A 72089-nucleotide genomic window follows, 5' to 3' on the forward strand; every position below is an offset into this window, starting at 1 on the left:
GAATTTGGCTCTCCTTCTATTCCTCTACTTTCCTTTCTTTTGCTTGAGGACAAGCAAACCTCTAAGTTTGGTGTGTTTTTCCGTGATCACCAAGCCAAGACTCATTAAGATCATGGCCCCCAAGGGAAAACAAACCACTTCAAGAGGGAAGAAAGAGAATAGTCCAAATCCACTTTGGAATCAAGAGAAGTTCTTAACAAAAGAACATGCAGACCATTACTACAAAATAATGGGTCTAAGATTAGTAATCCCGGAAGTTAAATTCGATCTGAAAGAAGACGAATATCCGGAGATCCAAGAGCAAATTCGAAAAAGGGGCTAGGAAATCCTAGCTAATCCTGAGACAAAGGTGGGAAGAAACATGGCCAGGAATTCTACTCAAATGTGTGGCAAACAGATAGGAAGAGAAGGACTGGAACTGCCTTTTACACCTTTCGAACCATGGTCAGAGGAAAAGCTATTTACTTCCACCTTGACAAAATAAGAGAGATCTTCAAGTTGTAGCAACTACAAGATGACCCGGACTCCTTCAGTAAGAGAATGGTGAGATCAGATAAGCGATTGGACTAAGTTCTGAAGGACATATGCATCCCTGGAACCAAGTGGACAACCAACACAAAGGGTGTCCCAAATCAACTCAAGAGAGGGGATCTCAAACCAGTCGCTAGGGGCTGGCTGGATTTCATTGGGCGTTCCATACTGCCCACCAGTAACCACTCTGAGGTTACTCTCAAAAGAGCAATAATGATCCATTGTATTATGCAAGGAAACGAAGTGGAGGTTCATCATCTGATTTCGTGTGAGCTCTACACAATTACAAACAAGAACTCTAAAGAAGCCAAATTGGCTTACCCAAGCTTAATATCTCTGCTATGCAAGGATGATGGGGTAAAGATGGGAGTAGATGAGTATATCTCAGTCGAGCACCCAATCACCAAAAAGTCAATGGAAGGACAACAAGTGCAAGATAACTCCATCAAAAGGAGGGCACAGGAGTTCCTCCCAGAAATCCCTCAGATTGACTACTGGACCCGTCTAGAAGCCTTTGTCACCAAGTTGCAAGAAGCTATGGATCAACTGAAAGAAGAACAGCAAGTTCAAAATAGCATGCTCTGCAAACTGCTAAAGGAACATGAGAAGCAAGGGCATGAGCTACAGGAGCTGAAGCGCCAGAAGCTGTCTCTTGAAGGGCTAGACACCCCACAGATTAAAAGAGCATCCATCTCCCAAAATAAAGGTTGTTGAATCCTAATCTTAACTCTGTGATAATTTTTGCTATTAGAGATCTACCTTAGGAGTCACATGAATAATAGTAATTAGTATCTTTATTTTTATTTTTAGTTTTTATTATCTCCAAGTAAGCTATAATTTATTTTTCTCATCATCATTAAACATGAATAAAATAGCAGATTTTTAGAATAAGGAGGCAGTTTTATTTTCGAGTTCTTAATAAGAAAAATTCACATTATTTATATGTGGTGGCAATACTTTTTGTCTTCTGAATGAATGATTGAACAGTGCATATTTTTTAATTTGTTGTTTATGAATGTTAAAATTGTTGGCTCTTGAAAGAATGATGAAAAAGGAGAAATGTTATTGATAATCTGAAAAATCATAAAATTGATTCTTGAAGCAAGAAAAAGCAGTGAAGAACAAGGCTTGCGAAAAAAAAAGAAAAAAAAAGAGAGAAAGAAAAAGAAAAGCAAGCAGAAAAAGCCAAGAGCTCTTTAAACCAAAAGGCAAGGGTAAAAAGGATCCAAGGCTTTGAGCACCAGTGGATAGGAGGGTCCAAAGGAATAAAATCCTGGCCTAAGCGGCTAAACCAAGCTGTCCTAACTATGTACTTGTGGCGTGAAGGTGTCAAGTGAAAAGCTTGAGACTGAGCGGTTAAAGTCGTGATCCAAAGCAAAAAAAAGAGTGTGCTTAAGAACTCTGGACACCTCTAACTGGGGACTTTAGCAAAGCTAAGTCACAATCTGAAAAGGTTCACCCAGTTATGTGTCTGTGGCATTTATGTATCTGGTGGTAATACTGGAAAACAAAGTGCTTAGGACCACGGCCAAGACTCATAAAGTAGCTGTGTTCAAGAATCAACATACTAAACTAGGAGAATCAATAACACTATCTGAATTCTGAGTTCCTAGAGATGTCAATCATTCTGAACTTCAAAGGATAAATTGAGGTGCCAAAACTGTTCAGAAGCAAAAAGCTACTAGTCCCGCTCATCTAATGAGAATTTGAGCTTCATATAAAACTCTGAGATGTTATCGCCTCTTGATTTTCTTTCTATCCTGTTTTATTTGTCTAGTTGCTTGAGGACATGCAACAGTTTAAGTTTGGTGTTGTGATGAGCGGATATTTTATACGCTTTTTGGGGTATTTTCATATAGTTTTTAGTAGGATTTAGCTACTTTTTAGTATATTTTTATTAGTTTTTATGCCAAAATCACATTTCTGGACTTTACTATGAGTTTGTGTGTTTTTCTATGATTTCAGGTATTTTTTGGCTAAAATTGAGGGACCTGAGTAAAAATTTGATTTAGAGGCTGAAAAAGGACTACAGATGCTGTTGGATTCTGACCTCCCCGGACTCGAAATGGATCTTCTAGAGCTACAGAAACCCAATTGGCGTGCTCTCAATTGTGTTGGAAAGTAGACATTCAGGGATTTCCAGCAATATATAATAGTCCATACTTTGCCCGAGTTTTGACGACACAAACTGGCATTTAAACGCCAACTTCCTACCCTATTCTGAAGTTAAATGCCAGAAACAGGTTACAAACCAGAGTTAAACGCCACAAATAGGCTGCGACCTGGCGTTTAACTACAAGAGAAGCCTCTACACGTGTAAAGCTCAATGCTCAGCCCAAGCACACACCAAGTGGGCCCCGGAAGTGGATTTCTATACTATCTGCAGTTAGTTACTTATTTTCTGTAACCCTAGCTGCTAGTTTAGTATAAAAAGTACTTTTAGAGATTTATTTTGTACTTCATGACATTTTCACATCTGAATTTTGTATCCTCTATGGCATGAGTCTCTAAACTCCATGGTTGGGGGTGAGGAGCTCTGCTGTGTCTCGATGGATTAATGCAATTACTTCTGTTTTCTATTCAATCACACTTGTTTCTGTTCTAAGATACTCACTCGTACTTAACCATGATGAATGTGATGATCTGTGACACTCATCACCATTCTCAACCTATGAACGCGTGCTTGACAACCACTTCCGTTCTACCTTAGATTGAGTGTGTATCTCTTTGATTCCTGGTTCACGTGTTTGATTGCATCTCCTGACAACAGAGCATTCAAATCCGTGAGATCAGAGTCTTCATGGTATAGGTTAGAACTATTGGCGGCCATTCCTGAGATCCAGAAAGTCTAAACCTTGTCCGTGGTATTCCGAGTAGGATCTGGGATGGGATGACTGTGACGAGCTTCAAACTCACGAGTGCTGGGCATAGTGACAGACGCAAAAGGATCAATGGATCCTATTCTAACATGAGTGAGAACCGACAGATGATTAGCTGTGCGGTGACAGCGCATTTGGACCATTTTCACGGAGAGGACGGATGGTAGCCATTGACAACGGTGATCCACCAACATACAGCTTGCCATGGAATGAGCCCCGCGTGCGTGAAGAAGAAGACAGTAGGAAAGTAGAGATTCGGAAGACAGAGCATCTCCAAATTCTCAATCTGTTTTCCATTACTGCATAACAAGTATTATTTAATTTATGCTATTTACTCTTCATAAATACAATCACTCTTATCATTAATCTCCTGACTAAGATTTACAAAATAACCATAGCCTGCTTCAAGCCGACAATCTCCGTGGGATCGACCCTTACTCACGTAAGGTATTACTTGGACGACCCAATGCACTTGCTGGTTAGTTATGCGAAGTTGTGAAAAGTGTGATTTACAATTTCGTGCACCATATAGCTTGATATTTGGTGACTTTGGAAGTGGTGTTGGTGATTGGAGGCTTGTTGGAATTAAATTTGGTGATTTTGTGTATATTAAAAATTGGTCAAGGTATGATTTCAGTTTTCTCTATGTAATATGTAATGTTTCGTGACACTTAGGCTAGTTGACCTTAAGATAGGATTGAATTGAATAAATAGTTGATTGGATTATGTATGTGATATGTAAATTATGATGAGGTTGTATGAGTTGCATGTGGTTGAATGTGAGAATGATAATTATGATATAATGATTGTGATACTATGGTAGTTATGTGATTATGTTGTATGTTGATGAAGGATGTATATGAAGGATTAAATTATGCAAATTGTTGATATTAAAATATTGATTTGGAATTATTGATTTTGTTGGATTATGATAGAAAAAATAAGTGAAATAGGTGTTGAAGTGATTGAGTTACAATGGAATGGTAAAGTGTAGTGTGTGGTAGTATTTTGTGTTAAAATTGAGTAGGTTTTGATTTGGTTTGGCTTTGAAATTTGGAAACTAGAGAACTTTGATGATTTTGTGTAAAATCTTATTTTTAACGAACTTTAGCGAGGCATAACTTAGCCTCCTGACCTTTATTTTTTATGAAAATAGATTTTTATAAAAGTTGGGTTCGAGAAATTTAAGACGTTCAAAGAACGAACGGAAAATGTTTTAAAACGAAAAAGTTATGCACGTTTCATGTTCGGTGCAAAAATCTAAAATTCTACAGCTTTAAAAATTTTTCAAATCTGATATAGCATGCGTACGCGGACCTGTGCACGCAACGTGGGCATTCTCCTCTGTCTGGGGGTCTCGCGTACGCATGGCAGTGCCATGCGTATGCGAACATGTATTTTCAAGGTATGCGTACGCGACTTTTAACACGCGACGCGAGTATCCTTTTCTGTCTGGGGTATCTCGCATATGCGAACAGGGTGCTGCATACGCGGACGCCCAAATTTCAACTCATGCATACGCAGGACAGGACATGCGCACGCATGACCCCCTGTTTTGCTGAAAATTTATTTTCTTCATTTTTCAAGGGTTCTCCATCTTTCTAAACTTCTTTAATTACCGTTTAATATTACTAACTAGTAATTAGGCCCTAAGACTAATAGAGATGAGTTGGTAAATTATATTGGTGAATTTCTATATAAGTTTAGAAGACGATAACTTAGGTTTATGAAGTTGTGAGTGAAGGGTGAAGTGTTATATTCGTAATGACTTTGAGAACTTAAGAGTTAACGATAACTTGTGAAATCAAGGATTAATGATGGTTATGACGAGTTTGGGACTCAGAGATGAATGATGAACTTATTGAATACTGTTTTATATGGATATTGATGAGATGTTGTACGATAGGCGTAAGGACATGGATTAGTTCTGCTTACGCTGAGATGTGAGGACCGTGGTAGAGTATCCTGCTCACATTCTTTCGATTCACAAGAGTGAGCCGGACACTATATCCCTGGGGAGGGTACCCATTTATATTCATGACTGAAAGGCGACATTCCCATAAGAATGTGTCGGGTTGGCAGTTGAACCAACAATATGATATCACAGCCAATAGGACAGGCATTCATTATGTACATTTTCTATGTGGTTGCTTGCTTTGTCCATTTGCCTATATTGTCTAAGTGTATAACATGTTTACTTGCTTCTTGATTTACTTGCTATATATAAACATTAATTATGTATTACTTGTATGCCATTACTTGTGTTTACTACTGGGATTGAGGAGGTTCGGTAGGTGGTGACGATGGGATCGCAGGGAGGTTAAGTTGGCGAAGGTTGTGGGACAACGATGTTATTAATAGTTTAGAATTTTTCCTAAGTTAGATGACCTGTTTAAGGACTTTATTAAATTATTTTATAAGTTTGAATCTATGCTTGATGTGAAGTTCTAGGATTGCCTTTTGCTATCCCAAAACCTTATATCTTACATTACTGGGTACTATTACTATACTGAGAACCTCCGATTCTCATTCCATATGTTGTTGTTTTTCAAATGCAGGTCGTAACCCACCTTGGTGAGTTGCGAGATGGTGACAGAGCGGAGGATCTTTTATCATCTTTTGTATTTTGGACTACTTTGTCATAGATATACTCTCACTTTTGTACCTTTCTTGCCTTAAAGGCTTGACTTGAGAGATAAGTTGCATATGCTGTTTTAACTCAAAAACTCTGTATTGTCTGTATGTAACTAGTCGGCCTAAACTCCGTAGGCTATGGCTAGAGCTCTTTTGACTATCATACTTAAATATCTATCTTGATTACTATTGTATTATGTTGTATCTTGTGCCTTTATACTTATAGTTATTGAGTGAATGCTTCACACCTTTATGTTTCTATTTTGAGCTGTAATTCTTCATCGGACTTCTAGTATTATTATTTCTTTCTATATATATTATCGTACGAGCTTTAGAACTGTCATCTGACTTTGTTATCTTTTTCTTTACGACATGAAGTAAGGTTTAGGATAATAGGGTGTTACATCCCCGCGGGTACAAAACCACCCCCCATATCTGCCCTCCGATGAGTAAATCCCCGTGGATACCCGTCCCGTCGGGAGTTTTTGCCATCCCTAGGGGCAAGTTTGTCGTGCCCCTCGACGAACCTTGTTAAATTCATAAAGTTCATCGTGTTCCTCGACAAACTTCAAATCAGAACTGCTTCGTTCTTAGTGTTGGGTAGCACCATTTCTGCTACATCGTTATTCCCTTGCATGCATGTGCTTCACACAATAAAACAAATAATAACTTTAACATATAATATTATCTCATTTTTTAAAGAGTTTTCAAGAGTACGTATTTCTGAGTACTCCTCAAACGAAGATGATGAATTATTGTTGCCAGCAGTTTTGAAAACGCCATACCCACAAATCACTTTTAGAAATCATACTTGTCGTCTATTTAATATTTAACTCTTCAACTTCTCCTTCTCACCCAAATCAAGGTAGATTTTTTTTAAAATTAAGCGTTTTGGTCCTAATATATGTTCTTCCCAAATTGGAGACATAGAGATCTTGAAATTCAAATGTATATTTTTTTTTGTGGCACAGCAAACTTGTCCCCTGATAAAAAAAAAATTGGATTCCATAATATAATCCCAGAATAATTTCTTTTAGTAATAATTTTTTTTATTATTTTATTTAAAAAAATATTATAAATAGTCTATAAATTACACATATTAATAATAAAACATTTATTTTATTTATATAAAAAAAAAGGTCCAATCAAACTACCATAAAGGAGCAACAATTAATATGAAATTGATAAGTGCACAACTTGAATTCCTAGAGTCCAAATAAGGGAAAAATTCACATCACAATCAAAATAAAGCTGTCAACCTACAACCTAAGAACCTCTCCCTTAATAAGAAGAAAACCATAGGCCTCATATATTATACTAACTTTACTACTGTACTATTGCTTCCATGTATAGACCATACCTTCTCCACTTGTAAATTGGTCCAATCTTGCTTTCTACTTTGGTAGGTATTATATTATAAATTAAATTAGTTTCCCCTCTCTCTCTCTCTCTATATATATATATAGTAGGAGATTGCTTTGGATCACTCATCAACAATAAAGGTTTGAGAATGGTGGGAGTTATATCGTTGCTAACAGGGAGGGCTGGTCCAAGTGGCTTTGGATCAGCTTCAACAGCAGAGGAGGTTACTCATGGAATTGATGCCTCCAACCTCACTGCTATTATCACTGGTCAGTTATTAATTAAAATGGTGGTGGTATTCATGTTCTTCCATATTAATATTATATAATAATTTTATGTTATATCAACTACTCTTCATATTCTTACGTACAAAATTAAACCCTTAGTATGATATTAATCCGTTAATATGTGTATTTTTAGATTTTGCTATATAGTGGTGTCCATCTAATTAATTAGGAGTTTTGGTATTCAACAGGTAGTCGAGAATATTCGGGTAAAACCCAATTAGATTCATTTTCATTTGGCCTGGATATCTGGTTCAGTATTACGAAAAGCGATCCAACTTGAAATATCAATTATTCTATATATTTATAAAAAAAATTGTAGTATTGATCTGTGATATTAATTTATAGTTTTAATCCATTATAATGTTAATTTATTATAGTGTTAATAAATATCAAAATATGTGACGATGATTTGTAGTTTAATCTCTTTTTTCTTTTTTTAAAATATTTACTACCTTTTTTGTATTTTTTTTTTTGTCATTTTTCTATATTTTTTATTATTTTCTGCATCTTTTCCTTCTAGTTATGGTGGCAGCACTGTTTTATTATTTATGAAATTTCAGTTTTTGTTTCTAGAGTTACTATATATATATAAATGGAACTTTGAGAAGGAATAGAAAGAATGTGATTGTGATGTGTTGTGTTATAAACTTATAATGCAGGAGGAGCAAGTGGCATTGGATTGGAGACAGCGAGAGTGCTGGCTCTGAGGAATGTACACGTCATCATTGGTGTACGGAATACAGTTAGTGCGAAGAAGGCGAAGGAAGAGATTGTTGAGCAGAAGCCGTCCGCCCGTGTTGACATTCTGAAGCTCGATTTGTGCTCTCTCACATCTGTTGCTTCTTTTGTCCACAACTTCCTTGCTCTTCATCTTCCTCTCAATATCTTAATGTTCCACTTCTCTTTCTCTTTTTCTTTTCTTTTTTACTCTCTTAAATATGCAACACCCTTATCCATTCATTCATTACAGAAACAATGCTGGAGTCATGTTCTGCCCTTTCAAGCTGTCAGAGAATGGGGTTGAAACGCAGTTTCATACTAACCATCTTGGTATAATTTACCTTGTAAATAATTTACTTAATTAATATATTCAGTTCAAAATATCAAAAGCTATATATTTATTATTGATATTCAATTTAGATAAAATTTGATATAAATTTTTTTTATCATATATAAATTTATAATTCAATTATTAAAACGCCATACATTTTATAAAAAAATATAAATAATATAATTTTACTTAAATTATCTGTGATGTCATCTTATTTTAACTTATCTAGTAGTATAGATCTCATTAATAAGTAGTCTGGTGTTTTGGATAAGACTCGCTGCAAAGTAATTAAAAATTAAATCAATGTTTATTATTATCTGTACTAAGCAAGTTAACTCACTCAGCAACAAGTTTTCTCCTAAACGTATGTCGTTATTATTTTCAGTATTAATTGTAGTATTATAATAATAGACTCCACTATGCTTTTTGTTTTTTCCTTCTTTCAGGACATTTCTTGTTGACAAACCTGCTCCTCGAGAAAATGAAACAAACTGCGGAAGCCACAGGAATTGAAGGGAGGATAATAAATTTGTCATCAATTGCCCACAACTACACTTACAGAAAGGGAATTAGATTTCAAAAGCTGAATGAACGGAAAGGGTATGTATGTAACTTAAGGAATTTGCTATGATATGATTCGCAAGATCATTTACAAAACAAACGGTTACAACATTTCAGTTATGATAACAAGAAGGCGTACGGCCAGTCCAAGTTATGCAACATACTGCACTCAAATGAGCTTTCTCGTCGCCTACAGGTCACTAGTCCACTAATTCTTCACCTTTATATATTAACATATACATATCCATAAATACTGGCGTGATTAATGGTTAAATTAGTCCTTAAAAAATATTTTTTAAATTTATTTTTGGTAAATTTTATTAATTAAATTAATTTTTTAAAAATTATAAATTATTTATTTTTATTTTTCCGTTACTTCATTACTAGTTTTTGCCAACAATTAATGATATAAAATGTTAATTTACATTATACATAACACCTAATATATTCAATTAAATACTAAACAAATATATTTATAAAAATCTATTAATTTAGTGTTATTGGGTTACGTTAGGATTATAATTTATATAATTAAAAAAATAGACTAAATTGATAAATTTTCATGAACATATTTGTTCAGCATCCAACTGAACATACTAGGTATCATGCATGTTATCGCGTTAACATTATATATCATTAATTATTGACGAAAATTATTAATTAGGTTATAGAAAGACAAAAATAATTAATTTATAATTTTTAAAAGATTAATTTAATTGATAAAATTTTTCAATAACAAATTTAAAAAATACCCATCTTTCACTAATTTAATCATTATAAAAATAATAAAAATTAAAATAGTTAAAATAATTTATTTATAATTTAATTAAAAGTTTTAGGTTCAAATCTTAAAAATATTTTTTTATAAATTATATAAAAAAACATTTTATAAAAAAATTTAAATGCCCATATATCTATATATATAAAAAATAAGATTTATAGTTTTTATTTTTTATTTTCTTAAATATATAATAAATATATTAATAACTTAAAGTTTATATGGTTTATGTAAAAAAAAAAAGTTTCAATTGATAATCCTGAAGAAAAGAAATGTTATATGCACATTGTGTTATACTTTTTGTACACGTGTTTCTTTTATTAAAAATACTAATAACAAGTAAAAAGAACTTTAAAAAAATTCTTTTATATCATAAAATAAAAAATTTAGAAAGGTAATGCAAATGTGGTCTTCATAAATAAAAGTATGACACATGTGATATGAAGTTATGAACATCGACGATCGCTTTTAAGATTTTAAAATAAAAAAAGAAATATATTTTGATTTATAATTTATTTCATACCCCATTGACATAATATTTAAAAAGGTGCGCAACAATAGCCCGAAAAAAAAATATTTTTTTATTTGCGATCTAACCTAAAAAGGTGAACCACAGAGATAATCACCACAATGGAAAGATCTTTATCTTGATTTTACATATTATTTTTCATTTTTGCGGCTAATGTAAGAAAAATTGAAAAAATATATTTTCTACTTTAATTTCATAGTCATTGTCAATAAAATTTAAAAAAAATAAGATTTTTCATCAGTAAAGTTAGAAAAAAAAAAATCAGCTACTTTACGCAATTTTTACTATATAATTTATTGACATTTTAATAAAGAAATACTCCTTCCATGAATTTAAATAAAATATAAAATAAATAAGAATAGAAATATAAATTATGTTGTATGAAGTACAGATATTTTATTAATTTGTCGTATTTGTGTGTCAAATATATTTTAGATCTAATATTCGTTTAACACGTATGTTTTTTATTTATGTCAAACTGTATTTTAATAAAAAATTAAAAAAAATTCAGACACATTTAGACATATCTAAATACTATCACATGTTAGTGTTCAGTGTTATTCTTAACATATATTTTTGAAATGAGTCTAAAAATAGTATATATTATTATTTAGTAAAACAAAAAATATTTTAAATACTTTATATAATTAAAAAAAATATTAAAAATAATCAAAAAAATCTTGTCTCCAATGTTTTCATCTTATTTAAGTTTTCAAAGTTTTAAAATTGTCTAAATATTGTCATGCCGTTATTTCTGTTAACTGAATTATTAACAATGGGACAACATTAAGACGATTTTGAAATATTAGAAACTTAAATAAGACGATTTAAATATTAGGAATAATTTTATGACTTATCCCAAATATTAATGACAAAAACAATATTTTACTTAAAATTTAAATTGGACTAAAATTTTAAATAAGACTAAAATCTAATAAAATACAAACAATTTTTTTCATATATTTATTAAAAATATTTGGTATATTAGTAGTAAATAATAAGGTTTTTAAATTAAAGGGTTAGAATTTAAATCTCACTTATAACATTTTTAGAAAATAACATATATGCATAATAATATTAAATAGGCTCAAGCTAGCTAGTCTGATAGTTTTCGTAGACTTTTCAATAAGTCTAAATTTAATCTTTTAAGATGAAAAAGCTCTATTATAAGCTTGATCCTGAGATTTTTTTTTATTAGACAGATCGATTGTAAGTCAGGTCCAAACTCTTGATAAATCCTTTAACCTGATTCTATCACTACTTCTAATTTTTAAAAGATTTTATATTTTAGCTTTTATACTATTTTTTATGGCTATATTTTATATTAATTTTTTGAACATTAATAGTCTCAAAAATAATTTTATAGGTGCTAATGAATTAAAAAATATTTTTTAATAAATTTTAAAAAATCGTTAATCATTCTGTTTTAAATTTATATATTTATAAAAATATATATTTTACAAAATTTGAATTAAAACGCAAAATTTAAGTTTTTATTCATATATAATTTTATTTTTTTATATTTTATTTGAATTTAAATTAAAAGTATTTTTTATTGATATTTATGCAAAAAAGTTAATGGAGAGTAAATAAATTATTAACTTAGCAGGTCAAAGAGAGATTGAAAATAATAAAAATTGCGTAGAATAGCTGATCGTGTTTTTTTTTTCATTTTAATATCGTAGCAGTGACTATAAAATTAAAGTAGGAAATATACATTTTCAATTTCTCTTATACTGCTTGCGAAAATAAGAAATAATTATATTTTTGTATAAAATAGTAAATATATAATTTTTTATTTAAAAGAACCCATTTTGTTAAGCTAATAAACATATTTTTATTTGACATGTGTACTATAAGAGATCACATCTTACAAAATTAACCGAGAGAAAATTTGAGAAGATTTATTTTTATATTTAAGTAGCTAAAAGATGAAAGCAATCAACAATCCTAGTTATGAGAAGTCACCAAAAATAAAATCCTAGTTATGAGTTTGTCTTTCTTTCTTTTTTTTTTTTTTTTTTTTTGGTATCGAGTTTTGACTTGATTTGCATTTTTGGTTTCTACAGGAAGAGGGTGTGAACATCACTGTTAACTCGGTCCACCCAGGAGTCATAATGACTCCTCTTATGAGACACTCTTCTTACCTGATGCGTCCGTTAATTCTTTCTCCTTAAACCACATAAAAACATACTAGTTCTCATTTTTTGTATTATTTATTTCATCTCTAAGACCATAATATGATTTATTTCATTTCATGTAGATTTCCTGAAGATCTTCACCTTTTACATATGGAAGAACGTTCCACAGGTATTTTATTTCACTTCCTTCCCCTACGATTACATAGCACGTGTGTGCAGTGCTACTTTTACATACAAGGACACAAAAATCAAAAGACATACCAAGCCAGTTCACTTTTCTTCGTGTTGGTCAATCCAATTGCGGAGGAAAGTAGACTAACTCAATGTCTTAACATTTGTGAATTTTATGGTGTAGAAAAAAAAAAGAATCTTTTATATATATATTAATGTGTCATCAAAATATATTATTGATAAGGGTTTAGAATAAAAAAGACTAAAAATAATTTTTGGACATAATCAGCAAATTACGGTATTTATTATTCTTTTATACACGTACTTTATTTAATTTATAAATCTGATTTAACTATATTTTATTAGTGTTAATGTGACATTAGGTTGGGTTTGGGTTAAGGATGATTTTTTTGTATTTTATAAAATCGTGTAAATTATGGGTTAGGCAAATTGAATTTGATTGGACTTCTTGTATTTTTATTTTGTATTAGAGTGAGGTCCTATTTATGAATTTTATTGTATGTACAGGTATTTTTTGTTTTAGACTTTGAGATATATAGATATGGTCTTTAGATTTTTTGTTATGTATTATAAAAATCCTTTTTCAGCATCAATAGAGTTATTTGTTCATTGTTAGCGTTAGAAGTGACAGCAGAAATAGAAACTGGATTAGGAAATTAGTTAGGTCTGTCGGGTCAGATTTAATTTGTGGACCTTGACCCTATTCCAAAAAAAATACAAAACAAAAATTCTGACCCAAAAGCTAAAAGTTAAAACCCAAAAAAAAAAAACAAAAAAAATATTCCAAGATCATTTATGGGTAATGTTATAATATTTTAATATATGTGTTAACGTATAATAATAATAATAATAATAATAATAATAATAATTTATTTATAATGATAATAATAGTAATAATAATAATCATCGGTCATAATAATTTATTTACGGTATATGTTTGTTTATTTTCATAATAATAAATATTAAAAAATTAATAATAATAGTTACCCTTTTTCGTCAACCTCTAATTAAACTTCCGAAACTCCATCCTAAAGGTTAAATGATTTATCCTTCTTCATCAACCTCTAATTAAATTCTAAAACTCAATCATAAAATCTAAACACTAAGTCATAACCCATAAATAATAAAATATTAAATATATATTACAAAAATTAATTCTTAAATCTTAAATTATAAAAATAAATTCTTAACTCCAAATACATGGTGCATATCCTACTCTACTATATACTGTTAATCTTATTTTATTATCAAACAACTCTAAATTATATACTCTAATTCCTAAACATTAAAACTCAAACAATTAGACTAAACATCTTAAATCATAACATGTATATTGTAATACTATAAATTATATAAACAATTAATTCTATATTCTAATCCTACATTAAACTATAACTCATAAACCTCATGCCTTTAACTAGTAGTAGTAATAGTTATTGGTAATTTACTATAAGTATTATTTTTGTTATATTATTCTTACTGCTATTATTATTATTATCTCCTAACATTATTATTGATATTATTTTTATTATTTTTAAATATTATTGTTAATTTTTTAATTTTATTAATATTTATTATTATAAAAATAAACAAACATATACAGTAAATAAAATTATCATGACCGATTATTATTATTATTATTATTATTATACACTAAAATATTGTAACACTCATAAATTATCTTGAAATATGTTCTTTCGTTTTTTTTTTTTTTGGGTTTTAACTTTTCTTTGTTTTGGCTTTTGGATCAAATTTTTTTTTGTATTTTTTTTTTTTTTTTGAGTAGGGTCAAGGTCCACAAATTAGATTCGACCGGACAAACCTAACCAATTCCCTAACTCGTTCTCACTCCTGTTGCCACCTCTAACGTTAACAATGGACAAATAATATATTTTGACAAAACATTAATACATGTGTAGAAGATTCTCTTTTTTTACACCAAAGAATTCACCCCTGAAAAAAATTTAAGTATATGCAAGGACGGATTTATGTATTAGGGTGTGAGGACAAGTATTTTTACTGTAACTTAAAAATTTTTTGAGTAGTATATAATAATAATTATTCTTATTTGTCTCTATTAAATTAATTAATTTGATTCTACTAGAATTTTTATTTAATTTTTAATATTTGATAGTCAACTTAAAAATTTTATTTTATATATGTGTTTTTATGATCAATTCTTAAACTTAAATAAAATTGGTGTTATTTATTAGAAATTGGTTGAGACTTGAAAAAATATTGTTTATTTATGATTATTTCTTTTTTTTAAAGTTAGCTCTAATTTTGTCATAACAACTACATTAATTAAAAGAATTTTTTAAATTATAAATATTATAAAGAGTGGATTTCGTAATCGTAAGAAAAATGATTTTTTAAATAATTATTTGGTAATATATTATAAAGAGAGATTGATTATATTGACAATAAAAAAATTATTCAATTTGTTTTCAAATATAAAACTTAGAATAATCAAATTCTAAAGAATATGTTATTATTTAAATTACTATTTTAATATTTTAATTTGTTAGTTAGATAATTTGAAAATTAATTATATTTTATAATAATAAAATATAATTATAAAAAGAGTAAAGTATCGTTTTTGTCTCAAACGTTTGGGTTAAATTCTATTTGTGTTCCTAACGTTTAAATTGTCCTATTTGTATCCCTAACGTTTATAAAAGTGATTCAATGTTATCCTTCCGTCAATTACACATCATGAACGCTTTAGTTTGAGTTTTAAAAATCTTTTCTTGAAGTTAGAATACAAATGTTTGGGATAGAATCGATGATCCACTCCGAAAAATAGCTCATCAAAAGTTGAAACTAATTCCTACAACATTTACATAATTCACTTTTCTAGGAACATAATTGAATCTAAATACAAATAGTGGGTATAATATTAAAATCGAATACATCCAAGTGAGACCTAATTGAGAATGAATACATCCAAGTGAAAATAATTGAAAAATGTAATCTGATTTGTTAGTATAATTGATAGTAGGATAACATTGAATCAATTTTATAAACGTTAGGGATACAAATAGGACGATTTAAACGTTAGAGACATAAATAGGATTTACCCCAAACGTTTAGGACAAAAACGATATTTTACTCTTATAAAAATTAGGTTTAATTACTCTATAAATTTTTATAATTTTATCAAATTTTTATTTAGATCCTTATAATTTAAAAGTTTGTAATCATGTTGAGTCCCTATATTAATAAAAGAATCCTCCATTAGATTTTTTTAACTTTTTGTTTTAACATTTATTTTTATATTTAATGTAGGATGAATTATAAAATAAAATATTTTAGGATTAGTATATATTTTCTAAAAGACAACTACAAGGATCTAATTAAAATATTTTACCTAATATAATGATTTAATTACAAACTTTTAGACTATAACAACTTAACTGAAAAATTGGTAAAGTATAAGAACTAATAAAGTATTTAAACTAAAATATTATTATTATTTTATATATATTTTGTTTCCATTATTAAAATTTTTTGGATCTGTGAGTGAGGACATGTAACAATAAATGTGATGAATTATAATTTGTTGTTTATAATGTAACAGGGAGCAGCCACGACATGCTATGTTGCTCTGCACCCAAGCGTGAAAGGTGAAACTGGCAAGTACTTTGTGGATTGCAATAAGGTTAAACCAAGCAAATTTGCCTCAAACGAACAGCTTGGAAGGAAACTCTGGGATTTCAGTGAAAGACTCATCAATTCAATTTCTAAAGCTTAAGTAACCTTTTGCTGTTTGTTTGGGACAGAATCCTAGTCAAGTTCTCAAGTCTATCCATCAAAACCCATTACTAGTTGTTATCATAATTTCTCGCTTTATACGATGTTTCCCAGACATTTTCTCTATGTTGACTTTGAATTTATGTGTGTAATTTAAAGGGTGGACTTAATAGTTATGAATTGGATTTTCTGATAAACGTGCTAAGACAAACCAAATGCCGAAAGGAAAAAAAATAACAATAGAAGGCATCAATTTCAGTTCAGCATGATAGCTAAACACTTATACTTAACCCTGAAAATCTATTGTATCAATTTCGTTGTGTGGATTTACAAAGGTCAATGTTAAAAGAAATTGAAGAGTTTGGCATGAATTCGGTATCTTAACTATCCCCTGGCATCTGAATCTAAAAAGGAAAAACAAGTTAGGGTACATCTTCAAGGAGTTTGATCACGATCAAACAAGCCCACAGCACGGACCATGAAGGCAGAGGCGGCTACAATTACCGCCGCAAAGACCGGAGGCACGATAAGATCAACCTTAGATTTCAACAACAGAGGAGCAGGAAAACAGAGGATGTCTCCTGGGAAGTCCAAGGGCATTCTAATAGATCCAACATTGTTGCACTTCTGGGAGAACGAAGAGGATGGGGTTATGGCCGAGACGAATGCCACCTGCAGCGAGAGCGCGGCCACCACCACCGTGAAGGTTAGCATGGTTGTCCAAGTGGCAGCATAGATTAGAATAGGCCATGGGGTTGTGAGGTGCAAACGGATAAAGTTAGAGAGCCAGAGAGGCATCTTATGGTGGCTCCTCCGTCTTTGGTAGAAATAGTCTTTATAAACAAAATAGGGGTGCAGTGAAATTAGGTGCAGAACAACCTAATCATAACTACTTTTTGAGGATGTTGGTGATTTTGGTTCCGATGGACCAATGAGGATTGACGTGGATTTTGACTTAATGAGTCGCATGATGGCCATTCTGACCAAGTTATGGGGTTCAGAATTTGCCACTAGGCGTCCATGGGTTCGGTATAGTTCTGTTTTAGATGAAAACAAAAAAGACTGGAGAGCGACTCCACCATATCTAAAAATTAAAATAAAAATGTTGTATGCGTGGAAACAAGGTACCGGTTGTTTAGAAATATGGTTGCTTCCGCACTATACCCTCTAGAAAAGGTCAAAATTGAAATCTACCTTCAGTTTTGCACACATCTTACCCCAGCATTGCGTCCTCTATCTCTAACAAGTAAATCACTGAAGCTCACATATTAATTTGAGACACCCAATAACCAACAACAGATTTGTGTATGTGTGTGCTACGTGAGCTTTTAATTATAAATTACAATTATCACAATTTATAATTTTACACAGCACATTGAACCGCAAGAAATGTCACCATAAATAAAAGAGGTAGTTCCAATGGATAGATAGGGTATATAGGCAAAAATAGAGATCATATAGTTTATACTGGATCTATTATGCTTGCAGTTGTACAGCGTTGAATTCACTCCCGGGGAGTGGATGAGGGTGTCTTAGCCACCTTGAGAGCTAGCCACAGAAAACTGCCGAATGAGGAGCATAGCAACACCAGCGATATCACGAGCACTGCCTGGAATGAGATGTGTGGTGCCGCAAAAAATACTATAGAAATTGTAGCGCTTTGCCATATCTTTAGCTGCGCAAAGGCCCCTTCCTACACGCGAAAGCAAAACAAACTTGAAACAAGAGGTAACTTAAAGTAACTATTGGTAACATTGCAGAAAAAATATATCAGGGATGTGAGGAGAATGTAATAAGAGGAAAACAGCAGGGAATGCACTAGTTTTGAATGAAACTTATAGAGTAATCAGCTTGGACACATGAACAAGCAATTCATAGTGATATATCCCAAACAAACTATCAAGCATACAGCCTCCATAAAGAAATGGAAAGGCAAGGTAAACAAATCAATAGGATATGATCTGAATATTGCAAGTTGCAACCCAATTTAAGGATCATGATGTTGTCTGTGGCATATGATATACCGTGTCATGTTTAAATAGCATTCCAAGCAAAGCATTGAGCTGTGTCATCAGAACTCCATCACCAATGCCCAATAATGCAGCCAAAAAGAGTATGTATAGGGTACCGACCCATCCGCTAGACATGCTGCAACAGGAGTGTGCAAAGGAAGAAAGAGTTACAGAGGGGAAAACAATATTCACAAATTAAGCGAAGTGTATTTATTGCAGACCTGACATCTAGAAGAAGTAAGATATATACAAGTGCCTGAACAAATGCTCCTACTGACACTATGGACGTAATAGAAGCAAGACCAGTGGTGAGTCGACCAGCGGCCAGAGAACACTGAAAGATTTTTAAAAATAAGGAAATAAATATTAATGATCTCAAAGTAATTCATTTGTATATAGTATGGGGTAAAATATTTTGATGGGAAAGGCAAGGAACCAGAGCCTGCTTTCCATACTTACTATTCCATCAAAAGCCCCATATGCTGCCATTGCACTGCCGACACCAGAAACACCAATTGCAGGGGTCACAACATACTTGGTAAATTCAGCCCTGCGAAAGAGTAGTTGATTAACACCCAAGACAGAGTGCATGTCAAAGGACACCAGAAATCAGAAAATGATTAGTAGAAGGTCATGAGGGTGAATGCCTTATAATAAACATGAGATTACCACACAAATGCTTGCTGTAGACCCGAATAAGCAATGAGGGGTATGGTCAACAACATTCTTACATCAGACAATGCACTGGTAAGTGATCTAGATAGGGATTTAATGGATGAACAAACACCAGCACCTGAAAATTCATATTCTTCCTTACTATTACCACTCCGGTTAGTCAGGAAGAACATTAGTACTGCACCAAAGGTCATAACACAAAGGAATATAACAAACAATACAGTAGTGCCATTGGTAGTTCCTTCCTGCAATGACAAGGAAAGAAAAAAACGATAAAGAAAATTCAAACCCTGAGCATTTCAAAACATGAAACTAGCTAGTATGAAACATGAGTATTTATTGTAAAAGGGTACATCAAAAACCCTGATCATTTTTACATTTCCTTCAAGTTTTTTTGTGTAGTATGTATGGTATACAAAATAACATATTTCCAATCATTAAACATAAATATGAAAATTAAAAATTAAATACAGCAAATGCTAAATTACAGTGTCAATATCATCAACTCACCATACTTACAAAGCCATTGAAACTTTGCAAGTGCTTAGCTTTAAAAATTTTAAATAAATAAATAAATAATATTAAATACACAACATCAACAAAAGCTAAACACTTTCCATAATAGAACTGCTAGTGTTATTTTGATTCAACAATAGACCTTCAGTTCTTTCAACCACGAAGCCAGTTGTTAATTCTTTTCTGAAAAGATACTGTCAGCAGTAGTCCTCATTTATGGTGACTAATGAGGAAAGGGTAAGCTTGAACAAACCACAGACCAGCAGTCGATAGTTAATAAACAAAACTAGAAGAAAAGTTGAACAATGTAAAGTCTAACAGCCACATACCTGGCCATCACTCAATAGAGCAAATGTGATGAGATTTCCAATAAACTGCAAAATAGTTTTTAGTAAATATGCATCCTAAAATGTATAAAGAGGAGTGCTAGAGGGCCAGCAACTTTTGTGATTTGTAGTTATCAAGTAGCCATCAATGATGATTTTAATGGTGTGAGATTTTATCCAATGGTGTGAGATTACTCACTTTTCTTTTGCTGGTTACATGCTGGCCAGAATTTAATAAAGTTGCTGGTCCTCTAGACTTTTTCATGTATAAATATTATTATTTAAAGAAACAGAAAAAAAGAAAGTGATCAAACTTGAGTCTAGAACAATTTGCTCACCTGATGGAGTGCATACACAGCCCAGAATTCCCCATTGAAATCACCAATTACTGCACCTTCATGCAAGTTGTAATCTGTAGCATGACTGCGTGCAGTGGATGTGAGATACGTTCCCTGTCAGGTCAAACTAGGATTTGTAAAGATTTAGGTGACTAATCACAATTTGAAGGAACTGCAGAGCCTTGGCGAATTATGTGTACCTGTCCAACCCATATTATTGAAGCACAAAACCCGAGGTACAAAGAGGCTGGAACCAGTGTATACCTGGTGAAGAATCAATCAGTGTTAAAGGTATGGATCATAATTTAGTATAATTTCAGCATACAAGGACACAAAGTTCAATACAAATGATGCACTCATATCAGCAGAACTATGAGTAGGCATGTACAACCAACAAATGGTCAGCCGTCAAGAATATCAAAACCATTCAAGAATCCCTATATACAACTAATCACAGCATATCTGTAAGTTGTTGAGAGTTCAATTTACTTTTCATGGATAAAATATTAAACTAGTCCAACCAGCCATGGTGATGTAATAATTCATCAGGAATTCAGTCAAATTGTTGATTTAGGGGCATACATAGCACCAGTACATGTGCATTGTTAACTGCATTCTTATGGTACTCTCTCCAAAATCAAACTCAAAAAAAAGACTTGTTCCACCCACACCACTACAAGTAAGGAATGCTGATAACAATTCCTTTTTATCCCTTGCAGCTTTGCTATTGTGATCCTTGTGAAGTTCGAAATCAACAATCCTTCTACAGATTCATTGAATTTAGCTACAAAACCGCCACCTATTTCTCCCATGAGCAGTGAGTACTTATATGTTTACTTAATAGGTAAAGAAACACAATTGGGAAACTTTTCCGTTGTCCCTTTCCTAAATTCTCTTTTAAACTGCCGAGGAAATTGCTTCTCATAGTAAATAAACACGCGCAAAAAAGTTGTTTTTACTTGGATCTTTTTCTTTCCTTGTGATAATACCTAGATGGCCGCAGAATTTCAATTCCATCTGAATACTTGTAGACAATAATGAACACTAAAAAAAATTTAGGTAGTAAGTAATTACTAATTACCAATTTGGCTTCAAGTTTGCAGCAACATACAACCAATAACCAGTTGAACCAATAATCAAAGCAATTTTGGGGCTGAGAACCCGCACCACCAATGAAGCAACCACCGAGAAAAAAGTGAAAGACAAATACAGGATCCCAAGCGACGTAGTCCCCAAGTCCTCCTCCTGAATTTACCAAAAATTAATTAAACCAATTCAACAAATTAAATTAAACAACGTGAGAGAGAGAGAATGTGTGTGTTAATTAAATTACAGTGTTGAGAGTACTCTGAAGATTCTGAGCAGCTCCATAGGCAAGGAATATCAAGAGAAATGCCAAGCTCAAAATATGAACATCCTTAGTGTGGCTCTTGGTCTTGATTGCTTCAACCGGCGAGGAATCGGCGGCGACGAGTGGCGCCTCTTCGTCGCGGCAAGGATTTGCGCTTGCAGACGCCATTGGTTCAAGTTCCCGATCCACTTCGAATAGTTATAGATAATTATATATGGCTACAGATACAGATAATAGCTATACAAAAGAAGAAAGAACCCTAGAAATTGTGGTCAACGTCAGCAATGGATGTTGACGTTTCACAGTGAGACGAATTGCCGGCTTCAGCTGCTCCCGCTACGAGACGCATGCAAAAATGTTCGTAAATAATTTACATGGATATAGTATAATATATTATATTAAAATGAAGTTGGTGCAGGCAACTGAAAATTGGATTGATTGGTGGAAGAATCTGAATCTGGCGTTGTAGAGTCCAGCGAGACTGAGACAGAGAGGAAGTGAGGGATAACGGTGTTTGATTTTTGTTATGCGGTGCTGATAATCAATTTTCTTTTCACTTTCAGTTTTTATTTTCTCTTTTTTTATTTTATCCTTCCAAAAGATGTATTTTGCAAGATTCTTTTTTCTAGTTTCGTCCTTGTGCGAAAGCACCGCCTCGCCAGTTTTAACGCAACTTGTAAGTTGTAACAGTATTGCCGGCTTATTTATTAGTTTTGTTTGAGGTTTATCTCAGCTTTTTTATGTGCAATGGTTTTGTGTTGGTTGAAAATAGAGGACAGGTTCAATAGACATTCTGAATCTGTAACAAGATTCTTGATTACTTGATCACTGATTCTACATGTACGTGTGTAAGTAGTAGTCAAATAGCAATCAAATTGTGCACATTGTACAACATTAAACATAATCCACGCCTTATGCGGAAGGAGTTTCCGTTTTTTTCCCCTCAAATTGGATATACTCTATACAAAATAATATACGGGGCAAATAACATAAATAAGTCAAGGACAGTAAAAAATTATAAAGATCGGCCAAATTAAAAATTGGTTCAGAAATTAACCAATGGATATTTTTATATAGTTTGAATTAGGTTGTTTTAAATTTTATATACATGTAATTCGAATATTCGAACTACTCACACACGTGCATACCCACTTATTCAAATCAACCTGATTCGAATTACACTTATAGACCACAATAATTCGAATCAGGTGATCCGAATTACACTCACACTCCTGCACACAGTAATTCGAATTGGTCAAATTCGAATTACTCATGATTTAATTCTGTCCATTCTTTTATTAAAAAAATAATAATTGATTAAAAAATTAATAATTTAAAAATATAAAAAATATCTATTTTATTTCATGCATTAAAAAAAGCTAACAAAATATTTAATTACAGACTTCTTTAAAATATTAATGAGCTATCAATTCAAATTTCATACAATACTCTTTTGTCCATTTTTAATAGCTCATGAATATTTTTTAATAAATTTTTTTAATAAATTTATTTAAATTATACCACAAAAAAATATTTTATTCTATACAAAATAATTTAAAAAATGGCTTAAAAGATGTTAGGAGTATTAGGAGTACTATAAAAATTTGTAATGTCCTAATGACTTAAGACATTAAAGAAATACTCTACATTGTCAATAATAATTTAGAAATTAAACAAAATATAGTTATAACCAGTATTTACCTAAATTACTAGCATATTACAAACTTTTATAGTACTCCTAATATTTTTTAAGCCATGTTTTTTTAAATTATTTTGCATAGAATAAAGGGCATTTTAAGCCATTTTAAGCCATTTTCTATACAAAATAATTTTAAAAAAATGGCTTAAAAAATGTTAGAAGTACTATAAAAATTTGTAATATTCTAGTAATTTAGGTAAATACTGGTTATAACTATATTTTTTTAATTTCTAAATTATTATTGATTATGTAGAGTATTTCTTTAATGTCCTAAATCATTAGGATATTACAAACTTTTATAGTACTCATAATATTTTTTAAGCCATTTTTTTAAAATTATTTTGCATAGAATAAAGGATATTTTAAGCCATTTTAAGTCATTTTCTATGCAAAACAATTTTAAAAAAATGACTTAAAAAATATTAGGAGTACCATAAAAATTTGTAATATTCTAGTAATTTAGGTAAATACTGGTTATAACTATATTTTTTTTAATTTCTAAATTATTATTGACTATGTAAAGTATTTATTTAATGTCTTAAGTCATTAGGACATTACAAATTTTTATAGTACTCCTAACATCTTTTAAGCCATTTTTTTAAATTATTTTGTATAGAATAAAATATTTTTTTGTTGTATAATTTAAATAAATTTATTAAAAAAATTTATAAAAAAATATTCATGAACTATTAAAAATGGGCAAAAGAGTATTGTATGAAATTCGAATTGATAGCTCATTAATATTTTAAAGAAGTCTCGTAATTAAATATTTTGTTAGCTTTTTTTTAATGCATGAAATAAAATATATATTTTTTAAATTTCTAAATTTTTAATTTTTTTAATCAATTATTAATTTTTTAATAAAAGAATGGGCAGAATTAAATCATGAGTAATTCGAATCTGGCCAATTCAAATTACTATGTGCAGCGTGTGTGAGTGTAATTGGAATCACCTGATTCGAATTACTGTGGGTGTAATTCGAATCAGGTTTATTCGAATTAGTGGGTGTATGCGTGTGTGAGTAGTTCGAATCAGTGTGATTCGAATTACATGTAATTAGAGTTTGGATTAGGCTGATTCGAACTATATACAAATGGCTCTTGGTTGATTCATGAACAAATTTTTGGTTTGGTGGATTTCTGTAATTTTTTCCTCCCCTTGGCTTAATATAGTGATTTGTCCTAATATATACTTGTGTTTATGTACATTTCTATTTACCGCATGTTTAAACACATATCTTTAGGGGTATTCATGGATCGGATCGTATTCGCAGATTCGCGATAAATATCCGCATTCGATCCGAAAATTGTGGATACGATCCGATCCGCAGATTGATCGGATCAGATCCCGAATATCTGCTCTACATCCGCATATCCGATTCGCCGATCTGCAGATCCGCACAATAATAATTATATATATATATATATATATATATATATATATATATATAGTGTTATATTTACTTGTTTGTATGTTTTAGTTAGTAACTATTATTCATATATTGTATTATTTTATTTTTTATTTAGAAAAAATTTAATATTTTAAGAATAAATAAGTTTAAAAGTGTGAAAGAAATATTTTTATTGAATTTTTTACATAAAAATATGATTAGAAAGAGAAGGTTCAATTATGCGGATATATCCGATATCCGATCCGCACATTTGCGAATCGGATCGGGTCGGATCCGACACTAAAAAACCTCGGATATCATATACGATCCGATCCACGTACACCCCAACATATCTTACCTACTTTCTCTAAATAAGTTTTTAATGAAATATAAAATATTTGCTCTACGGTTATCATTATCAATTATTAATCATGTCCATATACCAACAGAAAAGAATATACATACGAGAAAGTCTAAGCGACCAGCACTTTTATTAAAATTTGTTCAACATTTAGCCAGCAAAAAAAAAAAGTAATGCTCCATGGTAAGATGTAATCTCACACTATTAAAAATACTATTGATGACTAATTAATAGCTACAAATCACAAAATCTGTTGACTCCCTAGTACTACTCTATACATATTTCTTATTTCTTTTCAGTAATGCTAAGGAGACAAAAGAAACAGCAACAATTAATAAATACTAAATAAGACAAATTATAATTGTTTTTGGTTAATTTTTTATTTTTCTTTGATTACCAAACATTTCTATTTTTTAAATATAGTACTAAAGTGAATTGAGAAAAAGGCTAATAATGAACTAAAATTGGTTCATCTCAACTGTAGTTAGGGGTGTTCATAGTTCGGTCCGTCCCGAAAATTCGGCCCGGTTCCGAATTTTTTAGGGGCTAATTTAGTGTGATTTCACCAGGTTTAAGGCCGGGTAAGGGTCTCAAAAATAGACCCGATCATTATTTCGGATCAGGTCCGGACCATAGCTCGGGCCACCCGAACTCGGCCCAGTGTCCCGGTTATCATACACAATTAATATTTTGTTATTAGTGATGGATAATGGCTATTCTTATGTGGAATTTAAGTATTGTAAACCTTAATATTTTGTGTTATTAGTCATTATAAGACTATAAGTTAATGTTTTATATTTAAAATGCACAAGACTTTAGACTAATGTATAATATTATATTATTTGTATTGATTTAAATATTTGATGTTATTAAACAATATTAGTATTGATTGTGGTTATGCTTTAAATTTGGAGAAGTATTGGTTCTTGTTATATTTTTCTAAGTAAATTTTACAATATCATAATGGTTTGAGTTTTAAAAATTTGAATATTTTCACATGCTAGCTTACAAGAAAATAATATTAAAAGCCCGGTTTTTACCGGGTTTTTATGTGTTTGAATCTAACAAATAGACCGGTATATATTTCGAACCGAGTCTGAATCACATCAAATCCGATTTTACCCGACCCATGAACACCCCTAGTAATGATCAAAAGGTGTTAAACATACTGCTGGAATATATTTTCAGGAATCATCTTATAGGATCCTACTGTATCATATACATAGACCTGGAGGCAACATTGCCATGATGAATTGGGTAAGAAGCAATTAGTCTATTCACTTCGGATAAAGAAAATGCTTTTATGCGCCTAAAGCCCTAAACAATAATGAACCAAAGGACGACACACATCCCAGGACATCGGAAAAATAATTCCAAAGGGGGCAAAATGTATAAATATTTCAGTAACCCGTGTCAACTGAAATTTAAGTACACAAACCAAATAGATTACTTAAAATAGTTGTCTTCGATACTAAAAACCAAGTAACATAGGTGCAACAAAACACATCAAAGATATAATAATTTAGGAAAACAACTAAATTTAGTCGACTTCCTCAATCTTAGGGCCAGCACCACTTCCACCAGAGGGAGCATAGTCATCTTCGGCTGCACCAGCTCCACCAACATCAGGACCAGCACCACCTTGGTACATCTTGGCAATGATTGGATTGCAGATGCTTTCCAGTTCCTTCATCTTATCCTCAAACTCATCTGCTTCGGCAAGCTGGTTGCTGTCTAGCCACTGAATAGATTGCTCAATGGCATCCTCAATCTTCTTCTTGTCAGCTGGGTCAAGTTTTCCTCCAATCTTGTCATCCTTCACGGTGTTCCTCATGTTGTATGCATAGTTTTCCAAAGCATTCTTGGCTTCAACCTTCTTTTTATGCTCTTCATCCTCAGACTTGTACTTCTCAGCCTCTTGAACCATCTTCTCTATATCTTCCTTTGAAAGTCTTCCCTTGTCATTGGTGATGGTGATCTTATTCTTCTGGCCAGTAGTTTTGTCTTCCGCAGACACATTCAAGATACCATTGGCATCAATGTCAAAACACACAGTGATCTGTGGAACACCCCTGGGAGCAGGAGGAATGCCTGAAAGTTCAAATTTGCCCAACAAATTGTTATCCCTTGTCCTTGTTCTCTCACCCTCGAAGACCTGGATCAACACACCAGGCTGGTTGTCCGAATATGTTGAGAAAACTTGTTCCTTCTTTGTTGGAATTGTAGTGTTCCTTGGGATCAGGACGGTCATCACACCACCAGCAGTCTCCAAACCAAGTGACAGAGGGGTGACATCAAGAAGGAGTAGGTCCTGAACCTTTTCATTGCCCTCACCACTCAAGATGGCAGCCTGAACTGCAGCACCATAGGCAACAGCCTCATCAGGATTAATGCTCTTGCACAATTCCTTTCCATTGAAGAAATCTTGCAAAAGTTGTTGAACCTTGGGAATTCTAGTTGAACCGCCAACAAGGACAACATCATGGACACTTCTTTTGTCCATTTTAGCATCTCTCAAACATTTCTCAACCGGCTCCATACACTTCCTGAAAAGATCCATATTGAGCTCCTCAAACCTTGCACGAGTAATTGGAGAATAGAAATCAATTCCCTCATACAGCGAATCAATTTCAATGGTGGTCTGGGCAGTAGACGAAAGAGTCCTCTTTGCCCTCTCACAAGCTGTCCTCAACCTCCTAAGAGCTCTAGGGTTGCCACTTATGTCCTTCTTGTTCTTTCTCTTAAACTCCTGAACAAAGTGGTTCACCATTCTGTTATCAAAATCTTCGCCCCCAAGATGGGTGTCTCCAGCTGTAGCCTTCACCTCAAAGATACCTTCCTCAATAGTAAGCAAGGATACATCAAAAGTACCTCCACCAAGATCAAAAATCAAGACATTCTTCTCACCAACGCTTGTTGCCTTCTTGTCAAGACCATATGCAATGGCAGCAGCAGTAGGCTCATTGATAATTCTCATGACATTAAGACCAGCAATAACACCAGCATCCTTGGTTGCCTGACGCTGAGAATCATTGAAGTAAGCAGGGACAGTAACAACAGCGTTCTTCACTGAAGAGCCAAGATACGCCTCCGCAATCTCACGCATCTTCATGAGTACCATAGAAGAGATCTCTTCTGCGGCAAATTGTTTCTCTTCACCCTTGTAGTTAACCACAATCATGGGCTTCTCAGCAGGTCCAGAAATAACCTTAAATGGCCACAACTTAATATCACTCTGCACAGAGGGATCGCTAAATCTGCGACCAATCAGCCTCTTGGCATCTGAGAGAGAAGACAATTTATAAACAATCAATATATTGAACCATAAACTAACTAAAATATATACAACTTTCATCCGAGTAAGACCCATATTAATACTGTACAATAACTAATACACATACAAACCTTCAACCTATTGAGAGTCAAATCTTGGAACTTGAAGTACGAAGTAACGTCAGACCAGATCCAACAGTGATTTACATCGACGGATGATATTCAAAATTTCGTAATTTAAGATTATATTGACGCATCATGAAAAACGAGATAAGATTTCTACTATACTAGATCTAGAACCATTAATCCTTTTATAAATATTAAATACTCCAAACCAAGTCAACAAATGAAGCTTTCAATAAATGCTCTTAGATTAACTATCTACACGGTTCAACACAACATAAGATCGCATACATCAAATAAAACTAATCCATTTAGCTTACTGAGATAGCAGAGAGAACGACAATAAGGTTCTAAGAGAATTTGTGCATGGAAAAGTAGATCTCACCGAAGACAGTGTTGATAGGGTTCATGGCGACCTGGTTCTTGGCGGCATCGCCTATGAGACGCTCGGTGTCGGTGAATGCGACGTAGGACGGCGTCGTTCTGTTTCCTTGGTCGTTGGCGATGATCTCAACACGGTCATGCTGCCAAACTCCGACGCACGAGTACGTGGTTCCGAGATCGATTCCGATGGCTGGTCCCTCTCCTTTTCCGGCCATTGGATCCTAACTGCTGCTTTTTGCGTCGGCGAGAAAACGGAGAAAGAGATCTAAGAATGTGAGGACACAGCGCAAACACTGTGTTCCAAGTTTAGATGCAAAGAGGAAGAGGGAGAGTGGGTGGTTTAAGTTGTGTTATATATAGCTAGGGTTTGGGTTCTTTCTAGAATGTTCCTATGCCCTACTTAAGCTGTTAGAAGCCCGTTCAATTTGGGCTCGGATACTCTTAAGTGTTTCCAATAATGTGGGCCCGAGGCGCGGGCATGGCTCCCTCTACCTTCCAATTCAAAAGTTCACCGTTTGTTTGAGTTGTGAAAACGTGCCGAACCTGTCCAGCCAACCTGTCAAATCCGCAAAAAAAAAAAATAATAATAATAATGATAATAAATAATTGGCTAGGCTAAGATTTAGAACGTACCAAATAAAAAATCTACCAAATCCGTAGAGTCAAACTTGCGAATTTTGGCAGACCGGACGGGCAAGTCCGTCGGCCTAGACTTTTTTCGGTTAAAAAAAAATAATAGAGTAAAGTATTGGTTTTGTCTATAATATTTAGGGTAAATTTTTAAATTGTTCTTAATATTTAAATCGTCTTATTTAAATCCGTAATATTTTAGAATCGGCTTCATATTGTCCTGTCGTTAGCGATCTATTAACAGAATTGACACCCAAAATTGAAATGATTTTGAAATGTTAGAGACTTAAATAGGACGAAGTTGGAGACAAAAATGAAACATAGAAATAAATTTTAATTTTATCCTTCAATAATATCAATTTTTTATGGTAATAGTTATTCAATTATTTTTTAATCATATTTAAGTAAATTACACTTAATCACATTACTTTCATTCTAAATAAATTTATTTTTTTTATAATTTTACTTTTAAAGATTTTTAGTTATCATAAAATGTTTGTAGAATGACTAATACATATACTTATGAAACAGAAAAACAAAATAATACATATACAATAAAGTATAAATTTTTCATTTTATCTCTAATGTATCGAAATTCTTTAATATTTAATTTAGTTAAACTTCATTTTTAATTTTATTCTTCAATATAATAATATCAAATTTTTACGGTAAATAATTATTTAACTATTTTTTAATTTTATTTTTAATCATATTATTTATTTCTAAATAAATTTATTTTTTATTAAAAAAATAAAAAATAAATTAAGTAATTATTTATCATAAAAATTTAAAATTATTGAAGAAAATATTAAAATTTATCAAAAATTAAAACTATTAAAATTATTGAAGAAAAGTTTTTTTAACTTTTTAATAAATTTTAATTTTTTTCAATAATTTCAATTTTTTTATGATAAATAATTATTTAATTTATTTTTTAATTTTGCTCTTAATCAAAAATAAATTCACTTAGAAAAAAATAATGTGATTAAGAATAAAATTAAAAAATAATTAAATTATTATCTACTATAAAAATTTGACATTATTGAAGAATAAAATTAAAAATAAAGTTTAACTAAATTAAACATTAAAAAATTTCGATACATTAGAGATAAAAGGTACAATTTATATTTTATTGTACATGTATCATTTTTTTCTACAAGTTTATGTATTAGTCATTTTACAAACATTTCATTATGAGTAAAAATCTTTAAGAATTAAGAGTAAAATTATAAAAAAAAAATTAGAATGAAAGTAATGTGATTAAGTATAATTTACTTTGATGTGATAAAAAATAATTGAATAACTATGTATCGTAAAAATTGATATTATTGAAGGATAAAATTAAAATTTATTTCTATGTATCGTTTTTGTCTCCAACGTTTTCGTCCTATTTAAGCTCCTAACATTTCAAAATCGACTCAATTTTGTCCTACCGTCAATTCTGTTAACAGATCCTTAACGACAGGATAACATTGAGCCAATTTTGAAACGTTAGGGACTTAAGTAAGACGATTTAAACGTTAGGGACAATTTTGGGACTTACTCCAAACGTTGGGGATAAAAACGATACTTTACTCAAGATTATTGTACTACAAGAATATATATAAAAAAATTATAACTTTTAAATATACAAATTTGGGTTAGTCGGGTAGTTAGTTCACTTGTCCATTTAAGTAAGTATTGAGAGTTCGACAATCCATTGACCAACGACAAATCCTTAAATAAAATTCAGATTTGCAACAAATTAGTTCTTCATCTGTCGAGTTAGGAGATACCATAGACAACCGAAAAAAATTATAACTTCCAAATACACATCTTTCTCTTTTTTTTTTCTTTTATATTTTTATTAACTTTATTTGTTTTATTTTTCTATGTTTTATTTTATTTTACATTCTCATATATGTATTTAAGTTTTGTGACTTAACTTGTTTCTTAAAATAAAAATAATTCTTTTATTTTTTTATCACAAAATTTCATTTCTATTTTTTGTATTATAATCTATTACAAATATTATTATTATTCAAAATTGATTATTTAAAAATTAAGTTAAGATTATTATTGTTTTATTCTTTGCAATAATTAAAAACAGATATTATAATGAAAAATTCTATTGACACTAAGAATTTATAAGACTGAGAAAAAAATTTTATAATTTGACTATTTTTTATTTATGGTTTTTTTCTTTGGTCAAAATTTGTGTTTGAATGACAATTAAAATCTTTTTGTTTAGGTTAATTATTTTTTTAATTTTTTAAAATTAAAGTGTTAGGTAGGCTAATCTGCATAAATCTATCATAAAAAACAAACAAATTAACATTTTGAGACGTTTTACTTTAGCGGGGCAGGACTGAGTGGGCAAAATTAGCCTTTTTTTTTTTACTTTTAGCTTTTTTTTTTTTTTTTGGCTAAGGTTGAATAGTTAAAAAAGTCATAATTTTTTTTAAACTGTTAATAAGTGACTTAGCAAAATATCTTTTTAACGCTCTAAAAAAACTCCCAAATTTAATATGTTGAGGTTTAAATGGTGTAATATATACTCTCAAAAATATATAGATCATAGTATATGTTTAAGACTAAAGACTCAAAGTGATCTGCAGATTAGTCGGATAAGGTTGAACTTGGGTTAGTCGGGTAGGGTTGAACCGGATCGGATAGGGTGCGGGTTGAGGTTCAACCCTACCCGACCAACTCACACCCTATATATAATATACCCTCAAAAATGTAGAGATCATGGTATATGTTTAAGACTAAAGACTCAAAGTGATCTGCAGATTAGTCGGATAAGGTTGAACTTAGGTTAATCGGGTAGGGTTGAACCGGATCGGATAAGGTACAGGTTGAGGTTCAACCCTACCCAGCACACACACTATGAGTGTCGAACCAAGAACCTTCATTTATATAAAAAGTTTTCAACCACTAAGGTAAGATCTTCAATTTAAAATCTAACACTTTTGTTTATATAAAAGCCAAATATGTTCAATGACATATAAATACCAATTACAACTAGAAGATCTCACTAGATTATTGAATAATGCATTTTTTATGACCCGCGGGTTGAAGGCGAGTACAGTTAGGGTTGGCATGTTATAAACCCACAGATAGAGTTAGAGTTGGGTCTAAACCCTACCTTACCCTATCCATTACCACCCCTACTTGAGATTAGCATCGTACACCAAAATTGTCTTTGAGATTCAGATTGCACCAATTGCGTCCTTTACATTGTTAAAAATGTACCATATTAGTCCTTGACTTGATTTCCATCAACGGCGTGCAGATTTGGCTTGATGACATCGACCATTGGTTATATGTGTCACATCATGATTTTGCCTTATGTAATGATATGGTGATGGGTCAGTCAGTAATACGTGGCATACTAGTGTAGATTGTTGTGTCTCATGTCACAATACTATTTGTCTGCGTATCAGCTTATGCCACATGTCGCAACATTATTTGTCCAGTGTCATCTGCCATGTCATCGTTGTAGTGAACCAACTCGGTCCCTGACTTTACACTATGTGACTTATTTTAGACTCTGAAATTAGTGTCGTACACCAAATGAGTCTATTCATCGGTTTTTTTTTTATGAATTCAAAATGTTGAGATTTTAAAATTTAAATGACTAATTTCTAGGGTTATTCAAATCGAAACCAGTCCAAAAAATTATAAATTTGAACCGATCCAAATTGAAAACCGAAATAAACAGCTCAATATTGGATTTTTTGGGATTTTGGATCGACTTTTTCCAATTCGATTTGTGGTTCCATTTGTCAGAACCAAACTAAACCAAATCGCTATACATATTATATTTTAAAAAAGCATAACATAATATCTACTACTAGTCTTAGACCTAATGCTGCACAAGAAACTTTAAACCTAAAAACACTCTCTTCTGTGTCTTACCCAAAGTCTCTTTTGTCACTCTCTTCTCTCCCTCGCACACACCAGAACTGCCATCGTGCACGCTGTTGCACACGCCGTTGCATAGAATTGCCTTCACACATGCCATCGCAAACTCATATATCTCAGTCACGGCGTGTCTTCCTCGTCCTGTGAATGTAGCATCCTTGTCGTCTCGTGCACACATCTACTCATAGTAGATATCCATTTGCCGTTGCATGCACTGTAAGTAACACCCTACTACACAGAGTCTTATGCTTAAGTCATAAGACAGAGGTGATGAGGTATTAGACCTCTAAAAGTATATATATATATATATATATATATAGTTTGAAAAAGTGTTAACTGGAAACCTTTGTAGAAAAGTCAAAACAAAAGCAGTAAAACAAAAAACGTAACACTCACGAAGCGACAACGTAACGAAGTAGGATAAGAGAGTTTTAAGATACAGATAACAAGGTTCCTGATCCAGCTCGCGAAACTAGAACTGGACAGAGCATATATATATATATATATATATATATATATATATATATATATATATATATATATATACATGAGAATCCCAAAATGACCCAAAGCAGAAAGACGACAACTTGTTTCTCCGAGTCAACCTCTAAGAGGGACAAACATAAAAATACAAGGTGGAGAATCTACATACATATATAAATATAAACAAAATACGTCCTAGAGCCCCAAGAGTTCTTCGCTTCATCCGAGTCTCCAGAATACAGAGTGGTGCTTCTCAACCTGTATTTGAAAAACAACAATATTGTATGGGATCCGATTTTCAGTATGGTTAAGGTGCCCACGTATATAATAAATAAGGTTCTGAGAAAGCCAGAGGCAATCCTAGAATCCCGACATTCAGATTATAAATATTAAAGACTTAAGATGGAAACCATAAATAGGGATAGTTATCTAAGGTTCTTAAGGTTCTAACTTAATCCTAACTTATTCCCTCAAATTACAATCCACTTGCTGTCTCACAAAACTCTAACTCTACAATTCACCTTTTACGTACTCCAACCCTCCAAACTCACTAGTGCACAGACGAACAAAGCAAATACAAGTAGAATACAGATACAACAAACAGAACATATAGCAGTTAAGCATGAAATAACAAGTAGGCAATCTCAAGAAAGCAAACCAAGGCAAATAGACAAATGCATATGATGTATCTTTTCCACTGGCCGTGAGCTCACGTGTCGGTTACTCTGCCAGAACCCGACACACTCCGTAGCTAATACAGATATCATCTCTCTGACATGCCTCCACACTCTTGGGATATAGGGCCCGTCACACTCTCGGGATATAGTGCTCGTCAAATTTTCTGGGACAAAGTGCTCTCACACTCTTGGGATATAGCGCCCGCCATGCCACGCTCTTTAGATATAGTATCTGTCACACTCATGGGATAGAGTGTCCAACACACTTCCCAAGGTAAGGTGTTCCCACACTCTTGGGATATAACGCCCGCCATGCCACGCTCTTGGGATATAGTGCCCAACACACCTTACGACAGAGAGAAACTCATACATTCTTATCATCAACAAATCTCTATCAGGCCTCAATTACCACATTCATTCATAATCATTCATAATCATTTCACAACCATTCAACAAAGCTATGTCATCACATATACTTCATGTATTCACATTTTCCAAATATAAACCATCACTTCCAACCTTACTTCACTCCCAACATTCCTCCTCTTCCCTAGATTCATCTCATTACTAGGCCTACTACTAAGATCTAGGGTTAAAAGAGTGAAAATAGAGGTTTAGAGGTTTAAAATTAGGCTTTAAAATAAGAATTTCATATTTGCTGAAACAGGGGCTACGCGTACGCGTGGGTGTGCAGTTTAGCTCCTTTTGCATACTCATAACTCTGTCCGCCTACGCATGTATGCTGAACAGAAATGACCCTTCGCGAATGAGGGGTATGTGTACGCATGCAGTGCAGAACAGTCATAAGTGGTTAAGTGTGCATAATTTCAGCTTTACATACCAAACTTCCGACGCGTATAATTTTCTTGTTTTAAAACATTTTTCATTTGTTCTTTGAACGGCGTAAACCTCATGGACCAAATTTTCATATGAAATAAGTTTGAAACAATTTGGGGGTCTGGAAGCTGAGTTATGACTTGCCGAAGTTCGGCCAAAAATCAATTTTACACAAAATCCCTCAAACCTTTATTTCACCAAGTTTCTTTCAAAAATTAATAATTCACACTCCAATTTCAGCACTAATTGTGTACAAAACAGTCTCACACCTATTTCATCTCTTCCATCACATGAAAATACCCAATTCTTAATATTTTCATCATATACAATTTCACAAACCAATGCAACACAATTCACAAGTCATCCTACTATCATTATCATCATTTAGTATCCTCATCAATTATCACAAATAACATATTTTCATAGACAACTTAATATTCAATACCTCATAATCCACTTAACCAATTTCCTAACACCAATTTAACAATTATCCTCAACACATCCCAATCAACAATTTAATTCAATAACTAACAATCACTTCAACTTATCCTATGGGTCAACCAGCCTAAGTTTTCATGGCACATTACATATTATATATGAGAAACTAAAACCATACTTTAGTCGGTTTCTCCCTAAGCTCAAAAACACCAAAATTCAAGCTTCAAGATTCCCAATTAACACCAATGATTCCAACCACCAAGAGTTTATTCCAAGAGCTCCAATTCACCAATTCAAACTCTAATTTAACATAATTTCAATCTACTTCATATAATTCACTAAATTAGCACTAGGGTATACAAAATTGGACAAACCACAAGGGTTTAGAGTTTTCTTACCTTACCTATTAATGATTGGAGTATAATCCAACAATTATCAAATGTTAGATTGTACCTAAACCACCAAAATCATCAAAATCACTCAAAACTCAAACTAATTTCATGGAGAAAGGGGGCACAGAGAACTGGGTGCAAATTATAGAGATACTTACCACTTTATTTGGATAGAATTGAAGAGGACTCTGAGATGAACGCATGGCCATAAATGACTCGTCATCCCTGGAGCTCCGGTTTGAAAGTTACAAGGATTTAAATGGAGGTTAGGGTTTGTTTCTATTTCTCTCCCCTTCCTTGAATGTCTTCAATGTTCTTCAAATGAAAAAAGAAGAAGATGAGTTGAAGCTCATTTATATTAAGGGTTTGGGTTGGGCCTTGGACCCAATACGGGCTCAATTCGCCCGGTTCGGCCCAATCTTGGGCCAAATTCTTTAAAATTAGTGTCAAAATTCTTATTTTAATTAGCTCTATATCATTAAACTATAAAATTTTATTTTCTAATTTCTTGGATTAATAACTAATTTATTCGCTAATTATTTGCTAATATCTCGGGTTTTACATCCTACCCCATAACAGAAATTTTTACCCTCGAAAATTCGCTCTCAAATCTACATATACGCTCTTTCAATACCAACCAACCTCACACCCACTTTCTACCATTATCCAATATCAATTCAAACACAAATTCACATTCTTCACTCTCATTTACAAGATTATAAACTCAATCAAATTCAAGCCTAAACTATACCTGTTTGTTTCATTCTTAGTTTCGTCTAGCTCTTTCTCAATGATTGCAACTTCCTTACCCTGCAAGAGTTCCATCTAAGTTAAATTAGTCTCAAATCCTTCTTAGTTATCTCAAACACTAATCAATTCTCTAATCTCTTAGTCTAATTCAATCTGTTATAACCTAAATCACACACACTTTTCACTCCTCAATCCTACGCCGAGTCCGTAAGACACCCTCATATCCTAAAACTCTTTCCTCACGTCGCTACGGTTCTAGATCTACCAAAATCATTGCGCTTCCGCAGCGCCACTCTGATTCTAAACCATTAAGAACTTAATCACTCATTTACTTTGTCAGAACACTCCTTGAATCTCTTTATCTCTCTGGTGCGTGGCAGAAGTTAGGCCAATTAAGAGATTATAATATAATAGAATAGCATTGCAAGTATAGCTCCTAACCAGCTAAAATCCACCTCACCAATTTAGAAGAGTGTCACAAAAATTTAGAATAGAAAAATACTGGGAGTATGAATCCCAGGTCGTCTCCCAACGAGTTGCGAGAAAGGATGCTAATTTATTAATTAGGAATTTTCCGAGAGAGTTTGAGTTTGGTTGATAAGCAATTAAATAATTGTAAATTAAAGTAATAAAAACTAAGAATGATTATTAATATTCTAGATAAAAAGCCTTGACTGGGGGAATGATTAATTGGAAGTTCTATCCTTGTTGAGATCTTCTTAAGTGTAGTATTAAAAAGGTTGTTGTTTTCACTTAGTTAACCCTTACTAAATAAAGGAAAGTCAAGTAATTGAGCTAACTCTTATTCGCAAATTCTAGTCCTCTCCCTTGGGAAGGTCTAGCGTTAGTAAATACAGAACTAGCCAACAACTTCCAATTTAAACAGCACTTAAGCCTTCCAACTCAAGTGTCTCCTTTTAATCAATCCCATGTCAAGTATGGAATCTACTCCATTGACATGAATATAACGCTCATAAAAATATAAGAAAACATGATGAATTAAATAAAATAGGGATTCAAAATTAATTAAAAATAAAAGTAATTCTCTGTATTAACAATTCATGAAAATAATCCAATTACTACTCTAAGCAATAATTTAAGAATATGGAATAAATAAAAGAGTAAGTAAGGAAACAAACTAGAATAGTATCTTCAATGGAGGTAATGACTCTTCAATATCCAAAAACATAAAACAATGAATGTAAAGTGAACCTAGAGGGAAAGTAATCCTCTCTAAATTTAGATCTAAAAACTTAAAAACTATCCTAATGTATCTAAAACTGTATGTCTATTGTGTCTAAGATGTGTTAACTGTTGTGTTGAGTCTCTGCATGTTCTCTGGCTTTATTCTATGTTTCTGGGCAAAAAACTGGGTCAAAATGCGGCTCAAAATCGCCCCCAGCGTTTTCTGTTAATTCTGAAGATCGCGCAGGTCACGCGTACGCGTCAGTCACGCGTACGCGTCAGTCACGCGTACGCGTCAGTCACGCGTTCGCGTCAGTCACGCGTTCGCATCATTCAGCAATTTTTCTTGTCAAGCATACGCGTCGTCCGCGCATTCGCATCATTCGTGCAGACTCCAATCCACACGTACGCGTCGGGCACGCGCACGCATCGCTGCAATTTTCTCCATTCCGCGCGCTCGCGTGAGCCATGCGCGCGCGTCGGTGTTTGCTGGTCATCTCCTTAGTTTCTTGTGTTCCTTCCATTTTTGCAAGCTTCCTCTCCATTCTCTAAGCCATTCCTGCCCTATAAGGCCTGAAATACTTAACACACGGATCACGACATCGAATGGTATAAAGGAGAATATACTAATTAAAGGTCTCTAGGAAGCAAGTTTTCAACCATAAAATAATACTAGGAAGGAAAGTGTAAAATCATGCAATTAGTATGAATAAGTGGGTGAAAACTTGATGAAACCACTTAATTAAACACAAGATAAACCATAAAATAGTGGTTTATCAACCTCCCCACACTTAACATTAGCATGTCCTCATGCTTAGCTTAAGAGATAAATAAAATGAGTAGGGAAAAGTAAGACTCATGCAATGCAATGCAACCTATGAATGCAACTATATGATAAAATAATTTTGTCTACTTAGTTAAAAATAAAATAAATAAGTTCTTCAAAATCAAATTTTACTAATTCAAATTATACAGTAAAAACAAGTAAACTCATAGGAAGACAACTCATGAAAGCAGGGAACATAGAATTAAGCATTGAACCCTTACTGATGGTGTATATGCACTCTAGTCACTCTAGTGTATAGGGTAATCACTCTATTCTTCTCTAATCATGCTTTCTAAACCCTGTTCTTCACCTAACCAATCAACAAGTATTTAATACACCAATCAAACATCATGAGGTCTTTTCAAGGTTGTAATGGGGCCAAGGTAAAGGTGAGGGTATATATATGGCTAAGTGAGCTATAAATTGAATCCTTGATTATCCTAAGCTATCACCTAACATACATACTCTTATTTTCTTCTTAAATCATCCTTAACTACCCAAAAATTCTCCTACTTTTGTTTTACATACTCATGCATCAACTTTTCTCTTAACTTGTATCACATATGTATTGATTTTTTTATTAGACTTAACTTAGCATTGGGGTAATTTTGTCCCCTTATTCATTTATCTAATTACTTATTTATTTGAATATTTTTTTAAGGTAAAGGTAAAAATAAATATGGCTTATCAATGCACATAGATTTATAAATTTTTTTTTCAGTTTCACATGAGTAGGTACCCAAATTCCCAACATTTTATCATGACACATTCTCTTATTAACCAATGTTCCCACAGTTTCCCACACTTAATTGATACACACTTTCTATCTTAAGCTAACCAAAGATTCAATTTGGGGTATTACTTGTTTTTCCGCTTAAGGCTAGTAATGTGGTAAAATATAGAACAAATGGGATTAAAAGGCTCAAAGTGGCTAATAAAGGTAATTGGAAGGGTAGGCTAATTGGGGTAAGTGAGTTAATAAAATAATGGCCTCAATCATATGCATGCATATAACACATTAAATATTAGACATATAGGATGGAACAAAATATAGATTACAATCATAGAGAAGTAAACACACAAGAATAAAATATTTATGGTCAAATATTGTAACCATTTCATTAAGCTCAAGTCTCACAGGTTGTGTGTTCTAGCTTTTAACTATGTTCCAAATACAACTTCCAAACAAGTTTAACACAAGAGTTTTGATTTAAATAAGTAAAATTTTTCAAAAATAGGGTCTTAAAAAGAAACTTATTATTTTCTAACCAATTAGAACATGCATGCAAATAACCTATTACTATGCAATTTATCCTATCCTAAACAAAGAAAAATAAATAAATATCCTATTCTATTGGTGTTGAGAAAGAGAAATTACCTCCGGAAGTCAAGTACTGACCGACCTCCCTACACTTAAAGCTTGGCTCCGTCCTCGGTGCCATCAGTCAGGAACAAAGGGGGGCTGGTAGCAGCATCTCCACAATCGGGACCGTCATGGCTCCCTGTGCTGGTAAATGAAGTGGAGTCCGGGGTGTCTGGGTCTTCTTTAGGTGGGTGGTGACCAACAAGCAGCTCCTTGAGGTATGTAAATCGACGCTTGTTACGGCGCTCTCTTTGCTTTCCTTTTCGGTCAAGCCGGTCTAGCCTCTCAATTATCTGATGGAGTAGTTGGTTTGTTGAGGGTACTTGTGATGTGGAAGGAGAATGAATGTCTTCGGCCGGGTCTGCAGGTCGACTAGTAGTGGCTGCTGAAGGTCTGATATATTTCCTGTTAGGGACTATCTGATCATCCCGTGGAATCATGGTCTTGGTGTCTCCAGCTCTGTAGGAGACTCCAGCTGCTGAGACTAGATCTAAAACCAAGGCAGGAAAAGGTAGGTTGCTCGCAATCTGTACGTGTCCCATAGCAAGCCGAATGTGTCTTGGTAAATTGAGGTGCTAGTCTGTAAGGATACACCAGAATAGAACAGCCATGTCTGCAGTGAAGGAGGACCCGTGAGTGCTCGGAAAGACGTAATGGGACATAATCTGTGCCCATACTCGAGCCTCCAAAGTGAGTGCTGAAGCCAACATGCTCTTAGGTCGAGATCGATGGTATCCATAGATCCATCTGCTGCCAGGTTGTGCTATAACTCTGAGAACGACGTCCCAGTCAAATTGGTATTTCTGGCGTTTGAATGAGGTTTCTTGGAATGCGTCTAATCCTTCTGGTGCAGGGGGAAGATCTAAAGCTCGTTGAATGGCCTCTTCAGTTATGGGAACTTGCTTCTGATGGACATAGACAGACTGCATGGTTGGCATGTGAAAATTGGAGTAGAATTCAACTACCCATGATAGGTTAATCTGCCGTGGCTGTCTCCGTAGGAATCCCCATTGTCTTCGCTCAATACAGGGCTCAAAAAATTCAATAATATTGGTCGGGAGGATGAGTAGATACTCATTGTTATAGTTTCTCTCAGGCAGGATGGGGAACATCTGCTCACAGTAGCGGTTAGTGAACCGCGCAGTGTCCTTTGCTGGGAAAGCTTTCTCTTTTTCATCGACTTTGATGATCCTCTTGATTCGTTTTGTTGAGGGCTTTACTGCTATTGAAGATGGCTCTGCCACTAGTGCTCTTTTTGTTCCTTTCTTTGCTGGTGGTTTGGGAGTAGCTTTCTCTTTACCCTTCTTGGTGGCCATCCTGAAAAAGGAAAATAGAAAGTAATATGTAAAGCTAAGGGTTTGAGCAAGGGAGAGGATATTATAGGTGATAATCAATGCACGGAAAAGAAGGGTGTCGTTAACACATGGTCATGACTACATGTGAAAAGTTCATCAATGGGAATATAGCAAGTGCATGTGATAACAATTAAATGCAAGATATTTATGGGCATGCCGGCAAAGACATGAGTAGCATAGATCAAGCATTAAATGTCCAATTTGATTATCAAGTTTGTTAAACTAACAACCTGTTTGTATTGACAATTATATTTAATCAATAAAATGTGAAAAGGGGTTTTGTGAAAAACAGGCATTAGAGTAGTAGAATAGTGTAATATAAAAATAATGCACAATGCCATACGGGCTTTTTCACAAACACATAGCATGCATGGTGAATATGTTATTGAAAGTATTAAATTGAACATGAAAGCAACCCTTTTAAGAAGTAATATAAATTGTCAAACAATTCTACAATAACTTACAAGCAAAATGTAAAAGGAAATAATCACCCAATTAAATTTCTAACACCAATTAAAGGAATAAAAAGAAAAGAAAAAGAAAGAAAAAGAAAATATAGATAATAAAAGTGAAAAGAAAAAGAAGAAGAAAACATAAATAAAAATAATAAAGGAAAAGTAAAAAGTAAAGAAAAAAAGAACCTTGATAATGGATGTGAAAAATAAGTGAGGAGAAAGTAAAAAATTAGAAAGAATAAAGAAGGAAGAAGGTAGAAGAAAGAAATAAGAAGGGAAAGAAAAGATTTTGATTTGGGAAAGAAAAGATATGATATCTAGCGCTTATCTGGATAAGTTGTGCGTCGCATGTGACGCGGACGCGTGGGTCACGCGATTGCGTGGTGTGTGATAAGTTCAGGTAACGCGGACGCGTGGGTCACACGATCGCGTGGCCTGATTTGTGCTATTGGCGCGAGTGTAGCCTCGCGTACGCACAACTCTCTATTTTAAATGCGTATTGCCAAAAATCTGGGTGACGCGCACGCGTGAATGGCCATATTTTGAAAAACGACGCGGCCGCGTGGGGCACACGTTCGCGTGGTAGGGCTTGTGCTTTCAGCATCATTCCAGCCCAGCTCCATCATAACTTACTGCCATATACTTCTTTACGTCGATTTTGCAGGGCCACGTGTTTGTGTGGGTGACGCGGACGTGTGGGAGGCTATTTTTCAAAATGACGCGGGCGCGTGATGGACGCGGTCGCGTGGGTATGCTTGTGCCTAAGGCACGCCTCCAGCCACGCTCTCACGTGACTCTCTGCTTCTTTTCTTCTCGTTTCGAAGGCACCTATGACGCGGACGCGTTAGCGACACTTACGCGTCACGTGCCTCTCTTTTTTTTTCTTTTTTTTTATATATGCAGTATGCAAATGCAAATGCAAGCTATATGCAGCTATATGCAGAGATTATGAGAAGAGTTATTAACAAAAATAAAAATAGAATAAAGTAAAATAAAACTAAGACTGAAACTGAACGATCATACCATGATGGGTTGTCTCCCACCTAGCACTTTGCTTTTACGTCCTTAAGTTGGACGTCTTCAGGCTCATTCTGCTTCTGTTGGTGGGTCTTCCAAGAGAAAAACCTCTAGTTCTTTGTGATCCTTCATCTTTTCACCATGATAAAGATTTAGGCGATGTCCATTGACCTTTATGAATTTGGAGCTAGAAGGATGACACAGGTGAAAAACTCCGTATGGCTCTGCCTTTTCTACTCTATAGGGACCTTCCCATCTTGATCTCAATTTACCTGGCATAAGCCTCAGTCTGGAGTTATAAAGAAAAACTAACTCCCCTGGTCAGAACTCTCTCCTTTTTATATGCTTGTCATGGACAGCCTTCATCTTCTCTTTGTATCGCCTGGAATTGTCATATGCTTCTAGGCGAAGATTTCCAATTATGCTAGTTGCAGCTTTCTTTCAGCACCATATTCTTCAAAATTCATATTGCATTCCCTTACAGCCCAGAAAGCCTTGTGTTCCACCTCCACTGGAAGGTGGCAAGCCTTTCCGTATACCAAGCGGAAGGGGCTCATCCCAATAGGTGTCTTGTATGTTGTTCTATATGCCCAGAGTGCATCTTGTAGTCTGGCACTCCAGTCTTTCCTATGAGCTTTTACTATTTTCTCTACAATGCATTTAAATTCTCTGTTAGACACTTCTGCTTGTCTATTGGTCTGGTGATGATAAGTTGTTGCTATTTTGTGAACTATCACATGCTTCTTCAGTAATCATGTTAGTCTCCTGTTACAAAAGTGAGTGCCTTGATCGCTCACGATTGCTCATGGTGATCCAAAGTGACAGATAATATGGTTTCTAACAAAGAAAACAACAGCGTTAGCGTCATCAGTACGGGTAGGAATTGCTTCCACCCATTTAGAAACATAATATACAGCTAACAGTATATAAAGGTAACCATTAGAGTTTGGAAATGGACCCATGAAGTCAATGCCCCAAACATAAAAAATTTCATAGAAAAGCATAATTTGTTGAGGCATCTCATCCCTCTTGGATATATTACGAAATCTTTGGCATGGAGAACAAGATTTACAGAATTCAACAGCATCTTTAAAAAGAGTAGGCCACCAGAATCCACTATCTAAGATTTTTCTAGCTATTCTTTGAGGGCTAAAGTGTCCTCCACTCTCAGAAGAGTGGCAGGCCTCTAAAATGGACTGGAATTCTGATTAGGGCACACACTTTCTAATTACCTGATCAGAACCACACCTCCATAAATATGGGTCATCCCATATATAATATTTAGACTCGCTTTTCAGCTTGTCCCTTTGATGTTTAGTAAAATTGGGAGGGAAAGTATGGCTAACTAGATAATTAGCTACAGGTGCATACCAAGAAACTACTTCAGATACTGCATGCAAGCTATCAAATGGGAAAGCATCATTTATAGGAGTGGAATCATCCTTAATGTGCTCAAGGCGACTCAAGTGGTCTGCCACTAAATTCTGGTTACCACTCCGATCCTTAATTTCTAAATCAAATTCTTGCAGCAGCAGTATCCAACGTATCAACCTTGGTTTGGACTCCTTTTTAGCTAATAAATATTTTAGAGCTGCATGGTCTGAGTACACTACTACCTTAGTACCAAGTAAATAGGCTCAGAATTTATCTAGAGCAAAAATAATAGCAAGAAGCTCTTTCTCAGTAGTAGTGTAATTAGACTGAGCAGCATCTGAGGTTTTAGATGCATAAGCAATTACGAAAGGATTCTCACCTTCGCGCTGAGCCAGCGTCGCTCCTACTGCATGGTTGGAGGCATCACACATAATTTCAAATTTCTGGTTCCAGTCTGGTCCTCTCATAATTGGAGCTTGAGTCAGGGCGATCTTTAGCTTATCAAACGCTTTCATGCAATCTTCACTGAATTTGAACTCAATATCTTTCTGTAGCAGTCTGGATAAGGGTAATGCTACCTTACTGAAGTCCTTAATGAATCTCATGTAAAAACCTGCATGGCCTAGGAACGAACGGACTTCCCTTACGGAGGAGGGGTAAGATAAACTAGAAATGACATCCACCTTTGCTGGATCTACTGAAATACCAGTTTTAGAGACAACATGTCCTAGAACAATTCCTTGTTTTACCATAAAATGACACTTTTCAAAATTCAATACAAGGTTTGAACTAATGCATCTGTCTAATACTCAGCTAAACTATCCAAGCAAAGGTCAAATGAATCACCATATACGCTAAAATCATCCATAAATACTTCCATACAGTTCTCAATAAGATCTGAAAAGATGCTCGTCATGCATCTTTGGAAAGTAGCAGGTGTATTACATAAGCCAAAAGGCATCCTTTTATATGCATACGTTCCAAAGGGACATGTAAAAGTGGTCTTCTCCTGATCCTCAGGAGCTATATGAATTTGAAAGTAGCCTGTATAACCATCTAAAAAGCAATAATGGGATTTACCTGACAGGCGATCAAGCATCTGATCAATAAATGGCAAGGGGTAATGATCTTTGCGAGTAGCTTGGTTGAGATGCCTATAGTCAATGAAAACCCTCCATGAATTTTGTACTCTAGTTGTCAAGAGCTCTCCATGCTCATTCTTTACTGTTGTGACTCCAGACTTCTTGGGCACCACTTGTACTAGACTGACCCATTCACTGTCTGAGATGGGGTAAATGATATCTGCTTCAAGTAGCCTGGTTACTTCTTTCTTGACAACTTCTAAGATGGTGGGATTCAATCTTCTTTGGGGTTGACGGACGGGTTTTGATTCCACTTCTAAATATATCCTGTGCTCACAAATTTGAGGGCTGATGCCTACTATATCTTCCAAGCTCCATCCAATTGCTTTCTTATGTTTTATCAACACACTAAGCAGTTGCTCCTCCTGTTGAGAAGTGAGTTCCCTTGCAATAATGACTGGAAACTTCTAATTATCCTCAAGGTAAGCATACTTGAGGTGTGGAGGAAGGGGCTTCAATTCCAATTTCTGCTCATGGCTAGGTTCTGGATCATCTGGGGATAGTGGTAAGGTTAAGGTGTTTTCATTATGTTCAGAGGGTGTCCCCACACTTGGACCTTACTCCATGTGCTTCTCTTCTAATTCTTCTTGGTGAAGTTCAGCTACAGTTTCATCGATGATGTCACACTGGAAGATAGAATGATCTTTCGGAGGGTGCTTCATAGCTTCATTTAAACTGAAACTTACCGTTCTGCCATCTATCTCAAAGAAGTAAGTTCCTGAGAATGCATCCAGCTTGAACTTTGAAATTTTCAGGAATGGTCTTCCAAGCAGGATTGATGATGGTCTTCCTGAGTCATTAGGGGCCATTTCCAGGATATAGAAGTCAATAGGAAATGTGAGCCCCTTAATGCTCACTAATACATCTTCAGCAATTCTAACTACTGTAATAATACTTTTATCTGCTAACACAAAACGAGCTGCCGTCCTTTTTAAGGGAGGGAGCCTTAGAGTATCATATATAGATAACGGCATTATACTAATACATGCTCCTAAGTCACACATGCAATCAGAAAATACTACACCTCCAATGGTACAGTTAACCATGCATGGACCTGGATCACTACATTTTTCAGGTATACCTCCCATTAAGGCAGATATAGAACTACCTAAAGGGATAGTTTCTAATTCATTAATTTTATCTTTATGTATGCATAAATCTTTCAAAAATTTTGCATATTTAGGTACTTGCTGAATGACATCAAAAAGGGGAACAGTTACCTCAACCTTTTTGAAAATTTCTACCATTTTGGGATCAAGTTCCATCTGCTTTCTGGACTTCCTTGCAAGATGTGGAAATGGGATAGGAATGGCACCACTTGCAGCTTCTGCATCCTTTGGTGATGCATTCCTTTGCTGAGTTACTTCTTCTTCAACCTTGTCTTGTACTTCCTCTTCCTCTTTAGCATCTTCCATTTCAGCATCTTCTACTTCCAATGAGTCTTCAATTGGGGCATGTTCTATTGGGTTTGGCTCCTCTTGGTTTCTCTCTTGCAGTGTGGTTCCAGACCTCAAAGTGATGGCATTGATGCCACCCTTGGGGTTAGGTAAGGGTTGAGAAGGAATTCCACTGGAGTTTAAAGGTTGGTTAGTGGAAGTAGGTAATAAATCTATCCTGGCGGCGAGAGCTTGTAAAGTGGCATTCAGACCATTTAGAGTAGAGTTTAGTGTAGTCTGTATATATTGTTGTCCTTGTGCAAGAGAATGAAGCATCTCATCATTTTATGAGGAAGTGGAATAAGTGATCTGAGGTACTTGTTGTTGGTTGTGCTGGGGTCCTTCTGATTGTCTTAGGTGAGGAGCTCTGTAAGGTTGGTTCTGATTCTGCTGTCTGTTGTTGTTATTCCACCTCTAGTTTCCATTGTTGTCTCTGCCTCCTCTATTATAGTTGTCCCTCCAACCATGGTTGGAATTATCCCTCCAACCTTGATTGGAGTTGTCCTGCCATCCTTGGTTATAGTTTCCACCTTGGTTGTGGTTGCCGCCTTGTTGATTGTATCCTTGATTCGGGCAGTCATAGAAGTTATGAGTTGCTGCCATAGTAGTGTCTTCTTGTTGGAACTACGGGAATTCATCAATATAATGACTATAATCAGCACATATGCCGCATACTCTTTGAGGTACTAACTGTTGGCATTGCTGTGGTGGGGAAGGCTGAACTTGTTGTTGTTGATTCAACTGTAATTGCTTCAGTAGGTTGGTCATTTCACATATACTTTGTGTAAAAGCAGTAGTTTCGGTACTAGAGGAAATTTCTGCAACAGTTTTTGAGTGGCTATTCCTGTGCCTGTGATTTCTGGTGGACTCAGTTAAGTCGCTGATCAGTTGCCATACTTCATCTGCGGTCTTGTACTTCTTCAGAGAACCATTACTAGCACCATCTAGTGTAGTCTTATCCCGAGCCTTCATGCCTTGAGTGAAATAGCTGATTAACACTAGCCTGTCAATCATGTGATGGAGGCATATGTCCAGAATATTTTTAAAACGCTCCCAGTACTCATAGAGAGTTTCTGATTCACCTTGAACAATGCATGTGATCTCTTTCCTTAGTCTGTCTGTAACTTCAGCTGGAAAGTATTTCTCCAAAAATTCTCTCCTGAGCGTATCCCAGTTAGTAACAGTCGTTTCAGGTTGGAAGTAGTACCACTCCCTCGCCTTTCCCTCAAGAGAAAATGGGAAGGCAGTTAACAGAATAGAAGTTTCATTCGTACCCTGATGCCTAACAGTAGAACAGGCTGTCTGAAAATCCCTAAGGTGCTTCATGGGCTCCTGAGCAGGTAAGCCATAAAACTTGGGCATCAAGTTAATTAGTGCAGTCTTCAGTTCAAAATCTGCAGTCAGAGTTGGATGATGCACTTGATACGGCTGCATTGTAAAATCTGGGGCTCCATCTTCCTGGAGAGTAATCCTCCTAGGTGCTGCCATTCTATCTGCACGTGAATTAACTGAATCAGTAGAAAATGAGCTTATTTCGCTCTCGGATGGCGGTTTAGATTCGCCCTCAGATGAGACTGGTGAATCGATAACAATCACTTCACCACCCTCAGAGGCTAACCGATGGCGATGTCGAGCTCGCCTAATATGTGAAATAGTTCTTTCAAAAAAAGCCTTGACTGGGGGAATGATTAATTCGAAGTTCTATCCTTGTTGGGATCTTCTTAAGTGTAGTATTAAAAAGGTTGTTGTTTTTACTTAGTTAATCCTTACTAAATAAAGGAAAGTCAAGTGATTGAGCTAACTCTTATTCGCAAATCCTAGTCCTCTCCCTTGGGAAGGTCTAGCGTTAGTAAATACAGAACTAGCTAACAACTTCCAATTTAAACAGCACTTAAGCCTTCCAACTCAAGTGTCTCCTTTTAATCAACCCCATGTCAAGTATGGAATCTACTCCATTGACATGAATATAACGCTCATAAAAATATAAGAAAACACGATGAATTAAATAAAATAGGGATTCAAAATTAATTAAAAATAAAAGTAATTCTCTGTATTAACAATCCATGAAAATAATCCAATTACTACTCTAAGCAATAATTTAAGAATATGGAATAAATAAAAGAGTAAGTAAGGAAACAAACTAGAATGGTATATTCAACGGAGGTAATGACTCTTCAATATCCAAAAGCATAAAACAATGAATGTAAAGTGAACCTAGAGGGAAAGTAATCCTCTCTAAATTCAGATCTAAAAACCTAAAAACTATCCTAATGTATCTAAAACTGTATGTCTATTGTGTCTAAGATGTGTTAACTGTTGTGTCGAGTCTCTGCATGTTTCCTAGCTTTATTTTGTATTTCTGGGCCGAAAACTGGGTCAAAACGCGGCCCGAAATTGCTACCAGCATTTTTTGTTAATTCTGCAGATCGCGCAGGTCTCGTGTACGCGTTAGTCACGCGTTCGCGTCATTCAGCAATTTTCCTTGTCATGCGTACGCGTCATCCACGCGTTCGCGTCATTCGTGCAGACTCTAATCCACACGTAGGCGTCAGGCATGCGCACGCGTCACTGCAATTTTCTCCATTCTGCGCTCTCGCGTGAGCCATGCGCGCACGTCGGTGTTCGCTGGTCATCTCCTTAGTTTCTTGTGTTCCTTCCATTTTTTCAAGCTTCCTCTCCATTCTCTAAGCCATTCCTGCCCTGTAAGGCCTGAAACACTTAACATATGGATCACGGCATCGAATGGTATAAAGAAGAATATACTAATTAAAGGTCTCTAGGAAGCAAGTTTTCAACCATAAAACAATACTAGGAAGGAAAGTGTAAAATCATGCAATTAGTATGAATAAGTGGGTGAAGACTTGATGAAACCACTCAATTAAACACAAGATAAACCATAAAATAGTGGTTTATCACTCTCTAACTAAACATCATCGACCTTTACTCCAGCTGCACGAGTTCTAATCCTTGGCTTCCTCCACCACCTAATCTATTACCGCCTCCCTCAAAATTCCTAAGTTATCTGCTCCATCCCTTTAGCAGCAGGTCGCACAGTAGCAACCACAAATTCAGCCGTATCACCTTACTTGCATTCACGAGACTACCTTTGGGTCATGTCCATAGCAAACAATTGATATTAAGGTGATCAGTCTTAATATCTCAAGTCTAGTGCTTAGTATTTCCAAAAGTATGATCATGAGCATTTATACTATATATGTCAAACAGACAACCTAGATAGCTTGTACACACACCCAGAGTATGCCTAGAAGCATAGTCAGTCCATCCCCCAGGCTCTACAGGAACGAACTGCTCTGATACCATAATGTAACACCCTACCATACAGAGTCTTATGCATAAGTCATAAGACAGAGGTAGTGAGGTATTACGAAAAGTCAAAACAAAAGTGGTAAAACGAAAAACGCAACACTCATAAAGCGACAACGTAACGAAGTAGGTTAAGAGAGTTTCAAGATACAGATAATAAGGCTCTTGACCCACTTTGCGAAGCTAGAACCAGACAGAGCATATACACATATATACATATATACATGAGAATCCCAAAATGATCCAAAGCAGAATGACGACAACCTCTTTCTCTGAGTCAACCTCTAAGAGGGACAAACATAAAAATACAAGGTGGAGAATCTACATACATATATAAATATAAACAAAATACGTCCCTGAACCCCAAGAGTTCTTCGCTTCATTCGAGTCTCTAGAATACAGAGTGGTGCTTCTCAACCTACATCTGAAAAATAACAATATTGTGTGGGATGAAAACCGGGGGGGTTCTCAGTATGGTTAAGGTGCCACATATATAATAAATAAGGTCTCGCAAAAGCCAGAGGCAATCCTAGAATGTCGATACTCAGATTATAAATCTTAAAGACTTACGACGAAAACCATAAACAGGGATAGTTATCTAAGGTTCTTAAGGTTCTAACTCAATCCGAATTTAATCCCTCAAATTACAATCCACTTGTTGTCTCATAAAACTCTAACTTTACAATTCACCTTTTACCTCCTCCAACCCTCCAAACTCACTTGTGCACAGACAAACAAAGCAAACACAAGTAGAATACAGATACAACAAACAAAACATATAGCAGTTAAGCATGAAATAACAAGTAGACAATCCCAAAAAAGCAAACCAAAGCAAACATACAAATGCATATGATGCATGCCTTTCCTACTGGCTGTGAGCTCACGTGTCGGTTACTCTACCAGAACCCGACATACCCGGTAGCTAACCCGGATATAATCTCTCTGACATGCTTCCACTCATGGGATATAGTGCCCGTCACACTCTTGGGATATAGTGTCCATCGCATTTTCTGGGACAAAGTGCTCCCACACTCTTGGGATATAGTGCTCGACACACTCTTGGGATATAGCGCTCGCCATGCCATGCTCTTGGGATATAGTGCCTGACACACCTTACGACAGAGAGAAACTCATACATTCTTATCATCAACAAATCTCTATCAGGCTTCAATTTCCACATTCATAATCATTTCACAACCATTCATTATAGCTATGGCATCACATATACTTCATGTATTCACATTTTCCAAATATAAACCATCACTTCCAACCTTACTTCACCACCAAGATACCTCCTCTTCCCTAGCTTCATCTCATTACTAGAACTGCTACTAAGATCTAGGGTTAAAAGAGTGAAAATCGAGGTTTAGAGGTTTAAAATTAGGCTTTAAAACAAGAATTTCATATTTGCTGAAATAGGGGTCACGTGTATGCATGGAACACACGTACGCGTGGGCGTGCACTTTAGCCCATTTTGCGTACGCATAGCTCTGTCCGCGTACGCATGTACGCTGGACAGAAACGACCCTTCACAAATGAGGGGTATGCGTACGCATGCAGTGCAGAACAGTCAAAAGTGGTTAAGTGTGCAGAATTTCAGCTTTACACACCAAACTTTTGACGTGCATAAATTTCTCATTTTAAAACATTTTTCATTCATTTTTCGAATGGCGTAAACCTCACAGACTCAATTTTCATATGAAACAAGTTTGAAACAATTTGAGAGTCCGAAAGCTAAGTTATGGCTCACCGAAATTTGGCCAAAAATTAATTTTACACAAAATTCCTCAAACCTTTATTTCACCAAGTTTCTTTCAAAAACTAATAACTCACACTCCAATTTCAGCATTAATTGTGTACAAAACAGTCTCATACCTATTTCACCTCTTCCATTACATGCAAATACCCAATTCTTAACGTTTTCATCATATACAATTTCACAAACCAATGCAACACAATTCACAAGTCATCCTACTATCATTATCATCATTTAGTATCCTCATCAATTATCATAAACAACATATTCTCACAGACAACTCAATATTCAACACCTCATAATCCACTTAACCAACTCCCTAACACCAATTTAACAATTATCCTCAACACATCCCAATCAATAATTTAATTCAACAACTAACAATCAATTCAACTTATCCTATGGGTCAACCAGCCTAAGTTTTCATGGCACATTACATATTATATACGAGAAACCAAAACTAACCTTAGCCGGTTCCTCCCTAAGCTCAAAAACACCAAAATTCAAGCTTCAAGATTCCCAATTAATTGCAATGATTTCAGCCACCAAGGGTTTATTCCAAGAGCTCCAATTCACCAATTCAAACTCCAATTTAATATAATTTCAATCTTATTCATATAATTCACTAAAATAGCACTAGGGTATATAAAATTGGATGAACCACAAGGGTTTAGAGTTTTCTTACCTTATCCATTGATGATTGGAGTATAATCCAACAATTATCAAATATTAGATTGCACCTAAATCTCCAAAATCATCAAAATCACTCAAAACTCAAACCAATTTTGTGGAGAAAGGGGGCACAGAGAACTGGGCGTAAATTATAGAGATACTTACCACTTTATTTGGATAGAATTGAAGAGGACTCCAAGACGAACGCATGGCCGTAAATGGGCTCGTCAATCGGAGCTCCAGATTGAAAGTTACAAGAATTTGAATGGAGGTTAGGGTTTGTTTCTATTTCTCTCCCCTTCCTTGAATGTATTCAGCATTCTTCAAATGAAGAAAGAAGAAGATGAGTTGAAGCTCATTTATATTAAGGGTTTAGGTTGGGCCTTGGGCCCAATACGGGCCTAGTTCGCCCGGTTCGACCCGTTCGGCCTAATCTTGGGCCAAATTATTTAAAATTGGTGTCAAAATTCATATTTTAAATAGCTCTATGTCATTAAACTATAAAATTTTATTTTCTAATTTTTTGGATTAATAACTAATTTATTCGCTAATTATTTACTATTCTCTCGGGTTTTACACTGTACGTGCTGCAGCTCCTTACTGAGCTCCTGCTACAAGGACTCTGACTCTGCATCTCGAGCATCCTTCACCACCATACGTGTAAGGAGTTCTTCATACCTCTACTCAGCCAAGTGGTGCTACTGATCTTGATATTGTATGCTTTAGGTCTAGCCCTGTGGATACGTAAGGCTGGTGGCCGAGGCAGAGGAAGCCCTGAAGGAGGACATGCATAGGTTACTGGCGAAGAACAACCCGACTTTGAAGATGTAGTTCTTCTGCGGCTCGGATGTGGTATGGTGCCACACGGCATCAAGATCCACCACGAATGCACTCAAGGGTTTGTCGTCGTCTGCTGCTTGCTGAGATTACTGTGTCACAACCTCCATGTTATGGGTGTATAAATCCTATCACATTCAATGTGAATGTCAATATAAGACGTGATATGATAATGTCTTATTAAATTCTATTAGAAGTTGTAAACTTACAAAGACCATTACAAGAAAAATAATGAATACCATATTTACCGTCAAATTTAGCGTTGAATGTTAATGACACGTTTAGTGGCGGCTTTACCGGCAGATTTTGCAATGAATTTGCCCGGCAAAAGATTTACCGTCGGATTCTGGTTTCCAACAGTAATAATTGGAGGGAAAAGAGTAATAGTTGGCACCATGATTACCATCATATTTACAGGCGAATAAATCTGACAGTAATCTTGATTAGTGAAATGTTGCGTTTTGGCCAAACGCAAAGCTTTATCGGTGGATTTATCCGACGGTATTTTTGCCCTAAATTCGAACCGCGAACCCTCTTCCCCCTGATTTCGATTTGCTCTCTCTCACTCTCTAATCCACTCGCCTCCCACTCTCTCTCTAACCCTCTCCCCTTTCCGTCAACATTCCCTCTGGCAGCCTCCTTTAACGGTCCCCTCTCATCGTCTAAACTGAACCGCCACTGCTGGTGCTGCTTCTGCCACTGCTGTTGCTGCCGCCTCTGCCACTGTTGCTCACTGCTTCTTTCGCTGCTGTTATTGCTGCCTCTGCCGTCGCTACTCCCTCCAGCTAGCACCCCTTCTCCGACTTCTTAAATTTGTGTTGTTTGTTGTAATGTTCTAAATTTTAATTCATTAGGTTCTAAACTAAATTTTAATTAATTAGGTACTCAATTAATTTGTGTTATTTGTTGTGTTGTTGTTTGTTTGTTGTTTGTTATATTGTTGCATGATGATATGCATATTTTAGTAGTGTTGAAGTTTGAGGATAGATTCTCTAATAGATTAGTTAGGTTTAGATTCAAGGGTTCTAACTTTGTAAAGTTTGAATATGTTTTTATTATTTTGCGGTTTATTACCTTGAAGATTAACACCTTTCGAGGGGAGGTTATGTCAAAATTTTTTCCAAATAATATAATTGTGGGAGGATTTATATTAATTGGTATACTTTTTGTAGACATGACGATAGGTAAAAGTGTCACGGATCGGCCTTGTGGTCGTGGTCGTGGTAGAGGGACAGTTTCTACTGGTATCCCTGGGACTTCTCAATCGTCCCCCTCTACTCCTGACTACCACGATGACGTCACAAGCAATGCATGCACTGAACCAGCCGTTCATCATGGTCCCTAACCCCAACTATAGGGCTCCTTCTACCTCGATGCGGCCGCCTCCATCTGCTCATCAGCCCACTATCTCAACGACAACACCTCCAGCGACAGACACCGTGATGCCAGAATCCTCTCTTGGATCCTAGCTAGATTGTAACGATCCAACTTCTGGTACAAGAACTATAGAAGCACAAGCAAAATGATTAATGATGAGCAGAGGAGCAGTGGCGAGTGGAGACGAGCAGTAGTGAGTGACGAGAGGCGAACAGTGAGAGGCAGATGACGAGCACGATGAACGACAAATAGCAATGGACTGAAAAAGTGAGAAGCAAAATGATGATGTAGTGCTAGCATAGAGGAGGAGCGAGATTAGGGCAGTGAGCCTCTGACCATTAACGTGGTGGTGCAAATTGCCGTGAGGACATGAAAGTCAAGAGTGAGTGAATGAAGAGAGTGGCGGCTATACAACAAAGGGGAGCAACAATGGGATTAGGGTTTTTATTGCTCGTACTTGGCCTACGGAATAAAAGCACAACACACATTCATTCTATCAGATACTCGGCCCAGTAGCACACAATCCAATTCATTTGGACTTATCTGAACGGGTTGGACCAACTTAGATACGGGTCTCTGAAACTCGTATCTGACCTGACTTAAGGAGCAAACTAAATGCTCCCCGCACTACTTCAATTATCACCCTCCAAGTGATAACCACCCTGAACATGGGGGATAACTTTTCATTTTGTGAGGGAGTAACCCCCATGATCTTCAAAAGTTATCTCCAAGAAATGACTAAATCTTACATTGTTACTCTATAAATACGCCAACACAAAGGTGTTTTCATCAATCCAATCTCACTTAAAACTTGCTTAAACTTTTGTTGACTTAGGTATCAAAGTCCTTTGTAGATACTCCCACCACCGTCCAAGTAAGGATGTCGGATAAGCCACTGTCCTGGTAAACAAGCAGAACCTTCACTCAATTTTCAGATTGGATGCGGATATTATCTTATCTATGTTCACCTCTATTATTGTATTAAACATCTTGACTAAAATGAAAATTAATAAATAATAAGAACTTGTTATAAATGTATTTGTTATGGATGCCCTAAATTGTAATGGTATTTTAAGATTCAAATACATCGAGTCAGTTATAAATGTAACCTAGATGAATGAGCTAAGAGTTGAGCTCTTGACTATAAAAGTATAAATAGCTTCCTTTTGATGCTCTTTAGATATCACAATAATTAATAAAGTCATCTATTATTCTTTCTTCTCTTCCTTCTTTTCTCTTCTTTCAAACATTAATCCTTATTTCTCCAATAAAACTTAATTATATAAAAATAAAATTTTCATTCATATATGTTATTAATATTATTGAATGAATAATGTACAAAAGAGATGTTTAATCTCATAAATTTTTTTAAACTGAATTGATTTTTTATTTAGGGTTTGTTTGGGCACCATTTTTAAAAAAGATATCTTTTTAAATGATATTTTTTTAAAAGATCTTTTTATCTATTAATTATGTTTGGATAAAATAAGATAAAACTACTTTTTTGTTCATGTATTATGTGAAAAATATTTTTTTAAGGAAAAAAGATCTTTTAAAAAAAGATGTAAATTGTAACTTCTCAAAAAAGATGTTTTTTTAGTGCTTTTACTTTTACTATTAGAAATTTTCCAAACGCACTAAAAAAAAGATCTTCTTTCATTGAAAAAAGATCTTTTCTCATCAACTTAATAGTGTCCAAACAAACATTTAGTTTATTGATATATTTAAGAACAATAACTAAAAATCTTAAACTAAAGTATCCTCCTTATTTTTAATTAAAAGAATTTTAAACGCTATATTTAGAGAATGAATTAATAATATTTTTAATTAGTACTATATATTCACATTAATATACAATAATTATAAAACTTATTGTTAAAAAAAGACATTATTTTAGATTGTACTTTTTATAATCACAAAGAACAAATAATTAGAACTTTCTTTAATTAAATGAAAATTTGGTATATGACAATATATCCTATTTTGCAATCTTATTATTTATTTTTGTTCTAGCCCAGCCTAGCTAGGCAGGAGTCTGGGTCAGGACAAACCGCCGACCCGACAACACGCCATGCCCAAACCAAGGGATAACCCGTGCACCACCTCCCCATCTGCGTGAAACCATTCAGTTGGAGGAGGGAAATTTTCTGGAAGGTGGGTCTGCTCCTGTGGCACCCACCCTAATGCAAGGTATATATGGGGAAGGCCCTACCCCTCCCCAGAGGTACGTCACCTACCCCTCACATTATCTGCCGCCTTCGTACGGACACTGACTTGAGCGTTGGAGTCCTTTTTTGCAGGTGGCCCCTCCTCTCCAAGCCGTCAACTCCAAACCGTCAGCTCGGTAGAACCACACTCCCTAAAGGTCATCCTCTCCCCGTTGGCTAAGGAGATCCAGACGCGCAGAGGTGACCCGTATCTCACATTTCCAGGCAACTAAGGAACCCGACCCGTTCAGGAAGTAAGCAACCGAATATTGGCGCCGTTTGTAGGGAACCTGGCATGAATGGATTTTATGTTGGGTCCAGTGGAAGAGTGAGAAGAAAGTGAGCCGCGCGAAGAAGAGGGCACTCACCGAATCAGTAATGTGGCCTCCTTGGCTTCCTCCCGTGAACGTATGAGATCCCTCTCCCGCGGGGATGAGCTCCCCTCCCGTTCCCGGAAAAGGCGTCCTTTCGGAGGGATGGGGAGCGGCAACGCGAGAATCATGCAGGAGTTGCGCCACAGGGTGCAAAACCTTGAGAGGGAGCTAGCGACCAGGGAGCGCTACCAACTCGAGCTGAGTCAACCTCGCTCCCGGACTCCTCAAAGGAGAGGGTAAACCAGGGAAGAATTCCCCGGAGGAACCACGTCAGGCGTACAATGGGCTCCTGATCCCCCCGACCCGCGAGGAGTCAGGAGGTCAAGGGAAAAGCAGGGAAATACCGAGGAGACGACAAGACCCCATAATCTACACTCGGCCCTTAGCAACTTCTGCTGAGGTAGGAGATCGAGAAGAGAGCAGGGAGAGACCGAGAAGGCGGCGAAACCACATAATCATTGGGAGCAACCCCTTTTCACCACTCCATTCTCGAGGTCCGGCTGCCAAAGCATTTCGACAAGCCAACGGACATGAGATATGACGGAACCCAGGACCCCTAGGAACACCAAACGGCCTTTGAGGCCAGGATGAACCTAGAGGGTGTGGGTGACGAGGTGAGGTGTCGCGCCTTTCCGGTAACCCTGGCAGGACTGGAAATCCGGTAGTTCAACACGCTCCCCCAAGGGTCCGTGACGACTTTTGCGGATATAACTCGCAGCTTCCTAGCCCAATTTACCACACACATTACCAAAGCCAAGCACCCAATTAACCTCCTAGGTGTAACCCAAAGAAATAGGGAATCGACCAGGAAGTATCTTGACAGGTTCAACGATGAATGCCAGGAGATCAATGGCCTGACCGACTCGATGGCCAGCCTGTGCCTGACGAACGGGCTATCGAACGAAGACTTTAGAAAACACCTCACCACCAAACCCATATGGACCATGCAAGAAATTCAGAACCTGGCGAGAGAATACATCAACGATGAGGAGGTCAGCCAGGTGGTGGCGGCCTTTTAAGCCTTTCCCCCGAGTAGGAAAGTTTATGAACTACACCCCTCTCACGGCCCCAATCGTTGAGGTATACCAACAAATAGCTGACAAAGGCATCTTGTCGAAACCTCGCCAACTCAAGGACAGAACTTGCGGGAACAAGATCCTCTACTGCGACTACCACAAAGGTTTTGGCCACAAGACCTAGGACTGCTTCGATCTAAAGGACGCTTTGGAACAGCAATCCGAGAAAGCATGCTAACGGAGTTCTCACAGTTTATAAGGGAACCCAGGAGGTGAGAGCATGACCGATCTGACGATGACAGAAACCGAGCTATAAAGCCGAGACAAGAGCCCGAAGAAGACAATGACTGCGGCCTCACTGTCGTGAATGTCATGGTCGAAAAAGACATGGCACCAAGATCGAAGTCGGCAGCAAAGAAAGATGCCAAGATCCTGGCCGTATCATCAACTAACCATGGACACGCCCCTAGAAGAACCCCAAGGATATCATTTGGACCAGAGGACTAATGATTCCATGACATCCTGGAGAACTCCCCCTCCCATGGTAATCACGGCAAGAGTGGGAACAGGTTTGGTCAAGCGAATTCTCATTGACACTGGCGCCAATTCTAACATCATGTTTTGAAATGTGTTTGACGCCCTGAGCCTACGAGAAACCGACTTAAAAACTCATCAGCACGGGGTGGTCAGCCTAGAAGATAATTTTATAAAACCCGATGGGATAGTCTCCCTCCCGGTTTCCATAGGAGGAGGTCAAGGAAAGAGGTCGCTAATGGCGGAGTTTGTCGTCCTAAGGGACTCCACGGCTTACAACCTTATCCTGGGGAGGAAAACAATCAACGAATTCTCCGCGGTAATATGCACTAAGCTCTTGGTCATGAAGTTTGTCGCTGATGATAGGTCAGTAGGATCCCTTAGGGGAGACTTAGAAACGGCGGTTGCATGTGACAACGCCAGCCTCTCCTTGAGGAAAAAATCGAAAGAAGCATCTGGGGTTTTCTTAGCCGACTTGGATGCTAGGGTTGGCAAGAAATCGAGACCAGAGCCTAAAAGAGATCTAGAAAAGTTCAGGGTCGGGGACTTGGAGGACAAGTTCACTTTCATGAAAAGGAACCTCCCCCACAACATGAAAAATCTCTTCATAGAGATGATCCGAGCAAATGGCGACTTGTTTGCCTGGACCCCAGCCGACATGCTGGGATCGACCCTCAGTTCATGTCACATCACCTAGCCGTGAAGGTAGATGCCAAGCCCATAGCCCAAAGATGAAGGAAGATGTCCCAGGAGAAAGCCAACGAGGTGGCCAAGCAGACGGCCAGCTTGCTGGAAGCAGGGTTCATCAGGGAACTAGATTACTTGATCTGGTTGTCGAACGTAGTCCTCGTTAAAAAGGCCAACGCGAAGTGTAGAATGTGTGTGGACTACTCAGACCTCAACAAGGCATGTCCTAAGGACTCTTTTCCCCAACCCAATATTGATGCCTTGGTAGACGCGATGGCAGGCTATCGTTTTCTAAGCTTCATGGGCGCGTACTTTGGGTACAATCAGATACTGATGCACCGGCCCAACGAGGAAAAGACGACGTTCATAATGTCGGGCGGTACTTACTGCTACAAGGTAATGCCGTTCGGGTTGAAGAACACGTGGGCGACTTATCAAAGGCTGATGAGCAAGGTCTTTAGCGACCTAATTGGGAAATCGGTAAAGGTGTACGTCGATGATATCCTGGTAAAGACCGGCCAATCGGAAGACCTAGTCGACGGCCTGAAGATTGTTTTCACATAGTCGATGGCACAATATGAGGCTTAACCCCCTCAAGTGCGCTTTTGCCTTAGAGGTCAGGAAGTTCCTAGGTTTCATGATAATGCAGAGGGGAATGGAAGCTAACCCTGATAAATGCAAAGCTATTTTGTGAATGACGAGCCCAAGATGTATAAAGGACGTGCAGAGATTGGCCAGAAGACTTACGGTCCTATCCCATTTCCTTGGCGCGTCGTCGGCCAAAGCCTTCCCATTCTTCAACCTCATGAAGAAAGGGATAGCCTTCGAATGGACCCCAGCTTGCGAAGAGGCTTTCAACCACTTCAAAAGCATACTCTCAAAGCCACCAGTCGTTGGCAAGCCCAAGACCGGCGAGACACTATTTCTGTATCTAGCAGTAATGGACGTAGCCTTGGCAGCCGTCCTTGTCCGAGAAGAAGGAAAGGTCCAACAGCCGGTCTACTTTATAAGCAAAGTGCTGCAAGGTGCGGAGTTAAGGTACAGCAAATTGGCCTATGCGCTCCTAATCTCTTCTCGAAGATTGAGGCAATACTTCCAGGGACATCGAGTGACCGTCAGGACGGATCAAGCGATCCACCAAGTCTTACAGAGACCGACCTGGCGGGACGGATGATGAGTTGGGCGGTTGAGTTGTCTCAGTATGATCTACAATACGAGCCCAGACATGCAATTAAAGCCCAGGCAATGACCGATTTCCTAGTGGAAGTAACCGGAGATCCCCACGAGACCTCGAACACGCGGTGGAAACTCCATTTGGACGGAGCTTCCAACCAAACGTTTTGGGGGGGGGGCAGCGATAATCCTGGAAAGCCCGACCGGAATGGTATACGAGCAGTCTATCAAGTTTGATTTCCCGATCTCTAACAACTAGGCAGAATACGAGGCCCTCATTGGTGGCCTGCTCTTATTGAAAGAGGTCGGGGCGACCAAAGTGGAGGTGAATAGCGACTCTCAAGTCGTCACCTCCCAAATCAATGGAACCTATCAAGCCAGGGACCCCCTATTACAAAAATACTTGGAAAGGGTTAGAAGTTTAAGCAAAGAGTTCGATGAGGTCGTGGTGCAGCATGTCCCAAGAGAAAGGAACACACAAGCCGACCTCCTATCAAAGCTGGCTAGCACAAAGCCGGGAACGAGAAATCGGTCCCTGATTCAAGGACTAGTGAAAGAACCAACAATTGCCTTGTGCATGACCCAAACGGACGTCGTTCCCTCGTGGATCGATCCGATTACCGATTTCCTGGAAAGCGGCAAGCTCCCTGACGGAGACAAGGCCGCAAAGGTGATAAGGAGGGAGGTAGCCATGTACGTAATAATACATGGCCAACTATTCAAGAGAGGACTGAACCAACCCTTGCTGAAGTGTCTACGCCCCGACCAGACGAACTATGTCTTGAGGTAAGTCCATGAGGGGTGTTGCAGCCACCATATCGGTGGAAAGGCTTTGGCTCAGAAGCTCGTTAGGGCCGGTTACTTTTAGCCCTCGATGATGTCGGAATCCCAGGAGTTCGTCAAGAAGTGCAAGAAGTGTCAAGAAAATGCCAACTTCTATAGGATCCCGGGAGCCGAGCTAAGTTTACTAATGGCCTCCCGACCTTTCAGTCAATGGGATGTTGACCTTTTGGGACCTTTCCCGGTGGGGCTTGGGCAGGTTAAATACCTGATCGTGGCCATTGACTACTACACAAAGTGGGTTGAGGCAGAGCCGCTGGCCAGCATATCGTTAGCGAATTGCTGCAAGTTCATGTGGAGCCAAGTAATCTCCAGATTCGGAATCCCAGAGGTCATGATATCAGAAAATGGGATGCAGTTTGCAGATAAAAAGTTTGGTGAGTTCTTTACGGGCCTAGGGATAAAACAGAGGTTCTCGTCAGTGGAGCACCCACAGACCAATGGCCAAGTTGAAGCCGCGAACAAAGTTATCCTCTAAGGCCTCAAAAAACGGCTTGACTAGAGGAAGGGAGCGTGGGTAGACGAACTCGCATCAGTCTTATGTTCCTATAGAACAACACCACAATCCCACTGGGAAAACCCCTTTCCGACTTACCTACGGGGTCGATGCATTGATTCCCGTGGAGGTGGGAGAGCCGAGCCCACGGCTACTCCTTGGTGGAGTCGAGGAAGTTGTGGAAAAGAATCTGGTCGACGAGACTAGGGAGATGGCCCACTTGTCGGAGACGACGTTGAAGCAGAGAATAGCCCTACGGTACAACGCCAAAGTGCTAAAAAGGAGTTTTGAACTAAACGATCTGGTCCTACGACGCAATGACGTAGGCCTACCGACCCCCGGAGAAGGGAAACTGGCGGCTAACTGGGAAGGCCCGTACAGGATAAAGGAAGTAGTCGGCAACGGAGCTTATAAGCTGGAATGACTGGACGGAAAAGAAGTACCCAGAACGTGGAACGTGGGGAACTTAAAGAGATTCTACTCTTAGAAGCCTAAGTGGACCCGGCAGCCAGCCGGTACCCTGATTTAGTAACACCCGTCTTGTTTCGTGTTCACTTGTTACTGTTTACTTACCTCGTTTGTTTAATTCGTGACTTAGCATGCTCTAATTACGCTTTGTTTAAATTTTAATCATTTCTTTCTGAATTCCGACTTACTGTCTTTAATGCACCGTTCGGTTATTTTACCTTGTTAACTGGCCAGTTTGATAAGATTACGGCATCTCGGGACTGATCACCCCGGGAACCATCAAAATTGTAAACACTACACTAAGCGGCTACGAAAATAAAGGCCACAATCCAAGTGCTTAAACATAAAAGCCATAAGTCGGCTTCGTTTGTTGTCGTTATCCGACAAAATGGTAAATTGTTTTACAATAAATTACAAGTGTTCAAAGTACATAAAACAAAGCCACAGCGGCGAAAGAAATAATACAAAATCCACTAGCCATTGCAACTCACTTCCTGGAGAGGTCTACAATCTTGCCATCCTTAATGGTTTTGAAATCACCAAAAGCAGATACATCGAACTCGAGAGCCAAGAGCTTCACCTGGGCCTTGATCGCTTTGTCAGTAGCTATAATGGCATCCCTAGCTTCCTTTACCGTCTCCTAATTCTTCTTCTTCAACGAGGCAACTTCGGCCTTGGCAGCATCCGCTGATGCAACAGAACTAGCAAGCTCCTTCTCTAGCTCCGCCACCCGGCCTCTTGCGGTGTTGAGTTGGCCTTCTAGGGTGAGCTCACGCTCAGTAAGCCTAGCCACAATCTCGCCGGAAGTTTTCAACTTTCCCTCCGAGGTAGTGAGCTGGATTGTCAAGGACTCTACCTCCGTTTTCAGCTTCTCCACAGACTTAACAACCCCCTGGAGTTTACCCTCTAGGTTCTGAGCACCTGCCAAAATGGGCTCTGCCCTTCTCGCTATCGCAGCAGTCTGGAGCAAGGTACAGTACACCCATTTGGCCTGGGAGGCAAGGTCCTCACCGTCGAAGAACTCCTCAATTCCCGGCAAAAGCTGGGCATCGATGAAGTGACCAGCATCAAAATTCTTCTCCATGACGGTGAGAACCCCTTCTGGCTGGAGGTCAATTTCCTCTTCCTAAGATTCTCGACAATGGCAACTTCTGGACCTACCTCCTCCCCCAAAACCTCTTCCGCTGGAGAAGTCACGCCAGTGCTGGTCCCAACAACCTCCTCTGAACCCTCGGGAGTAAGAGAGGTCTGAAAATCGGTAGTGGAAGTGGTGGAGCTGTCATCATCATCCCCAAGGAGAAACTTGGACATCAAATTATCAAGTCCCACCTGTTCGGCAGCCATGGACACTGAAAAAAAAGTGTTAAAACATGATAGCGAGTAAGCAAGCAAATCAAATGGTGGAAAAACGAAACGGTGACCAACCGACCACTCACCTATGTTGCTCCAACCCATCTCATGGTTACCCATTAAAATATGAGGATTGACATTGTTTTTTCCAAAGATAGCCAACAACACGTCGGCTACGTTTTTGTTCTCTTGGGTTAACCCTTTGTATGTTACTTTCTTGAAGGCGTTAGCCCCAGCCCTGAAGCTCCAATAAGTCGGGATACGGCGGTCCCCCTCCAAGGTCAACCAAAATGGATGCTGACCTTTGGCAAACCGCACCTTGAAATACTTTCCTTTGAATCCGTGAAAGGAGTCTTCGAACAGCCCGAAGATCCATCTACCCTGGGCCGCCCGGAAAGACATGTACCCTTTCTTGGCTTTCCCTTCCTTTGAGGGGTTCGTTAAGATGAAGAACCACAAGAAGACCTCTACTAAGGCCAGTAACTCCAAATACTCACAAACCATTTCAAAGCATCAGACCGAAGCCCAACTGTTTGGATGTAATTGCGACGGTGCCGCGTCGCATCGGTTAAGAAGTGATATTTCGAAGGGGGAGAAGGGGATATGAACTCTCAGGATGGTGAACATGGACTTGTATAGCCATATCCAGTCGGTAACTCGGGGGGTGTTTAAATTCATATGACATATCCACTCTTCATTCTGGGGGACGAATGCATGGTAACGTTCCTCCTCGGGACCACCCCCGCAGAGCAGGTCAGATTGTCGAAACTCTTGGAGCTCCTCCAAAGTCATCTGGGAGGGGGTATCCTTCACATCCGAAGTAACCCAGGCATAGCGGTCCACGGGAACTCTCGCTGCAGGACGCTGAACCATACCTACAGTGGGGATACCACTTAGTCAATAAGCTCTGGAGCTCGAGAAATCGGAGAAGCCGGAACTAACTCTACGTGTTACAGTAAGCTTATTTACAATTACGCAAAGTTTAAAAACTGAAAATCTAATGGCAACCCCCCTAGAGCCTAACTAATGGTGACACAATTCAAGTAAGGAAATATGCACAACTCGAAGATTGCAAAAATGAAACAAAATGACAGTAAAGAAGCAACAGTAACAGTAACAACAGTAACACTCATCCATTTGCAATAACTTACAAGATAGTCATCGAAGAAAGCTGAAGAGTTCTGAAGAAATGTAGTCGAACCATAAGCGAATCCCAGTGGAACCCAGAAAATCTGAAGGGGAAAATGAGGAAAAGTAATGCAGGAGGGATTTGGAAATGGCGAAATGGAATGCGGAAAAGTCGGAAGAGTGGAGGAAAGAAGGAAAAAACTGGAAGATAACCGCACTGGGAAGCGCGAAAGTTAGGGGCAAAGCAGACTTTTTCCTAAGCTTTTAAATCATCATAATAGGCATTAAATGCCCAGCGCGAGAAACAAGGCGACGATTGGCACTCCCCAGAAGCGGACGAGCGCCACTTGCGCGTAGGGGTCACGCCCCTCTTGCGAACAACCGATTAGACGGGAAACCAGCAAGAGAAAAACTGAGGAGAATGCACCACCAACGGCACTCGTCGACGTAGCTGGCGTGTTGGGGGCACTGTTCCGACCCAGCCCAACGAGGCAAGAGTCTGGGTTAGAACAAGCCGCCGACCCGACAACAAGCCATGCTTGAACCAAGGGATAACCCACGCGCCACCTCCCCATCTGCGTGAAACCAGCCAGCTGGAGGAGGGAAACTTCCTGGAAGGTGGGTCTGCTCCTGTGGGACCCGCCCTAATGCAGAGTATATATGGGGAAGGCTTTACTCCTCCCCAGAGGTACGTCACCTACCCCTCACATTATCTGCCACCTTCGTACGGACACTGACTTAAGCGTCGGAGTCCTTTTTTGTAGGTGGCCCCCTCCTCTCCAAACCGTCAGCTCCAAACCGTCAGCTCGGTGGAACCACACTTCTTGAAGGCCATCCTCTCTCCATTGGCTAAGGAGATCCAGACATGCAAAGGTGACCCGTTTCTCATATTTCCATGCAACTGAGGAACCCGACCCGTTCAGGAAGCGAGCAACCGAACAATTTTTTTTTAAATTTAGCCTCTACAACTATATACTTAAGAATATTTTGTTTATTTTATCTTCTGGAATGACAAATACCTATTTAAAACCTTTTATAAAGCATGAAAACATAATTACGTCTTTTAAAATATAAAAAGATATTTACAAATTTGATAAATTATAAGAACTATCAAATTAATTAAATTTTTAAATAAAATTTGACAAGAAATTACAAAATTGCATCCAAAATTCATTTCATTTTCGTTCCTTTGAAATTTCAAAATTCAATTGAAAAGTATTTTTTATTCTTTATTATTTAAATTTAATTTTTTATTATAATTTTATATATTTATCTAATTTAATTATTTCTAATTAATATTCAAATAATTTGACCATTGACTCACTCAATAAACGACTAATCTATCAATTATCAATTTAATTTTGATCACTATTAAAAAAATGTAATTTTCTAATTAAAAAATAGAGTAATACATCAAATTAATTTCAAAGAAAATTTGAGTGAGTGTTAACAAATTTTAATCACTAAATAAATACCAAAACTTTGATTTCGTTAGACAAACCAATTTTCATATCGAATTTGTCTATATAAAAAAATTCATCTTAAAATTTTAAAAATTATGGGATTAATTTACAGGAAAGCTAAGATACAAAATAAAACAAGTCAAAGTTAACGAACTATAGTTCAAACCATCCTTACTCAGAGGTTTTCAATTCGAATTTTACTCCTAACTTTAGAAAAAAAAAAAAAATAAAGACAAGCCAAGGAAGTATAATCGAAAATACAAATAAAATAATTATATACTTTGATTGAAAAGTAATTATAATTGATAAAATATTATTTGAATAACAATTACCAAAATTATTTTTAGATGTGAAATTATCAAAAGAATAAAGATTAAATTAAATTTTTAATATTATTATTTTAATAATTTTTATATTATAGAATTTTAAATTAGAACATATTATTATATTAATTACACATAATATTAGATATATATACACATAATTGATAATGTTTAATAATTATAAACTATAATAATAAAAAGCAAACATGTTTAAAAAATTAAACAAAAATAACAATGAAGTGCATAAAATACAAAAGTGCATTATAACATATAAATATAAATATAATATTAATTTAATTGTAGAAGTATTAAGTTTTGATTTACTTGATAAAATTTGATCTCTAGATAAATTTCATTACGTGTATGTATGCGTGTGCCACCATTATTTCTTTCCAAAGCATGTATGACATAGTGGACAAATTGATCATATTCCTAACAAAAAAAATGGCATTGACAAGCTTGTGAAGACATTCAAATACATATCAAAACTTGTTGGCATGTTGAATTAGAGCTAAGCAGCTAGCCTTTAGAACAAGTCAAAACATATCAACTAATTTTATTTTAGCTCAAATACATATTTTACTTGAAGTGTATCATAATATTTCATCTTAGTTCAAATACGTATTTCTCTTGATGAGTGGTACACGGTAAAATCTATTTTAATTTTTTAACTAGTGTATGTTTCTGTGTCCTACACAAGATAATATATAAAATTATATAAAGTTTTTTATTAAAAAAATAAATAAATAATATATATAATAATAATTATTATAAATATTTTATAACTTAAAAATATTAAATAAAATTATTAGTATTTGTCTCCATCAATTTTGATTAGTTGAGTGATCATTTTATTCATCTGCTTAAGTAAGTATTTGGAATTTGAATCCTGCATTATGTGTGTAACAATTTATTAGTCAATGACAAACTTTAATAATACGTGATGAATTAGTTATCTACCTGTCGAATTAAAAAATTCGTAAAAAAAAATTAGTATTTGCCTTTAAAATAGAACAATTTCTCATTAATAGTATTATTTATAGAAATTTATCTTCATTAAAATTTTTTTATTTGTTGATATCGTATTTATTCTTAACCTCAAAATAATATGATTAATATTATTATAATATTATTATAAGTTAAAATTCACATTTTATGATATAATTTTTAAATTTTAAATTTATAAATTTATATCATTACAAAAACTATTAATTAATTAATATTTCTTAATAACAGACGCAGAACGTCATATAATCCAAGGGGGGCGGCAACAAATAAAATGTGAGTATAATGAAATTATGGCAGAAGAAAAATTTACCTTATTTGTTGAAGATAAGGATAATGAGCGTGGAAAGAATAAAAAAAGATAGCTAAGGAATAAAATGAAAATAATCTTGCATGTATAAATGATAAGACAGAAAGGTGAAAAAGGATGGTTAAAAAATAAAATAAAAATAACTATATATAAAAAAAATAAAAAATGATAGTTGGCAAAACTATAAAAGTGGTTATTCCAATGAAAATTTTATAATTGTCATCATGTGAAGATATTTTATTTTAATCATTAGATGATAAATTATAGGATTTTATTTTTATATATTATAAAAATATTATTTTTATTTAAAAAGCAGTGCTATGGTGAGGATGATAAATTTTTTCAGCATGTGAGGAAAAGAGGTGGATATCCTCTGATGGAGACGTGTTAGAGTGGTTTTGATTAGAAAAAACAGGTCCTGATAGAAGTTCAGGTAGTGCAGGTGTTATGGGCCAGCCTAATGTTGATTGATGCAAGATTAGGTTAGCAGTAATTATAATGTGGTGATAATTAAGTTATTGGATTTTTGGGTGTTGAATCCAATGATTTTTGTTAAGAGGTGGGCTTATGTTGTTACTCATTGGAACATAATAAAAAACGTTGGGAAGATAACAAAAATCAAATAAATGGATAAAGACTTGCGTTATTTGGGCCGAGTAATTATTTTTTGTAGCTGGATTATTTTTGAAAAATAAATATATTAAGATAGTGTTATAACTCTTCTTCTTGGGGTTACTCCTCATTTAATAATAATAATAATAATAATAATAATAATAATAATAATAATAATAATAATAATAATAATAATAATAATGTTACGATGGGTAACCGGAGATTAATGGGCTGGACGGCGTTGGTTGGCCCAAACGTATGGAGGAGGAGGATCCCAAGTGGATCTGCAACTCGGTGCCCTCCGTCCGACTTGCGCGTGCGAAAGAGTAGGGGGTGGTACCTGCAAAGACACTCCGATGCCTAAGTCAGCAAGAGTGTTAGCAGGTCTAGAGAGTATTGGGACTTAGAGATACCTAAGGGGTGTCAGTGTATTTTATAGTGGTGAACCAATAACCACCGTTGGAGTAGTGCCACTTTTCTAGGGTGTTAACCGTCCCTTTATCTTAGGGAAGTTAAGATATGGCTCGTGGAAGTGGTTAGAGAGATTCTAGGGGCAGTTACTCATTCAAATGAGTGATTATCTGCCAACTAACCTTCGTTCCTGACTTCTTTAGAGCAAGTCGTGACGAGTACCGATTTCGTAGTGGTTGATCTGGTGAAAGGTGAGGTCAACCCTTTGGGTTGGGCCTTTTTACTTGGATCCTGGGCCTTAATCGTTGGGCCAGGGTATGAACAGTGCCCCTACTCGAGCCCAATTTCTCTTTAAGATTTGGGTTCGAGTATACTACTCGGGGTTGTAACCGACTTGTTGGAGGACCGACGTGATGCTCTGAAACCGACGTGACTTTTCGTGACCTTTTGGTTCTGGCAGTTACGTCTAATCAAGCGTCGTGTCCGTTAGGGATGTGCGTAGGGATTGATGGTCTTGGTAACGGTGCATTTTCATTAATGACTGCCCCGTTTTTACCATAGTGCCCCTAACGTACTTATAAATACTTTCCCTCTCTTTCATTGTTTCGTTTCTGCGATTTTTCAAATTTTTCCTTCATTCGTTCGTGCTGTATTCTTGTATCTTCGAAGGCTTTCGTTTCCTCCAACCCTCATTTCCAGATAAAGGTTAGTTCTTTTTGGAACTTGCTTTTCTATTTGCATGCCTTTATTTTGTAGATAGGTTGATTTGTAGACTTTAGTTCCGTATTCCCTCCCTTTAGAGACCGTGTTTTTTATTTTCCTTTTCTTTTTTTCCTTTGTAGGTTTTTGTTACCTTTTTAAGAAAAAAGAAATGGCTTCCGTAGATGTCCTTTCCCAGTGGGTTGATCTCACGGTCCTAGGGGAGGAACCCTCGGTCGATACTGATTTTATCACCCACCTTCGTACTCACCACAGAATTTGTACTTCCGAGGAGGACGAGCCGAAGTATGAGTTGGTAGTCCCGGGTCCTGAAGACCGGGTTTGCTTTGGGAGGGCCAATGAGGCGGCCCCTCATTTTTTCTTTATGTATGAATGTATGATCACCCGTTTGGGTGTTTTTCTTCCTTTTTCAAACTTTGAGATGTCTGTTTTGCATCACTGTCGAGTTGCCCCTACCCAGCTTTACCCCAACTCTTGGGGTTTTTTGAAAATTTATCAATTTATTAGCCAAACTTTGGAGTTCCCGACCTCTTTGAAGATTTTTTTTCTATCTCTTTCACATGACCAAACCCTTCAGTGGGCTGAACAATAAGCAACAGTGGGTATCTTTCCGAGCTATACAGGGTCGGAGAGTTTTTACCCTTTTTGACGAATCCTTCCATGACTTTAAAAATTATTTTTTCAAAGTTCAAGCTGTAGAGGGTCACCACCCCTTTTTTCTGGATGATAATTCTTCTCCCCGATTTTCTTTATACTGGCTGGAGGCCTCCCCCTGCGAGAAATATGGTCTGGACGACCTGGACGAGGTAGAAGTAGCCATTGTGGGGTTCCTCCGAGAAGTGTGGGGAGGGCCCCATATTTGGACACTAAAAAGTTTCTCCAGGGGTCCCCGACCTTTGTCCAGGCACAGCTAGGTAGCTTTTATTTGTTTGTTAGATTACCGACTTGTCTGATTGACCTTTTCGACTTGTCTTAATCTTTTATCTATTGTTTTTTCAGAGATAGCGAAGACAAACGCTCAAGAGTCTTACCAAAGAGTCCAGGAGGCTAAAGCAAGGTCTCGCGCCAGGACTGGTGGCGCCAGGGCGGTTATTTCTCCTCCTCCTCCCCCTCGAAACGTTGGGACTCCCTCTCAGCCCATTCTGATTTCTTCTTCAGCTTTCTCTCAGCCACCCCCTCCGCCCGATCTTCTCCTGAGCCAGAGAAGAAGAAGCGCAAGACTTTAGAATCTGGCTCTTCTGGTGAGGTTAAGGCGGATGCTCTTGCATTCGTCCGAAAGAACATCTATCCCCATGCTCGTATAAGCATGGATGATGTTTCTGTTCGGCGCCACCTTACCACTCTGGTTGAGGAGAGCCTCAAGGCGGCGGGGGTTTGTGGCAAACTCTTAGATATTTTTGAGAAGGCTCCTCTCAGCTCTTTAGGGATGACCTCGAGGGTCGAGGAGCTGGAAGGAAGGCTTCTTTTATATCAAGAGCAGGAGAGGGAGTTGAAGGAGGAAGTCGCCAAGTTGAAGGAGGAGAGGGATAGCCTCCGGGAGAAGGAGAGGAAATTGCAAGCCCAGTGCAACATGGAGGTGGGCTTGAGGAAGACA

At 36.3% G+C, this 72089-nt stretch overlaps 4 protein-coding genes and 1 non-coding gene across 6 annotated transcripts; 3 read left to right on the forward strand and 2 right to left on the reverse strand.

Annotated features, from left to right (window-relative positions):
- The first annotated feature begins 7335 nt into the window (after positions 1-7335).
- Positions 7336-16895, forward strand: LOC112758898 (short-chain dehydrogenase TIC 32 B, chloroplastic). 2 transcript variants are annotated; one of them, XM_025807686.3, is made up of 8 exons: positions 7336-7675; positions 8353-8584; positions 8664-8743; positions 9191-9344; positions 9423-9501; positions 12682-12770; positions 12876-12922; positions 16526-16895. In XM_025807686.3, the coding sequence occupies exons 1-8, from the start codon at positions 7555-7557 to the stop codon at positions 16573-16575; spliced, it is 852 nt and encodes a 283-aa protein (XP_025663471.1). In that variant the 5' UTR covers positions 7336-7554; the 3' UTR covers positions 16576-16895. The 2 variants fall into 2 exon arrangements, with proteins under 2 accessions (XP_025663471.1, XP_025663470.1); XM_025807685.3 differs by having other exon boundaries at positions 12682-12766.
- Positions 16896-17984: 1089 nt separating this feature from the next.
- On the reverse strand, positions 17985-22592 carry LOC112758899 (UNC93-like protein 3). The gene is made up of 10 exons (XM_025807687.3): positions 21899-22592; positions 21647-21810; positions 20766-20829; positions 20566-20679; positions 20231-20275; positions 19380-19630; positions 19170-19260; positions 18932-19044; positions 18723-18846; positions 17985-18391 (listed from the first exon to the last, which is right to left on the reverse strand). The coding sequence occupies exons 1-10, from the start codon at positions 22082-22084 to the stop codon at positions 18203-18205; spliced, it is 1341 nt and encodes a 446-aa protein (XP_025663472.1). The 5' UTR covers positions 22085-22592; the 3' UTR covers positions 17985-18202.
- Positions 22593-26734: 4142 nt separating this feature from the next.
- On the reverse strand, positions 26735-29715 carry LOC112758901 (heat shock 70 kDa protein 4). Its single transcript, XM_025807688.2, has 2 exons — positions 29148-29715; positions 26735-28648 (listed from the first exon to the last, which is right to left on the reverse strand). The coding sequence occupies exons 1-2, from the start codon at positions 29359-29361 to the stop codon at positions 26907-26909; spliced, it is 1956 nt and encodes a 651-aa protein (XP_025663473.1). The 5' UTR covers positions 29362-29715; the 3' UTR covers positions 26735-26906.
- Positions 29716-48420: 18705 nt separating this feature from the next.
- LOC112761550 (small nucleolar RNA R71) lies at positions 48421-48528 on the forward strand. Its single transcript, XR_003181940.1, has one exon. It is a non-coding gene; the product is annotated as a small nucleolar RNA R71 (small nucleolar RNA).
- A 13718-nt stretch (positions 48529-62246) lies between these two features.
- On the forward strand, positions 62247-63129 carry LOC140180091 (uncharacterized). The gene is made up of 2 exons (XM_072220488.1): positions 62247-62586; positions 62762-63129. Exons 1-2 carry the CDS (start codon positions 62247-62249, stop codon positions 63127-63129), a joined length of 708 nt encoding a protein of 235 aa, XP_072076589.1.
- The last annotated feature ends 8960 nt before the right edge of the window (positions 63130-72089 follow it).

This window comes from Arachis hypogaea, chromosome 16 (genome assembly GCF_003086295.3).
Source record: "Arachis hypogaea cultivar Tifrunner chromosome 16, arahy.Tifrunner.gnm2.J5K5, whole genome shotgun sequence".
NCBI classification, from domain to species: domain Eukaryota; kingdom Viridiplantae; phylum Streptophyta; class Magnoliopsida; order Fabales; family Fabaceae; genus Arachis; species Arachis hypogaea.

What these genes read in the sequence shown, in the direction of transcription:
- LOC112758898 (XM_025807685.3), top strand. Translation starts at nt 7,555, where the DNA reads ATGGTGGGAGTTATATCGTTGCTAACAGGGAGGGCTGGTCCAAGTGGC. An exon ending in CTTCCTCTCAATATCTTAAT is followed by an intron (nt 8,585 to 8,663) that starts GTTCCACTTCTC and finishes CATTCATTACAG; the next exon opens with AAACAATGCTGGAGTCATGT. An exon ending in TATGGAAGAACGTTCCACAG is followed by an intron (nt 12,923 to 16,525) that starts GTATTTTATTTC and finishes ATAATGTAACAG; the next exon opens with GGAGCAGCCACGACATGCTA.
- LOC112758899 (XM_025807687.3), bottom strand. Translation starts at nt 22,084, where the DNA reads ATGGCGTCTGCAAGCGCAAATCCTTGCCGCGACGAAGAGGCGCCACTC. An exon ending in CTCTATTGAGTGATGGCCAG is followed by an intron (nt 19,631 to 20,230) that starts GTATGTGGCTGT and finishes TTGTCATTGCAG; the next exon opens with GAAGGAACTACCAATGGCAC. An exon ending in CTACAGCAAGCATTTGTGTG is followed by an intron (nt 19,261 to 19,379) that starts GTAATCTCATGT and finishes ACTCTTTCGCAG; the next exon opens with GGCTGAATTTACCAAGTATG.
- LOC112758901 (XM_025807688.2), bottom strand. Translation starts at nt 29,361, where the DNA reads ATGGCCGGAAAAGGAGAGGGACCAGCCATCGGAATCGATCTCGGAACC. An exon ending in CCCTATCAACACTGTCTTCG is followed by an intron (nt 28,649 to 29,147) that starts GTGAGATCTACT and finishes CTTCTCTCTCAG; the next exon opens with ATGCCAAGAGGCTGATTGGT.
- LOC140180091 (XM_072220488.1), top strand. Translation starts at nt 62,247, where the DNA reads ATGTCGGAATCCCAGGAGTTCGTCAAGAAGTGCAAGAAGTGTCAAGAA. An exon ending in GTTTGCAGATAAAAAGTTTG is followed by an intron (nt 62,587 to 62,761) that starts GTGAGTTCTTTA and finishes ATGTTCCTATAG; the next exon opens with AACAACACCACAATCCCACT.